General features: G+C 41.4%; 4 protein-coding genes across 4 annotated transcripts; 2 read left to right on the forward strand and 2 right to left on the reverse strand.

The window, feature by feature from the left end:
* The first annotated feature begins 861 nt into the window (after positions 1–861).
* Positions 862–9007, forward strand: LOC145787575 (G-protein coupled receptor GRL101-like). The gene is made up of 3 exons (XM_082599343.1): positions 862–1657; positions 2670–2803; positions 4754–9007. The coding sequence occupies exons 1-3, from the start codon at positions 945–947 to the stop codon at positions 5053–5055; spliced, it is 1149 nt and encodes a 382-aa protein (XP_082455469.1). The 5' UTR covers positions 862–944; the 3' UTR covers positions 5056–9007.
* A 7380-nt stretch (positions 9008–16387) lies between these two features.
* LOC145787422 (tartrate-resistant acid phosphatase type 5-like) lies at positions 16388–28594 on the forward strand. The gene is made up of 6 exons (XM_082599165.1): positions 16388–16570; positions 17626–17822; positions 18700–18845; positions 24560–24736; positions 24954–25101; positions 26917–28594. Exons 1-6 carry the CDS (start codon positions 16471–16473, stop codon positions 27154–27156), a joined length of 1008 nt encoding a protein of 335 aa, XP_082455291.1. The 5' UTR covers positions 16388–16470; the 3' UTR covers positions 27157–28594.
* A 2729-nt stretch (positions 28595–31323) lies between these two features.
* LOC145787315 (putative acyl-CoA dehydrogenase 6) lies at positions 31324–38280 on the reverse strand. Its single transcript, XM_082599038.1, has 11 exons — positions 38172–38280; positions 36953–37052; positions 36360–36480; positions 35325–35454; positions 35102–35208; positions 34716–34795; positions 34196–34342; positions 33404–33518; positions 32740–32901; positions 32297–32447; positions 31324–31951 (listed from the first exon to the last, which is right to left on the reverse strand). Exons 1-11 carry the CDS (start codon positions 38249–38251, stop codon positions 31846–31848), a joined length of 1299 nt encoding a protein of 432 aa, XP_082455164.1. The 5' UTR covers positions 38252–38280; the 3' UTR covers positions 31324–31845.
* On the reverse strand, positions 38278–41200 carry LOC145787316 (uncharacterized). Its single transcript, XM_082599039.1, has one exon. It carries the CDS (start codon positions 41171–41173, stop codon positions 40388–40390), a length of 786 nt encoding a protein of 261 aa, XP_082455165.1. The 5' UTR covers positions 41174–41200; the 3' UTR covers positions 38278–40387.
* Positions 41201–71486: the final 30286 nt, after the last annotated feature.

Genomic DNA, 71486 nt, shown 5'->3' on the forward strand with positions numbered 1-71486 from the left:
AGCGAACTCGTAGTATCAGGCTAAAACAAGTCGTTAGAATCTACATTCCACAATACATGTGTGAAGTCAATTAAGCAACGATCATGTTGCTAAAAGAGAAACTCAATCTATTGCATTGTGAAAGAAGATTGAACGTTGCCAGCCGATGCCTGTCGACATCTTTGTACCATGGCAGCCATCAAGGCTAAGTGACAACATGCTTGGTCTTGCTGCAATGAAAAAAGTAGCTCGATTTACGATAACAGCCAGACCTCATCATAACATCCAGACCTCATCATAACAGCCAGACCTCATCATAACAACCAGACCTCATCATAACAGCCAGACCTCATCATAACAGCCAGACCTCATCATAACAACCAGACCTCATCATAACAGCCAGACCTCATCATAACAACCAGACCTCATCATAACAGCCAGACCTCATCAGGGAGGCAACAATAGAGTTTGTCAACGGTTCAAATATTCTCACAAAAGAAAAAGTTTATTTGCTCAGCAATGCACCAAATGACAACATCTACGAATTTGAGTTAATTTCGGTTGAACCGTACAAATGAATTCAAATTTAACTTTATATGATTGGGCGGAAAATACAAAGCAAATGACAAAGAAAATCTGTGTTGATGCAAAACAAACTTTAGTTTACAACTCACTGTGTACATCTATTTAAATTAAGTTGACAATACATTTTCAACTCACTACGTTGACCTTACAGATGCAACTTAGTGAAGGATTGTGACAATTTGGTCGATGAGTTGAATTGTTCATCTTTGACACATTTTTATTGCGATGACAACAAAAAATTTCTTCCAACTCATAAAGTTTTTGATGGAACATTTGATTGTGAAGACTTCACAGACGAATGCCTTGTCACAAGCTCAAGTATTTCATCACAAACCGAACTTATTGGAAACAGATTCTTTTATGTTGCTTTGTGGATCATAATGATATCAGCGGTGGTAGGAAACTTGATTGTAATAATCAAAACATCTGTGGACATTGTGGAAACCAATCGAAACGCAAACGCTTCTTCAAGTGCAACTGGACTCTGTTTCAACATCATGCTCCTAAACTTAGCAGTGTCTGATTTCCTGATGGGTTTCTATCTTTTATTTATTGCTGTAAAAGCGCTTGAATATTCTGGAACTTATTGTCAAGAGAGGCAAAATTGGTTACTCAGCAATCAATGTGTGTTCGCTGGTGTCCTTGCTGTAGTTTCAAGTGAAATGTCGGTTTGCATGTTGGTTGTGATGTCATCTTATCGATTGTATGTAGTTAGGAAACCTTTCAAAGCAAAGTTCATGAGTTGGAGGCGTCTCAGTTCCATAATCGCATGCTTGTGGGTCTTGTCAATACTTCTTGCTGTCATTCCAACTTTCCCATCAACTTCTAACAACCTGGCAACTGAAATTGTCATTGATCAACCTTACATACCACAGTCTGTTAGCACAAAGCAACTAATGAATTTGATTGAAATTGCAAACAAGCTTCCTGGTGAAAGACAAGCCATTCCAGAAGAAGTCATATCCTTGTCCATTCCTACTTTTTGCAATATATACAACAAGTCCTTAGTTGTTCCATATTATTGTGAGGAGTCTTCCCAAACTTCATTTGCATCATTTGGATATTACAGCACAGATGGAGTTTGCTTACCAAGGTGAGTGCAATATTTTAAATACTTTTCCTAAGAAGTTTAGAGTTTAAAACAAAAATACCTTGAAAATATATTTTGATTTTGTTTCGTTAGATTCAAATTCTTGGTTTTTATCAACTTCAATTCTTTCTAAAACTAATATTTTCTTCTGTTTATAATCAAATATATATTTTTTGTTGGAAACGAAACTCACAGAAGCCGTGAAATCTTGAAAGCGCGGCGAAAGTTAAGCCACATGACCTGGCACTCTATTGTTCAAGATACAATAACTGCACTGCCCTTCTGTAAATCCACAACAGAGTGTAACGCTTCTGGCTTGATATGATAACGTTGCTGGGTTGGAGGACTTGAGTGCAACACTAGATTTGAGAATTCAGGAAGTACATCTTTTATTACGGCAATTGTTCATGCAGCGATCGGAGCGGATTCAGAAACGTCACTGACTTCTCGTCGTGAGTGCGTAGGTCGAAAAGAAAGATACATGCCTGGTCTCCTTATTTATGTACGAAATATTCCTACGTCTGGTGTTGCCAGGCGCAGTGCTAATTAAATAATAATTTAAACTTGAAAGTACGGTAGGCTAAACAATTGAATTAAGAGAACTGCACTGCATATGTGGCGGGTGCACAAGATGTGAGACAGCAGTCGGTACAAGAGAACGGCTGCTCTCACAAATGAACCATGTTGAGGGGAACAACTTCTGCAGTTTTTGCAAATGTTAGCATTTTTGTAGTTTTTTTTGAAATTTGATTTTTAATTTAGCTGCTGGTAAAGTAAGAAAGAAAAACTTTGTTATCGGCATTCGGCGACGCAGTGAAGCCAAATTAGTTTCAGCTGCAGGTTTGGGTTCATTACGAATCCTTGTCAGAGTTCACGTAAAAAGGATAAGCGAAACAAGTGTTAATAACCAATTACTAAAACAATGACGTAAAGAAGCAATTACTAAAATGTTTTGTTAGTCTTACTTCCGATATGTCTTTAAACATTTTCTCATTTCTATTTTTACGTTTATCAGATATTATGGCGCTGCAAACGAACCGGCATTCGATTACTCGTTTGGAATTTTACTGATGAATTTTGCAGCATTTTTCTACATGTTCATTGTTTATATGCTACTTTACTGTTCTGCGAGTTACAAAAACAATCAAGGTAATGTGTTTGCACTGGGAAATAATAATAATGATATTGTTTATTTATTGTTGTCCTACAACTGCCATGATCATTTACAACCAGGGCCGTTCAAAGCATAACTTGGGCCCGAGGCCAATGAGATTCTAGAGCCCAAATTAAAACACTTTCAAAGAAAGGGCACTATCTCCAAAAATACGACGTGGTTTTGTGAAGTTCCGGGACCCTCGGAAAAGTTTTGGACTTTTAAAATCATCCCTGACCCCGGTCCAAAAGTACCGCTTGGACCCCCATGTCAACGTAACTGTCCACGACTGGCTCTTTGCTTATGTGGATCATATTTAGTATGTAGCCTACAATGTACACACAGTATAACCCAGGCCCGTAATTGCCGGGGGGGGGCTTGGGGGGGCAATGCCACCCCAAGCTCAAAGTAAAAACTCTGCCAGGCAAGCTACATTTGGTTTTCCAATTCCAAATGAGTAGCCTACGGTAATCCCAGACCCAAGACTTTCTATATTTAATTTTTTTTGATTCTCATATGTCACTTTGTACAATTATCTTGCTTGTAATTTTATAGTTGTTATGTACTGGTGGGGTAATAGTTATAGGGTTATTCCAGACAGATTGCACGATAATGATTTTTAAATTTGGGTGAGTTTTTTTGGCAAGGCATCTCAAGTAAAAGCAATTACAAAATGGAGTAAGATGCTGGTTTTGGAAATATTGTCCATGAATATCTCTTAAAAACAAATAAATCAACATTGGTATCAGCTTGGATAGCTGTTAGTGTTTTTTGACGTTTAGGCTACTGCCGAATGTTACACCCCAAAGGGGATAAATTGGTTTGGTGGAGACCTGCACCAGACAAAGTCACGAGGGTCATTCCTGACAAAGTTGTGTGTTAAAAATATTGCATCCAGTGGCGTAGCCAAGGGGGGGGGTGGGGATTACAACCCCCCCCCCTTTGGCACGTGTGATGCTTTCAGTCTAAAAAGAAATTGCCTAATTTTAAGCAAAACTGCATTAAAAGAGCGAGTTTTGTCAATACCCAACATTCAAACATCTCAGCCAGGATTTAGCAACAAGAAAACATAGAGACTTAGCTTTATTTCCGAAAAATGCCGAAGAAAACATGATCTTATTCTTTTGCTATGCCACCGGACAGCACAATTTTGCAGGAATATTCATACCCACATTTTTGTTGAAAATGCTCTTAGAATGCACCAAATTCAAAGCAATTTTTCAAAATTTTCTGGGGGAAGCCCCCCAGACTCCCCGCCGCTGGGTCGTCAAAAACCCCCCTTTACAAATTCCTGGCTACGCCACTGATTGCATCTATTCTATTCTGCAATCATTTTGGCAGGAATTACCCATGTTTTGGCTGGAATTATCCCAATCATTCGAAATTACTGCTATCTAGCACCTTGTGACTTTATAACATATGCCGTGCCTTTGCCCGAAAAACCGCAAATTAGACTAATTGCAACTACAAATGTTATGTGCATAGCCTTTTACTTCGCAACAGCTTTTGAGCCCCCCCAAGCTAAAATGTATAATTACGGGCCTGGTATAACCCGACTTATTCCCATGGCTTCACAATGTAGCCACAATATAAACTGACTTATTCCCATGACTTCACAATGCAACCATAATATAACCCGACTTATTCACATGGCTTTACATAAAAAGAGCACAGTCGGTAACGTGTTTTGAATTTTAAGTTTGATGTATGATTAGCCTACATCTGGAATCAACTCAGATCTTTCAACATTATTATTGATCATAGTATAGCCTATTGTAGGCCAATTATAATTATTCATTAAAGTAAAACAATCTCCCAACCGTTAAAAGCTGCGTTGTATGCGATGCTTTTGCTTGGTTTGTTTAATGTTGTTTATATACGATACGTTCATGCACAGAGGATCCTATTTAACCTTTAGCCTACTGATATTGCTATTGTTTTAGCAGCTAAATCAAACAATGCCAACACCGTCAGTCAAGCACAAGCCAAAAGAAGCAAAGACTTATCTGGAGCGATCATGCGCATTATCATCACTGACTTCTTGTGTTGGATTCCTATTTGCATTATGTCCTTCCTGTCGTTTGGTGGAGTTGTAATACCAGCCATGGCTTACCCGATAACTGCCATTTTTCTCATCCCGATCAACAGCGCAGTGAATCCGTGGATATACTCGTCATTTCTAACAAGAAAGATAAAGAAGATTCCGTCATTGATACGCATCCAAATGCAGCGAAGGCAAAGTTCATAAGCAACAAATCACACGCTCCTATTGATCACTCTTCGTCAAAAATAAAAACTATGTTATTATGACGCAGTATTGATGTTTTGCATGCACGTGTAAATATTGCTTGGGAATTACTTGTTTTGCGTTTATTGACTGTTCATTGTTACCATATTGGCTACTGCACATCAATGTCAACACATTTTTGAATATTACTTCAAACCAAGGATGACTTGCAATGAAAAATAACGTGGCAATTGGTTGTAACAGAAATCAAGAAGCTGCTTCAATTGGTTTGTTAGTTATCATCAAAAGCCTTCAGTAAAGTAAAAAAAATAAATATAGGCCTATGGATCAGTGGCGGATCCAGAACGTAATTTATGGGTGGGCCTAGGAAATATCTTGGTGGGCCTTCACCAATAATGTCACGGTGGACCAACATACAAAAACTTAGTGTTACCGGAGCTTCTACACAAGGCGGAGTCTCCTAGGTTTCGAGTTAAAAAAGTTGATATGTCATCATAATCCGAACTGTCGAAGAGTTGTCTTTCAAAAGACAAAAGTGTCAAGTTGTTAAGGCGTCCAATCAGCATGGATGATAAGCGCGTTTGGATCCTGTTTGTTGCGAAGAAAAGTCTCTCAACGCTGCAGGACGCGGAAGGCAGTGTTATGATGGTCCTTAAAACACTGTTTATGTGAGGGAAAATGTCAGCAGGACAGCTGTCCAGTACTTCTATAATGTAGGGGAGTTTTCCTGATCCATTTTCCGTCTGATGTGTTGAATGAATACAGCATTTGCAGCATCTGCGATCTCAATGCCATACAGTGCATACACACTATTTAGAATGTTTTTTTTTTCGCCAAAAGTGGTAGATCCAGGTGCGAAAGAGGCCGCTGCTCTCATTAATCCATCATCAAAGTGTCGTCCATAAAGCGGCAGTTTAACTCCATTGTCTGCCTGTCAAGAATACAGTTCCACAGCGCCCTTAAATCCTCCTTGCTCTTGACAGCCGACGTTTTTCCCAGCGTTGAGGCGACAACAGACTTGTGAAACTTCGAAAGCAGCTTGCTTTCACGAGAAGCAACCACGTCCCAGTTAGTTATCACATGTTTTACCATCAGTTCTTCTGACAGTTTGAGCAAGTCATCAAAGTCATCCTTCGAATTTTTACGGAAAGTTGCATGTGTAGCTTTTAGTGTGAAATAGTGATGCTACAGACAATTCAGTACCGCTTGGTTGTTCTGGTGTTAAGCATTAATATTTTTTTTATGAATCTGATTTTGGGTGGGCCCACTGTCAATTTGGGTGGGCCTGTACCATTCAAGCCCACCCGGTAGATCCGCCCCTGCTATGGATTATCTTTGCTCTGCCTTCAGTTTGTTCATGTAAGCGCATGCAAACAATTTTGTTATGAGCCTACCATAGGCCTACTCAAACGTTTACTAAAAGTCGCAAAATATAACTTATGTTGAACATCTGTAGTTGTAGGCTACGGTACAGCAGTTGGCCGGCAAGTTCGATCTTGAACGAACGATATTTGGGATTAGTCTACATCAGGGTTACTCAACTAATATTAACAAAGGTCCAGTTAGACAAGTTAAATATTTTTAGCGGTCCGGTAAATAAGTTATTTCCCTCGCAAGCACGAAAGTTAAATCATCTGTACCAAACTCCTTTTTTAGGTTAAATGTAACTCGAATTGAATTTCTGAGAAAGTGTTGGGAGTCTGGGAGTCGAAGCCCCCCAGCAACTAGGACAACCAAACTAAAAATTGCTTCTTTCCAGTAGAAATCTGTTTAAAGAAGCCCTGAAGCGTGGCAATGACGTTATTCTTCCAAAAGCTGTAGGTCAACCTTTATCACCCAGAAGGTCCGGATTCGGACCGCGGTCCGCCAGTTGAGTAGCCCTGGGCTACAGCGTTGCATTTTAAGTCCTGAATGAGCATGCCATGGTTTTTGCGGTATGCCACAATTTGGTGCAACCAATTCACAGATATCCTCATTTGAAGACGACTTTCTTCGGAAACGATCATTTTGGTGCTGAAGCTTTTGATAATCCCACGACGGATTCTGTTTTATTAGAGAAATTGTATAGGCCTAATAATAATTACAGTAATCGCTTAAGGCATTATCAACTGTACTACTGTAGACAGAGTCTAACTGTTTCAATCTCAGGGATCTCTTCAGTGAATCAGTGCATTAAAAGAAAGTTAATTTAGATTGATTTAGTTCTTTATCTTTTCGGTTAATTTGGCTTCAATTTTTCGTTCTTTGGATTGAGTAAAATAGAGTAATTGGTGACATAAGTGACCAAATTGCAAATGAAACAAGTTTGAAACAAAGCTGCCCAGTTGGATGAAGAAATAAGCTTGCGGACAAATTTTACTGGTCTCCACTGGGCAGCCCGGTCAGGGCCTAAAATATTACCCATTTGTTACCCAGTTGTCATTGCTGGCTAGAATATTGTCACCATCAATATGCGTAGCCCCGCGGAAGGCTGCAGTTTTGTTCTGAATTAGGTGAACTACATTGTTGTGTATTTCTGTTGTGTGTTTTGTCGAATACTGACCGATAGTTACCTTTTAGTTATGCAATCTGTTATTGTGAAATCTGCCTCTAGAAAAATTTGTGCACGTGACATTCTGGAAACTTCTTTGACTTGTTGACCAGAAGAACGAGTCTTTGTGATGTAATATTATCCTAGTCTTTGGAAGCTTCTTGTCCAAGCAAACCTGTTATGAATAGCCACCTGATTTGTTGCAATTGATGAGAGTTGTGTTTGGAGTTGTATATTGTGTGGATTAAAAGTTGTAACGAAAGTATGTTGAAAAATATTGTAGAGTTCCAGCCGATTTTGAATAAATTGTAAAAGTGGAAGTTATTGCCAAATTTAAAGTAGTTGTTGCAAAAGGGAGTGTAATTTATATTTATGTCAAAATTGACGAAGTCGTTTGCTGTTTAGAATTTGATTTCTTTATGTGCTGGAAGTGGTAAACTATCCGACAGTTCAAGATATTTCATTTATCATCTCATAAATAGACCTATTCGACCATTTATTTGACTGTTTGACGTTTGATATCCCATTAAACTACGTCACCAATCTTTCCCAAGTCTCTTTAGGCTACGTGTAAGAACTAGAAGAAATTGAGACAAATGCAGAGTCATTTTTTTTTCATCAAACTGATGTGGTATAGTATCGAAATGCCATATGATCCAGGCTTTCTATTTAGAAACATGATATGCTACGCTTTTTTGGGTAAAGGTAAAGGTGAGTCCCATAGCCTACTTGGTCCAAAGCATCGTGAGATGAGAAGATGAGGTTCTCATTGTACTAAGCCTTCGGCACTAACGAGAGTAGGGTGGCCAGTTCTTTTTTCTCGGCCGTCTTTCCTTCAGCAACTATGCCCACCCAATTTATTACATCCTGGGTGGAGGTGAGCGGTGTTTGTCAAAAACCAGCTGAAGCTGGGAGCAGAACCAGGATTGCATGATTGGAAAGTGAACGCCTTATCCGCTGCGCCATCCCACCGCGTTTTTAGGGAAGTTAAATTATAAGGTGAAAGTATCACAAGTCTATTAATTAATACATTTCTTAATCAGACTTGATTTACCTATTTGAAAGGTTAAATCAGGTAAAGACCAGGCTATAGGGCCTATGGAAGAACACATAATTATGTTGCTGTAAAATAACTTGTCGTTGGATTCCATGTAAACGTTGGATTCCCTTAAATCAACGCATTTTGACGTTGGATTTTCACAAATTAATGTATTTACAGCATTGTGATTCGGCATATTTTGGTGTACTTTTGACATCTATCCCTAGACTACGCCGTTTATTACTATTAGGCTACGCCATTAACCCATCAGTCTTGATGATTAGTATCTTGATAGTGTATCTTGTATCTTGTATCTTGATATCTTGTATCTTGTATAGATCTTGTATGATCCTGTATGATCTTGTATGATCTTGTATATCTTGTATGATCTTGTATCTTGATAGATGATTAGTAACAATCTTGATTAGTATTGTTACGCCTGCACAATAAAATACAAACAGTGCATTCTTGTTCTATCTTTCGCACATACAAAACGTTTTAAATCAATTAAGGCTGCAACATGTGGCAACCTATGAACATATCAAAACCTGATTGTAGTAACCTAAACCATAGGCGTAGCCAGGGGGGGGGGGCGAAAGGGGCCATGGCCCCCCCAAATTTTCAAAGTTTGGATTCCGAAGTTGAACCCTTTGTTAAAAATATAATATAATTTGTATAAATTTATATTGTTTTCCAAGACATCTGGGTATTAAAACCCCCCAGGACTTGTTTTAGACACACAGAAAGACACCAATAAATTTTGCAAATCGTAAATCGCGCAAAGTTTACGCGATTTACGCTTCTTTTAACTAATCTGTGGAAGCAATTTCAGAATCGCTTACTCTGTAGGATTTTTGTGTAGCTGAGTTTTTTGTGTTCTCTAATTTTAGCCGCAGTTTTTACCCGTTTGTGTGTAGATAAGAGCTACCTTTAACCGTATCTGTCACTGCTTCCTTTTGGCGTCAAGAGTTACTGGCCGAGACCATCAGGTCTACGTCTTTCTTATTGCTAATTACTCCGTCGGCTTATATCAAATAACAACGGGAAAAAATATGCCGTTGGTCAAAAGCCTTATCTATCACTTCAATCAATTTATTTCGCAAAATATATTCGTGATTGTGTATTTTAGGTAGAAAAGGTGATAAAGACTCGGTTTTTGACCTATTTTCGCCATTTCTTGGTCAAATTTCCCAGTTGACATTTTATTTTGAAAGTCCTCTTGCATAGAACACAGAATTTCATCAATTTTGTTTTTCCGTTTCTGTGCAAGCAATATTCCATGCACTTTTTACACTACAAAGCAATTTGCGCAAATAATAAGTTACCTTCCTAATTGATATCTGCCAGCAAAGAATGACTCATATCGCGTCAAAGACCAACTCCCTACCCAGACAGAAAAATCGACGTTGAATCAATGTAAAAATGACGGATTTTGCTGCCTGGGTAGAGAATGGAATTTTAGCGCCATCGTGTTATGACTGACAGACACAAAATGAAACCGCACGCTAATAGTAAACTGTCAATCAAGCTATTGAATATCAGGAAATTTCTTGCATTTTATAACTGGCTGTGACAAAAGGTTTATTTTGAACTTCACAATTATCCGATACCAACATAATCGGGATTAAAAGTTGGGGCAAGAATAAAAAGTAAAAGTCAAGAAATCTCAGGTTTCTAGCATCACTGCTTCTATGTGAAATTGCTGAATTAGCAGAGGGCGAGACCATAAGGTCTACGCCAGTGACAGATACGGTTAATAAGTTAATAGCTGTTTATCTGCTAATAAGTTTCATACAAATATTACCCTAAAAGTGTTTCCAGAAAGCGTTATAATCCATTATTTAAGTGTAATTTTGCAAAAATTTTCCGGGGGAGCATGCCCCCGGACCCCCCTAGAATACGCGTGCCTTCGGCACGCTCTAACCCCCACCAGCTTTATTGCTTCCCTTGCTTAACCCACCAGGATGCGCCACTGCACATCAGGTGGCGATGTCTTAAATCAAACATTTTGTTGTTCTCTTCAATTCATCAAATATTTGGCTTCCCCCAAAATTTTTTTCTGGCTACGCCACTGACCTAAACATGCAAAATTCAAATTTAAACCTAAAACATCGCGCTTGGTTCAAACCTTGTGCGCACTGTGTTTGCGAATAATTAATGTTAGCCGTGGCCGAGCTTTGGCAGCCGTGGCCGAGTGATTAGCGCGTTGGGCTCGCAGTCGAGAGCCTCCATGTTCGACTCCAGCCACCCGCACTTGCTGTTGTTTCTCTGGGCAAGAAACTTTACGATAATTGCCTCTACCCAGTGATCGATTTCGAGTAATGGGTAGTACCAAATTTAAGTCATAAGTAGAGTAGACAACCGGAAAATCAGACATTGCTGTCGGCTGCAGCGTGGGTCAGGTGTATGTCGGAAGGCGTACATTTTAAAAGGGTTAGGGTATCGTAGCATCGGTTAGGTATCGGTATCTGCAAATAAACAAACTAAAAAGATCGAGAGAAAAAAATAGAACATCGCTGATCGCAGTTTCCGTTTTTCCGCAGTTTCCGCAAACATTTTAAAATTTCCTGTAATGATCCGAAGAGTTTGCCGAAGTTGCTGATCGCAGATTTGCAGTTTCTGCAAACATTTAAAAAAGGTTAGGGTTAAGGTTGATCGGGGTTTCCGCAAACATTTTAAAATTTCTCGTAATGATCCTAAGAGTTTTTGTTTGTTTGCGGAAAATTTTAAAATGTTAGTGGAAACTGCGATCAGCGACTTCAGCTTTTTTTAGTTTTTTCTCTCGATCTTTCCAGCTAAGCTCAGGCCTCGAAATATCCGGCGGTCATGGCGGACATGACCTCCAGAATGACCTCGAATGTCTGCCGAAGCCGGCTCATTGGTCGGTCATAAATGACCGCCGCAAAATTCTTGACAAAAATAGAGCTAATGCAGCAAAAATATATTTTAAATTTGAATTGTAACAATTGTTTGTTTAACGCGAACAAATACGGAGCTGAAGCAATAATAGTAGGGATGTGCCGATTACAGAATTTTTGCCGATGCCGATTCTTAAATATTTGCCGATTCCGATTCTTTGGTTAAATGATTAAAGCTGCTTTTAGTTGGCGCTCTACAAGTGGTTGCGATTTTGATACAAGTTGCTGCCTTTGAAATGTCTAAAAGCGTTCACTTTGTCGCCTGCTCTGGACAGCGTGATTTTTTACGGTAGTTCTTCGCTTCTTGCGCGCTACAAAGTGGTGATAGACACGTTTTATTTGTTGCGGAAATCAGTGAAAAGAGAAAAATCGCCATTGCTCACAGAGTGCAAAATCAACGTAGCTTAAGTAGGGTGCAGGTGCCCCGGGCTTACCAATTTTTAAAGGGCCCCACTACGTGGAAGAAATGTGATTTTGTGTTATTTTTTCTTTCTTTCAGTCTTTGAAGTTTCTGCAAAATGCTGTGCAGTGCTGGATTAGTGCTACTGTAGACGTAATTTTTTTTTTGCAGGGGGACCCCCCGATCTAAAAGTGCCCCGGGCCCCCCATCAGCTAAATCCTGCCCTGCTAACTTATCTATCATTTTGGTCTTCCTTGAGCGCTCATTCGAGCGACCGACTGTAGACGAAGAAGGGGTAAGATCACAAAACGATTCGTCGATTCTCGTTGTGTGCAGTGCAACGCAATCTTATAAAAGTTAGAGAAAATTCCTTGAAGTAAAGAAAGTTTTGAAGCGTATCAAAATATTGGCCTTACGTCTGTGGTCATGTGCTAACGTTCACCGTTTAATCTTCATTCTGTATCATATGACTTAGTGTTGCCATTGCAAGTTCTTCGGTTTTATCGAGCGTTTATTTTCGTGACATTTTCATAAAGGCACAGAGGACTCAGAAGTCCAGCGAGACTGCGCTTGACATATGAATTTTTTTGCCAACTAGCTAATGATGCGACCGAAGGTCAGAACATAACAATAATCAGTATGTAATCGGAATAATAATCCGAATAATTGAAAGTCTGAATGCTGAATTAGGAATGTAAAAAATGATAATTTGGAACGTCTTATATTTGTTTGTCTGGAATAGTAGGCTAATAGTAAGTTATCTCCAGATTGGAAAAAGTCATGCAGCTGTAGTAAGAATTGTCAAAATATGGAAATTGCATCGGATTTTATCAAGTAGTTAAGACAACTTGTCAAAAAAAAGGTTACACAGCAAATCAGTTTTCTTCCACTTTGACACAACGCGCACAGACGTTAAATCTAGATATAAAAAGGAAGCGGTCCGTTAAAGCCATGTTTTCTTTTTGACTGACAAAAGTCCAGGTTACCAACAATAAAATGTCCAAGCAGAAGTTAAAAATAAATATTCAAAACTATCTGCAAAATAGGTTATGCCCAAAACAAAGTAATTAATAATTATTTAAAATCCAGATGTTCACCTCTTCCACAATGAAACAATGTGCCTAGACGTTGAATCAACACAAAAAGTGACAGTAACTGACCATGACCAGATATATTATGCCATGAGAGAACAAAGTTCAAGTCAGAAATCGAAAGCAAATTGATAAATTAGGTTATTAGAATTAGAGTACGTTTTCAAAACGATTGTTCTAAGACAGGTGCTCACTGCTCACGCATGTATATAATTAAAGTTTACAAAGTTTAAAATAATTAGAGATTACGATTTGTCAACTATTTTCTATTTTTAAACTTGTGAGTTTCAATAATACAAATATTACGTACAGAATGTGGAGAAAAACAATAAAGAATTAGCCAGGGCCGTAGCCAGACCGCAGAGCAAGAGGGCCAACTTTTTTTTAGAGTGGGGGACGAAAAAATTAAATCATTATAATTGTAGCTGTTGCTCGAGAATGTTGGGATTTTGCCAGGGGGGAGGCAAATTTTTTTCAGGGGGGCGAGGCCCCCGGCTGGCTCCGGGCCTGGCATTAGCACTGGGTCTCTACGCCGTATTTGTAGGTGGGTTGCATCGCTGTTCAATTTTCCAACGTAGCCTACAGGACAATGAGGACATGGATAGGCGTAGCCAGGGGGGGGCGAAAGGGGCCATGGCCCCCCCCAAATTTTCAAAGTTTGGATTCCGAAGTTGAGCCCTTTGTTGAAAATATAACAAAATTTGTAGAAATTTATATCGTTTTCCAAGACATCTGGCTATTAATGCCCCCCAGGACTTGTTTTAGACACACAGAAAGACACCAATAAATTTTGCAAATCGTAAATCGCGTAAAGTTTACGCGATTTACGCTTCTTTTAACTAATCTGTGGAAGCAATTTCAGAATCGCTTACTCTGTAGGATTTTTGTGTAGCTGAGTTTTTGGTGTTCTTCAATTTTAGCCGCAGTTTTTGCCCGTTTGTGTGCAAGAGCTACCTTTAATAAGTTAATAGCTGTTTATCTGCTAATAAATTTCATACAAATATTACCCTAAAAGTGTTTCCAGAAAGCGCTATAATCCATTGTTTTAGTGTAATTTTGCAAAAATTTTCTGGGGGAGCATGCCCCCGGACCCCCCTAGAATACGCGTGCCTCTGGCACGCTCTAAACCCCCACCAGTTTTATTGCTTCCATTGCTCAATCCCCAGGATGCGCCACTGCACATCAGGTGGCGATGTCTTTAATCAAATACTTTATCGTTCTCTTTGATACATCAAATATTTGGCCCCCCCCCAAATTTTTTCCTGGCTACGCCACTGCATGGAGATCTAATAAATCCCAACACTGATACAGCGCACTGGTTGCAGTAGTTGAGAGATGTTGCATGAATTATTGTCTTATAAACAAGAAGATGAATCAAAGCTTTGGCCTTAGTTGACTGAAATATTATAAGGACATCTAAATTGTAGCCTACTATTTTTCACAATTTAGAGAAATTATATCGATTTATGAAAATTTAATCTCGGCTTATTTCTTGTAATTTTATGTTAACATTATCTCAAACGTATGTTCATTTTCCTTTTTGTGTGTATTTTGAAGTGTAGGAAACACTGTATTTTTCTGTTAGGCCTACATTTTTTTGTGTCTGAAGTGACAAAATTATCATTTCTGTAGGGTGGCCATTGACTAGTAAACTGTCGTGACTTTACTCTGAAGTCAAGGTCCATAGTAAACTGTATGGTCGTTTCGTTGTCTTCCTGTCAATATGGGAACATGTGCCATTATAGCAGTGCATTTACAACTTGCATGTTTTGGACATGTAGGCTACTTTTCCTGTTTTTGGAAAATAAACCATTGATTGCTTAAGTGAAAGTAAATAATTTAAAAAAAAAAAAATTGATGAATTTAAAAATTTAAAACTTTGTTTGTTTTCAGAAAAAATGTAATTAGTTTGAAGGTTTGAAAAAAGCAAAAGAAAAAAATGATTGATTTATGAAAAATTTTCAGTCAAGCTTGAGAAAAGCACTAAGCATCATCTGGCAACACTGAAGTGACTAATTTTCATTTTGAGAACAAAACAAACAACAAATTCAAGTTGGCAGTTGGCACTTGCCTATTGATTGAATCTTTATCCTTGGACGGAGATTCAGCTCTCAAAAGCTTCTTTGAGAGCTCAATCTTGGCAGTTTCGCATACTTGTATAGTCTTTGAACCACTGGTGCAGGCCCGGTCACTGAGATTGACAAAGTGAAGTTTCCGATTGAGTGTTGTTGGTGGAGAATTATTCCATCCATTAGATACCGTACTGCTGAATGTAGAGCAGTCCTTAACGTGCATTACTCAAGTGCACACCCCGAGATTCAAACCAATGCCTCTTGATCTAGAAGTTTCTACGTTTACAAAGTCTCTCGCTAACCAACTGAGCTACCATGGCATAGACTATAGAGGCTATTTTATTTCTTGGGTTGGGGATCTAGTTTTGTTCCCCGAATTGCCGGTTTCATTTCAAGCCGACTTTTATAAAATAAATAGCCTACCACAATTACCTGAAAAGTTTTGTTTTTTTGACGTTGATTTTTGAGATTTTTCTGTATGGAGTTACTTTTGTCTTGTCTGTGACATCTTATTTGGTTTGGACAACATTTGAACTAGTGTTTGATGGTAATTGTACTGGAAAACAGAGGAGATATGTGGGTAAGGGTAATTCCTTATAAAAATAAAATTGTCAAGAAGGATCATTGGACAGCGTCCCCAAAGGGGTGCAACCTAATTCGTACCATGAACAATTCATACCGTCAGTTCGTACCTTGAAAAGATCAAGAAAAAAAATTTAAAAAAGCCGAAGTTGCTAATTGCAGTTTCCGCAAACATTTTAAAAGGGTTAGGGTATCGTAGCATCGGTTAGGTATCGGTATCTGCAAATAAACAAATTAAAAAGATCGAGAGAAAAAAATAGAACATCGCTGATCGCAGTTTCCGTTTTTCCGCAGTTTCCGCAAACATTTTAAAATTTCCTGTAATGATCCGAAGAGTTTGCCGAAGTTGCTGATCGCAGATTTGCAGTTTCTGCAAACATTTAAAAAAGGTTAGGGTTAAGGTTGATCGGAGTTTCCGCAAACATTTTAAAATTTCTCGTAATGATCCTAAGAGTTTTTGTTTGTTTGCGGAAAATTTTAAAATGTTTGTGGAAACTGCGATCAGCGACTTCAGCTTTTTTTAGTTTTTTCTCTCGATCTTTTCAAGGTACGAACTGACGGTACAAATTGTTCATGGTACGAATTAGGTTGCATTCTCCCCAAAGTGACATATTTGAGTTTCTGTAAATGCAAGAAGTCTGAGAGTGGAAAATGTGTCCAGCTAAGCAAAGCTCACTCTATCTTTTTTATATGCAGAACATTTATGCTAAAATGTGATCAGAAGCTAAGTTTTGTACCTGTATTCTACTGCAAAAAATACCTAATACCAGTGTTCAATTCAAAATGGTTCAAACAATTTTCTTGCAATTCTTCTTCTTCATATTGTTTTGTAATAATGTTTTATCTAGCAACATCAAAGCAAGATCTGTCAAAGATTCATCAGGTGAGATAAGTGATAGTATGTATAAACTGATTGGTTGTTTGAATGTTTATCCACATACCGGTACCAGAAAAGCTTCTGTGAGTTTTTATTCATTGAACCACTGATGCAGAATTGCAGATACATAGGTCACCTAAATAGACAGAGTGAATTTTCTGCTGGTTGAAGTGTTGTTACCTGTGAATTGTTGCATCTAGTAGCTGCTACTGAATGGACAGCAGTCCTTAAAATGTGTTACTCAAACACACACCTTGAAAACTGACTTATTTCTACTTTTTTGATTTTTATTTCTTCATCAACAAAGTTGGGCGCTCAACCAACTGAGAATCAGCTTTTTAAAAGTGGTATTGGTGTATTGGTGTACTCTGTATACGAAGCATTAGAAATTGAAAAATTAGTTATTAAAATACGAAATGGTCATTTGGTGAGAAGTTTTGGGCGGAATTCTGGAAAACTTCAATCATTTTATAAAAGCAATTAATTAAGGGCAGTAGAAACGCAGTGTTTCAACATTTACTGGAAACCTATTTGAATATTAGCTGTTTCATATTACATGCATAACTTAATGGTGCTGGTTCAGATTAATTGGTTTGAAGGAGATTGTGGCAGAGACATCTAACAAATTTTAAATAGATTTACTACTTTCAGTGAAAACACTAGTGAGCCCAGTTGAATTTGCAAGCGATTTGTCAATAAATTTTCTTCAACTTGTGAAGCAATCTTGTGGCTTGTTTATGTTTAAACGTACAGTATTAAAAAATAACAGTGTGGTTGAAAAAAGCACATGCCAGGTCCTTAGCTGCCAAAAATAACTTAGCCCCAATGAGTTGAAGAATTTGAACCATATTATATATAAGCTACATATTTTCTGAAACGTATATACATTAAATTGTTTGAACCGATGTTGTTTGGTAATGTGCCAGACGTGGTCTCTCATTAATTATTGAAATAAAAAATCTAAGTCTGCTCGCATGCCAGTAGCTTAACCTTTCATTTCTGAAGATTTGTGTGTGGTGTCAAAATGTTTTTGAGAATATTGTTTGTCCTAATTGTTTCAGATTCTCATTCTGCAAACATATTGGCTGTTGGTGATTGGGGTGGAATACCATTTCACCCCTACTATTCATCTTTCGAATTTATAACAGCAAATCAAATTATGAAAACAGCAACTGAAGAAAAAGTTGATTTCGCTCTTGCTTTGGGTGACAATTTTTATTTTGATGGTGTGAAAAATGAACATGATCCAAGATTTAAGGTAAACTTTTACTCTACATTTCTCTGCTTAATTTGATATTCTACCACTGTGATAGTAGTCAAGTGGTGGCTGCATAGCAAAGTGATGAGAGCCATGGTTTGACGTTGGAAAGGTCGCTAGTTTGACACCGCTCAAGAGCATGTAGCTGTTTGTCTTTGGCAAGACATTTAAAGGACTGTCATCGATTGCGGAGTGGTGCCCCTTTGACTGTAGCCTTTGATTTTTCTCACATATGAACAGTACGCTGCCCTAGAAAAAAATGCTTACAACCCTTCTTAGGACCGGAATGGCCCGATTCGGTGAGTCCGATTCGGTGAGTTCCCTATTCGGTGAGAGCCTTTTTCGGTGAGAGCCCTATTCGGTGAGTTTTTTTTTTAAACTATTGCGTGCCGTAGCCTAATTATCATTGCCGTTATAGGGTTAGGAGATAGGGGTTTGGGGTTGGTTAGGGGTTTGGGGTTGGTTAGGGGTTTGGGGTTGGTTAGGGGTTTGGGGTTGGTTAGAGGTTTGGGGTTGGTTAGGGGTTTGGGGTTGGTTAGGGGTTGGGGGTTGGTTAGGGGTTGGGGGGTTTTGTGGGTTTGGGAGTTTTAGGGGTTTTTGGGGTTTGTGGGTTTGGGTTTTTGAGGGTTTTGGGTTTTTTGGGGGTTTAGGTTTTTGGGGTTTGGGTTAGGGGGTTTTGGGGTTAGGGGTTTTAATTAGGCTAGGGTACCCAATAATTTTCAAAAAAATTTAAAAAAATCACCGAATAGGGCTCTCACCGAAAAAGGCTCTCACCGAATAGTAGCAGACCCTCTTAGGACTATGGCCTGCTGAACTGAACTACTGTGGTTGATGATGTTGATGTGATTTATCAACTGATGATGTATTTTTATGTTAGAAAACTTTTGAAGATGTGTTTCGACATCCTTCCTTTCTCCAAGTACCTTGGTATGTGCTGGCGGGGAATCACGATCACCGTGGCAACATTTCAGCTGAGATTGAATATTCAAAGCATTCATCGAGATGGATATATCCCAGTCTGTGGTAAGTGAAAAGTGTGACGTTGCATACCTTTTGTACTATATTTGTTGATAAGAATGCATACAGTGATGAAACAAAGCGATAGTTCATTTGCTATGCCCCCATTTACATCAATAATTTGTTGGAGATATGTTGACAATTGGACATATGCAATTATACATTTGGGGAATATTTGTCCATTGTGTGGTCAATTTTATTTGCAAACCTTCCATGCCTACGTGAGAGTCCATGATATATCATTCTCCAATATTGATCAGATGTTGTGATTTGGAAGATTCGGATCTGGTGATATTCAAGGATTCCACTCTTTGTTCACAGTGCATCATTGACAATTCATTGATCGGCTAGTGGTTAGGGTGTAACACTTTTTGAAAAATATTTTCATTTTGTTCCAATAATGTTTCTCACAGGTGGGAAATGCCTCACTGATAGCAGAAACCAATTTTTAGGGATTAAAAACGATTTTTTAAGGTTCCACACTCAGGTTGAAATATAGTGCTTTCGGATATATGCAAATTAGGTAAAATAGAGGCTTTTTTATGTTTTACACTTAATTTTTTTGTTTATAAATAACTGCAAATGGTAGGAAAAGGATGTATTACATATTAGATTAAAGAAATGTCATGCCTATTCTATATTACTTATCAAATCATGTTTTGCAACATTTATTTTGTGTGTACGGTACCTACAGTATTATTCTGTAAATAACCTATCGTGCGTACAACATTTGCAGTATTTTTTTTACATTTGACCACTATCTTTTTGTAAAATTGTCATCAACTGTGAAATTTCTACAAACATACATTATTAGCAACTGTTTGTCATTTATGGTTCCTTGGTTTGGTTGGGATAAGTATTTAGTATATATATATATGTATTGCATACATATTAGAATTTATGGTATACGAAAACCAAAGCTTTGTGATTCGCCAGATTTGTCGGTTTATCATCGATGTTTATGCACCTATGTTTTGCAGTATTTATTGTAGGCCTAGTGCAGTTGATGGTCCTGTGTTAATGTTGCTCATTCGCGATTTGATGAAAGTATCAAATGCAAAATTACCAAATGCAAGGAGGTGGTAAAATGTAATAGAAGCTGAAGAGCAAATGAATGATTTTCAGAGGAAATTGCAGTTGTGGTGGCAGCGATTAGAAGATAACACCTTCGCTAACTTTTCACGTCTGGACGAAGAAGTAAGTAGTTCCGATACAGCAATTAATGGCAAAGTTGCAAAATTCATTTCAAAACTACTTTCCTGAACAACCGCAATTATCCAGCATGGATACGTCAACCATTTGCTGATGATACTACAACAGCAAATATAAACAGTCCATACTTGGATGACATTATCAAGCTTCAAGAAAGTTTGGTGCAAAAAAGAAACTTCAACACAACAAATCTTCAAACGTTTTATTCAAACAAATGGGAAGTTATCCTCTTATTACAAAAGTTGCCCTTGAAGTTCTCATACTATTCATAACCACTTATTTATGCGAGCACGCGTTTTCTATTCTGGTGGATGTTAAAGCAAAAAAACGAAACCGGCTTGTATGCGAAAATGACATGAGAATTTCTGTTTCCGAGACAAAGCCCTGAATCTCACTATTGGTCTCAGAAAAACAACAACAGAAGTCTCATTGATACAGTAATGTATTAGGTTACTATTAAATGTGGTAGATTTTTGTTTTTGTGACTCAGCGAGAATTTGGGGATCAGCAGGTAAGTAAAGGTTAAGAAACACTGGCCTAGAGGAAAAGCATGATGGTTGATAGTGAAGATTCCATGGATAATGAAAATAGACAATGCTGTTAGAGGATTTGCGACAAGCATGACAGCTTCGTTGAAGGAGATTAAATAAGATTTGAATTGTTATTTGATTTCAATTTGATTTTTTGTTGGTTATTTTTCTTAGACATGTTGTATTGTGCAAATCAAACATATCTGCTGCCGTAATATTCGTTTTACTTTAGATATCACCGTTTGCATTTTACGGTAAAATGTTGTTAAATTAAGAGTTTTTGAAATTTATTTTGCCTTTAAATTTAGGCCAAGGAAGCTAGGAAGATGTCAATTTAATTATTTTTGATGACCAGACAAACTTAAAACTCTCTTACGCATATACAACAGTACTACAACAACAAAGACCTTGCCAAAAACAACAGTATTAATAGGTCACGCGACATTTTATAGAGTCATTTCATTCTAATGCAAACAAAATTTTCAGATTTTGGCACTGTCACCTAATTTATTTATTGACTTAAAACATGCTTCTCACTTTTTTGAGAAGAATGGTGCAAATTTGATAAAAATCAGACAAGCGGTTCTCGAGTTTTATAAGTGAAATAACCCTTGGCCACTAGGTGACTTCAAAGATAAGGAACAATAGAAAAACGGCAATATCTCAAGAACCGCTCAACATATTTGGATAATTTTTTGCTCTATCGCCATGTTTTCTGGGGTGGGTTATCTGTTTATGAACACTAAAACAAGTTTTGTCTACTACTTTTTGAGATAATTTAAGAAATTGACCTATTGTCGTTACGCACCAATAAAACCATGATGCGTAACTTAAAAAAAAATTATTTTTTTTAATTAGATAGAGCAGGCCTGGCCAACCTGTGGCTCGCGGGGTCCACGTCTTTTAGGCGCTGACAGTTAGACGCTGGTCTAATAGGCGCGCACACTGTGGCGTCTGGATATTTAGGTGCGGAGCACTGTGGCGTCCGGTCATTTAAGTGCTATTCCTAGTGAAGTCTGTAGATTGTATCAAATATATTGTTTTGTTAATGCGTGTGCGTTGTTGGTCATGGCTTCAGTGAGTGAAGTTGCTTAAACCGGCAATGCTTTTTCACACAAAATGTTATTTTTTTGAATGCTTTTTCCGAAACCGGCAATGCTTTTTCACAAAATGTTATATTGAACAGCAAAATACGTTGTTTTGTTAATGCGTGTGCGTTGTTGGTCATGGCTTCAGTGAGCTGCTTACACGGCAATGCTTTTTCACACAAAACGTTATATTATAATTTTAAGCAAAAAGTTTACGTAATTTAGCCTACAGTCTTTTTGATCGAGAAATTCCAAAGTAAGGGGTTGCCTAGTCAGTTTTGACTGCCAATTCCAATGAGTGAAAGAAAAAAAATCCACTGCGTCCCCATCTTTAAGAAGTCCTCATCTGATAACTGCGCCGCCAAAATATTTTTTTTTAATTAGCCAAAAAAGGACAGGCAAAGACTATGGATCTGCCATCATTTACATTTTTTTTTGCTTGAAATAGGCTACCTTTTAACCTTGGACGTAGGGATACTTCCTTGGTCATCATGGCAAAAATCCCAAGGCGTGTGTATACGTCCGTGGTCGCGAAAGAGTTAACTAAAAATGAACTCAATAATGTTCGGAAGCTTGAATAATTTATTGATAAAGCTTTCACCAACGCAAACTTGGACTAACAACAAATAAAACAATAATAATTCAATAAAACAACAACATATTTTTCTGTTTAATATAACATTTTGTGTGAAAAGCATTGCCGGTTTAAGCAGCTTCACTCACGAAAGCCATGATATAATTTTCTGGCAAGCTGCCAAGCTGATACAATCTACAGACTTTACTAGGAATAGCACTTAAATGACCGGGCGCCACAGTGCTCCGCACCTAAATATCCAGACGCCACAGTGTGCGCGCCTATTAGACCAGCGCCTAACTGTCAGCGCCTAAAAGACTTGCTCCCGGCTCGCGAGCCGCATGCGGCTCTTTGTACAGTATTATGCGGCTCTTTCGTTCATATTGTACTTATGTTTTTTAGGAATTAGCAACAAGAAAACATAGAAACTTAGCTTTATTACCGAAAAATGCCCAAGAAAACATGATCTTATCCTTTTGCTATGCCCCCAGACAGCACCATTTTACAGGAATATTTATACCCACATTTTTGTTGAAAATGCTCTCAGAATGCACCAAATTCAAAATAATTTTTCAAAAATTTCTGGGGGAGGCCCCCAGACCCCCCGCCGCTGGGTGTCGCCTTTGGGAAAGACACCCTTTTTAAATTCCTGGCTACGTTACTGCCAATGTGTATGATGTGGCTCTTTGCGATTAACACAGTAAGAAATGAGGCTCATAGTCTCTGACTGGTTGACCACCCCTGAGATAGAGGAAAGATTGATAAAGAGTTTGGCAAAAACAGTGTAGTGCTAAAGTCCTAACTTTTTGCCCAAATCACATTTAAAAGTAGTGAAAGATGGAAACATTTGGATGTTTTTATTTTCCCTGAAAAGGTTCAATACTCCTTTGTGATGTCATATTCATACTGGTATATACATTTTTGAGTGATTGTTGTTATTATCAATTTGTGCAAGGGTTATAGACGATTTGTGCAGAAAGTTGAGACTTTGGCACTTTTTTGTTTTTGCCAAACTTTTCATTAATTTTTCCTCTACCCAATTAAAAAAAAACATTTAAAGTTACGCATCATAGTTTTATTGGTGCGTAACGACAAGAGGTCAATTTCTTAAATTATCTCAAAAAGTAGTAGCCAAAACTTGTTTCAGTGTTCATAAACAGATAGCCCACCCTAGAAAACATGAGGGTAGAGCTAAAAATTATCCAAATATGTTGAGCGATTCTTGAGATATTGCCGTTTTTCTATTGCTCCTTCTCCATGAAGCCACCTAGTGGCCAAATGTTATTTTACTTATAACTCGAGAATGGCTTGTCTGATTTTCATTAAATTTGCACCATTCTTCTCTATAAAGTGAGAAGCATGTTTTAAGTCAATAAAAAAATTAGGTGGTGCCAACCAATGTTCCTATTATAATGAAATGACCCTTAAAAATATGAATATTTTCAAGTTAAGTGTGGAACCTTAAAAACAAATTTATTGTCAAAAATCTTTTTAGAGCATTTTAGTATCACCATTTCCCATCTGTAAAGCATATTATTGCCATACTTTTGGAAAAATGTTACACCCTACTAGTGGTGAAAGGTGCCAAGCTAGGTACATTGGTTCCCAACCACTGCTCAGTTTTTTTGTCTCCCAAGAGGAGCCCAAGTTGCTGAAACGGCTTTTTTATTTCTTAAAAAATTTTGTGCCCATGGCCATGGTGATTGCTCTAGACTTCTAGAGTCTAGAATATTGCTTCCGGAAATATCTTGGTTAATTTTGACTCTTTGTGAATTAACTACAATGCGAACGCCCTGTATTATATAATATGGGTTGTGCATAATTATCATGCAAGTGCTTAATATTTTAATATGAAATTCATGAAGTTGTGCAATAAATCTTGTTACAACTTCCTTTCAAATGAGATATTGAGATATAAACGTTGAAAACATGAAAGAACTGGCATGCGTTTTTATCATAAGTGATGAATAATGATCGAACTTGCTGCATTTATTAACATATGAAGAGTCTAGTTTTAAAAGTGTCTTTTTTTCACATTTTGCTGAATTGGAGTTAGCTTTGAAAGAAGTGCTTTTGGCAGTCACCTAAACATTGTTGCGAAATTTCAACATGAAAAACGTGCAGAAGACCGCTTCTGCATGCCGCAGAATTCATGACACTAAAGAATTTCGTTTTTAAAAGTAACGAAGCCCTGTCTCAAATTTAAGAACTTAATTTCGGAATTTTGTACACCCACTTTAAAAATTACACTCAACGTATTGAAAACTCATAATGAGGGAAAAAAGTCAAAGATTCGGACACTCTTGTTTTTTCCAGGTACTCCATAGAAGTTCAACGAGCAGATTTCAACATGACAATTGTGATGATTGACACGGTCATGCTTTGTGGGGATCCACCATCCGGAGTGGCAGGGGCACAACCTGATGGTGGTGTCAATCCAGCAATGGTGGACGAACAATTGAGTTTTATTGAGAACAAATTGAAAAATAACCAGTAAGATTTCACAGCTAAACTAATCGTGTATGCTTTAAGTTATCAGGTACCATAAGCTGAATCAAAGTGACTGTTTTAGAGAAATTTCAACAAGGGAGTTAAAATAAAAGTGACGCAATGATATAAATATTGTTTCAATATTTATCAAAATATTTTACAAATTTTCATTACTCCTTGTAGCTAATTGATCTTTTGCAAAGTTTATTTTATTTTTCAGAAACCATTATGTTATAGTGGCTGGCCATTATCCGGTATGGTCGGTAGCGGAACATGGACCCACTAAATGCTTGATAGAAAAGGTTAAACCAATGCTGGAGAAATACAAAGTTGCAGCTTATGTTTGTGGTCACGACCATACTCTCCAGGTAAAGTTTGTCTTGTTGGAGTTGAGTATGCACAATATGCGATCTTCCTTCTTTACAGTAAATAGAAACAATCAGGCTTGGTAACTAAATGAAAACAATTTCAGAGCATACGCCGCCGCCACGCTAGTACTCTGTAAATAAAAAGCTTTAAAAAGAATTTTAAATTATTACATTCCAACGAACACATGAATAGTATTGCCTGGAGGAGTGGAGGTGGAAAAAGATACAAGGAAGATCCCGGCCAGTATGCAGGAGAATGGTCAGCAGACCATCCTGATGGCTTAGTGGGCAGTCAACTTTGGAAGCGAACAAGATTAGTCAAAATGGTTCAACTCTCAGTGTGGGCGCTTGAACAATGAATTTCAGTATCATTTGCGACGGGAATAATTTACAGGCAGCATCATTTCAACGTGGAAACTTCACATTGCCAATGACCTGGCTGGCGTTAGTGCTTTCATGCTTCTGCGAGTTGAAACCTCTAGAATTCTTTGTCTGAAGAGAGTTTCCCATTCCGAGGTCAAATTTTTACTTTTTTTGGTGGCAAGTTACTAGATGCACTTTGAACGTCTGTCATAACTTTGCATTTATTAGTATTTTTTTTGGTATATGCCGATTGAGCATTTCACTAGAGGCACCTTGCTGTGCATTGTGCAAAGCTCACTGCTTGCAGTTTGAGCACTTTGGCAAGGTTGGCGGTAGTACCATTTTTGGAGCTAGGGTTCCACAAATGGGAAAACATCACACGGAGGCATATATCTCCATGGCCATACCAGTGTACCTTCTGCACTGAGGAGGCTGGAAGGCCGAAACGGTGTGCACTGTCTACAGTCATTAGTATTCTTATCATCATTCATCATTTTCAGCCTGTGAGAGCCCACTGCAGAGCGTAAGGCAAGCCTTCCCCTTTTCATGCCAATTTACATGATTATGTGCTAGTTGGTACCAATTGGTTGTATTGCATTGTTTGTCAATGTCGTCCCTCCATCTCACTTTTGGTTTTCCTTTCTTTCTTTTGGTTTCTCGTGGTGTCCATGTTGTTAATTTTTTAGTCTATCTATTGTCCTGATATCTTGCTATATGACCTGCCCAGGACCATTTTAGTTTCTTGATTGTGCTTAATATATCTCGTAATTTCGTTTGATTTTTGATCCATTCGGCAGTCTTTTTATCTCGCCATGTTAAACCCATCATGATTCGTTCATGTGCTCTCTGCATACAGTAGTTCTTAGTTTAAATGTTAATTTCTTTGTAAGGTTCCAAGTTTCTGCACCATATGTAGCGGTTGGAAGGATGCATTGATTGTTTCTTGAGAGAAAGAGGCAGTTTTGACTTAAATATCGAACTTGCTCTTCCGAAGGCTTGCCATCCAAGTGATATCCTTCTTTTGATTTCATCTTCTTTATTGGAGTTGGTTGTAATTTTTTGATATATATAAAAAATTACAACAAGATATATATAGTGATCAACTTTTTCGATAGTCGCTCCGTCCAAAAGAATATTGTTGCCAATGTCTACCAGTTTGTTAAACATAACTTTCGTTTTGTTAAAGTTCATATTAGTATTTTTATAAGCACCACGAATTTTGAATCCTTGTTAATTCTTAATTTGTCGTGTGTACGCTTACGTAGTTGGAGGTTTGTGTTAAGCGACCACAAGGTCACTTTGTTTAAGCCATTTCTCGTGTTCACTTAAAAACGCGAAATGACGTCATACTGTGACACCACAACGCGCTCTCGGTTGGTGTCGAACCGACGTCCTGCTGAACATTGTCGCCACGCACCGACATGTTAGTTGAGATTGTAAATGTTTCAACAGCACATCTACGAGCCGGGGTCCACCGTCCAGTACATTGTTAGTGGGGCGGTCGCTGTGATCGATCCCAGCACAGACCACGCCGCATCCATCCCTCCTCACTCGCTGCGCTTCTATTGGGCGAACCTGCTCGGCCTTGGAGGGTTCGCGACTTTGAGTGCCACATCACAGTCGATGACGTTGAAGTTCTACAGCGGTACCGGGAACCTCTTGTACAAATATGCGATCTCCCCAAGGAAGTAGATGGACCACCCGTGCAATGTGTTTTGGCAATTGTATCATCTTGCATATTGTTATATTTTATGCTATTGTGTAATCTTCATTCAGCTGTTATTGTATATTGTTTACAACTTTTGAGATATAATAATAATAGTAATCACACTTGTATTTGCGCCCATTACGATTACATACAGTTTTGTATGTTATCGCAATGGGCAATTATTATCGCAATTATTATATGTGTGTTAACACACTGCGATCACAGATGCGATACAACAGACGACAGGAAGCAGCGAAGTGACATATAGTCTTCGAGTCAGCTGCTCCCCATAGTTTGTTTAGATGACATTATAAAACTTTCATATACCACGTGTTTCGTCGTCCCAGCGCATTGCTTCCTTTACTGTGGAGTATAAAAGTCTCCCAGGTGGTACGTGCGTACGTTGACAATATAAAGTCACAGAACTTGCGAGATTGCTTTTAAGATTTTCTAAATGTAGGTGGTACAGCAAACTTATTATGAAAGTGCGGTGCGAACAACTCATAATCGAGAACAATGGCGCATTGTGTTGTTTCTTCATTAATACGAGGAAGAAACATAATGACGATGAAATAGTAACAAAACACTGCACAAAACGTGCGCATGGTACATTGGTAGAAAAAAGTTCAGGAATCACTTTCCTAGCACCGGCCACAGCGTTGTCCCATGCTGGCTGCCAACGACGTGTTTATCGTTCTCTTACTTTCCTCGTATATTTCTGTAGCCTGTTTTTGCAACTGTGATGTCACAAGTAGCAATACATTTGAATTGATCAAGTGATTTTGTGGGACCCACTCAAGTGTGTGTTGTTGTTTGTCGTCAGATCTGCGGCTCGTCTATGGGCTCCTGTATCCATTTCTATGGAGCTCGTAGCCGTGAACCAAATGCCTCGTCATGATCTGTTCAAGCTACCAAACGCTGTGACGTCATCGAAACAGCGTCGTAGTTAGATTTTATAGCGTTGGATGTTTTATAAAAACTCCATTAAACTTTCAACTGCCGTTCAATGAAAAGCAACCGAAAATTAATTAAAGATAAAACGTTGAAAAACGACTTTTGTTTTGGTGAAAAAGAAACAAGACTTTTACCAACCTGTGTTTGTGGGTACATTGTAGCCTTTGGAATGTTTATTTGTATGCTATGCATTAAGGAGATATTATGTTTACCTTTCTTGTAGCGCTAACCACCTTTATCAATGCAGCGTTGCTTACAATGCTCATGTGTCATCGTTTGCGATTGTCAATCACACATCGCGATGTACCGCGTTCCTTAGTGATTTCTTCATTATGTATTTTTGTTTGTTCTATCGTTGTGTGGAGACGTGTGATGGACCCTTACAGTCAGTCGCACTGACTGGCGAAAGTTTGAAAATAGATATGTTTGTCATTGTAGTGATGGCGCAGTGAATAAAACACCAATCCATCATGCAATCCTGGTTCGACTCCTGGCTTATGCTGCTTGTTAAAAAACATCTCCATACAGGGTCTGATAGATTGATTGGTGGTAGTTGCTAGAAGGGGTCGAAAGAAACTGACAACCCTATTGTCGTTAGTGCCGGAGGATTAATATAATGCGGACCTTATCTTGTTACTAGAAGTACGAGGCCACTTGACCTGCGGTCATCAAACAAACGCAAAAAAGTTTACGAAGAAATATCGATTGAGCGTTTAAATCCGACTCTATTGTCAGTTGGGAAGTATAGGAAGGACATTGAGTGCCATTTGTATGAGGTCTTAGGAATGACCCGGGAGCGTATCGAACCCAAATCAATCGACTGAAAAGCTGCAACCGTGACCATTGAGCCACCAGGCCGGTTTGATTAAATTCCGACGAGACAAATATTTTGACCTTTTTCTTTCTAGATAATCTGGAATAAATGTGCAGAAAACGAAATCCAAACAAGAGGTAGGCCTAACTAAACTAGGCCACTACACCAACATGCCAGCTACTCCATATTCATGTCATTTATTTTTGAAAGATGTAATATTCTCGACTGGGTTAATGGTCATTGCATGCTGTCAAAACTTCTTTTAGTGGTATTCACTGGCAGCGGCGTCAAAACCTGGGTTGTGGAATCGGCGAAAGATATACGACTTCGACTGCTCGATTGGCCGACTCGCTCTTCAGCTTGTCCGCCCCATTAGCTCAGTGATTACGCGCCCTGCTCAAGATCACTCGGCGCTGGTTCGGCTCTCTGGGTGTGCGCTTGACCAACGCATTTCAGGACTGCTCTCCATTCAGCACCTAGTGGATGGAATAATTCCCCGGCAACAAGACTTCAACAATCGGAAAACTTCACTCTGCCAATCTCGATAACCGGCCCTGCGTCAAAGCCTCTACAAGTATGCGAAACTACTAGGAACAACCTATCAAGGCTTTGTCAGTCCGAGGATAAAGATTTAAAACCAACCAACCCTTTGCCAAATTTTTTAAAGTTTTTATCCTTTTTTGTGTAATTTATTTTCTCTTCAGTTGCCAGCGATATTGAAACGGCGACTTTCACAAAACTGACAAGAACAATCACTTCTACTTCCGGACAAAGTTTCAGAGCGCAATGCCGAGAAACGGGAAAAATTATTTTGAAGAAAGATTGCAAACAAAAGTTACAAAACTTTGTTTAACGAGTCTGGACATACCAAAATGACATGAAGATATAAAATCTTGCAAAAAAAAGCTTTTTTAGGCTGATTGCTATTGCCGTACAGAAAAAAAATCACTAACGTTTTAACTCTTTTATTGTGCAAAATTGAAGGTTATTGATATTTTAAAAATGCACGTTTGTGTCTAAATGATTGAAGTGGCTTTGATATGCTGTCAACTAGATTTGCCAGATAACGTTTTTTCATGTTTTTCTAATTTGTTGGACATGCATTTTGTGGCAAGCTATTTCTTACGCAGAAGATTTTTTTCACTTCAAACTTTAAAATAGCATTTTAGATGCAGTTTGCAGTTAAAGGAGTTACTGCAATAGCCAATCTTTTGTAATTGATACACACCCAAAAACAAAAGGGTCATAAACGACTGCTGGCTGATAGACCACGTCACAATACACCATAAAGATGTTTTTTCCGAACTTAAGACCCAGCAAACCAATCTTGTTTTATATTAGTTTAACGTCTGCAGACGTTGAACCAACAACAAAAAGTGGTTTGCTGATTTGGAACAAAGTGATTGCTATTCCCAATGCTTATTCTCCTTCCGCAACCACGCTTTGTATGTTGTAAAATAACTTGGTTTGCAACCAAGCAGCATAACACGACCAACACTGTGATTCCACATCTATCAGAGTGCATCATGAACTGTATAATGGTGGCAATCAATAAACTCTTGAATAGCAGTAAATCTTAATGTACGGTAGCCCGATGGCTCAGCGCATGACGTCGTGAACCAAGAAGCTTCACGATCAAGCGGTGTTGGTTCGACTCTCGGAGTGTGCTCTTGAGCAACGCATTAAGGACTGTTTTCCATTGAGCGGCACCTAGTGGGTTGAAGAATTCCCTGGCAAACAATCGGAAATTTAACTCTGTAAATATGTTATGCTCGTATTTTTGCTTTGTTTGTGCTACCGTACTATCTCGTGTTGTGCCTCCATCGATCTTGCGTAATCTGCTTTAGGCCTTTCTCGAACAATTAATTTTACCTCTCAAATACTTGACCCATTGTGCTGCGTAATCTTTCAGTTATCATTTTGTTTGAGAAAGTCCAGCAGGTGACATATTTTTGCTGTGATACTGTATGATTCTTTAGTATTTCTTTTATAGACTTGAGAAGGGCTATATGACTAGCCGAAAACGTTCGCTTGTTGTTGCATAATGTCAAATGTAGTGTTGTTGCTTAGTCATGCCAGCTTATCATTCGGCTACCCGATAAAACCGGCTGCTTTTGATTTTTCAGAAAAATCTTTGATATTGCGCAGTCAATAGTGGATCACACGACATGAGTCGAGTGGTAAGATTGAAGAGACCACTACACACAAAAGAAGGAAATTGTTTAGACCCCCAAGCTGCTGGCTGTCTCTGGTTTCGCTATAGCTAAGTTGAAACTAGTGGCGGACGAAATAAAACCAATAGTTTACAAGCCTTGAAGTTAATGTCAACAACGTCCTCGGTAAAACATTTTGTTGACGTTCTTTTGAAACAGCACTCGGCGTGGATCTCTTAAAGTTGGAAACAATTTTATTTCGACAACTTTTCAATCCTGCGCGTCATTGCAATAAAACTCTGGTTTATAAATTAAACATTTTTACAAAATAAACCAATAGGCCGCATAAGGAATATGACGTAACAATCAGAGCCAATATTCTTGTGACTACGTCTGGCACTAGCATAAAGACAAAAAAGTAGAAATATGAAGTTTGTGACGTCACAGTGCCATACATTCAGATCATCACTTGATCAAGCCTTAAAACCGACTTCAGCACCTTCGGGTAAGTGCTGGTTTACATCAAATGCTGTAATAACCAGTTATTTAGTTTTATATTTGTCGTACAACAAATATCTACAAAAGTCGATGGAGTGCCAATGCTTGATAAACCGTGAACAATAAACTACGTCTCAGTCAACGCAACTGCCAACAATCTCCTTGGCGCCACCCCGGGCGCAATGACGTCATAGTCAATAACACAATTACGTCACACAAATTGCATAGTTGAAATCGAAGTCTGAACAAGCGCGCTACGACTCTGCCTTCATTCGCTTGGGCAGCGTTCCCATGTATTTGCAGATGATGGAAAGCATGACCTCATCAGCCCCTCCACCGATGGATACAAGACGGAAGTCCCTGTCATGAAATGATTTTCATGAATACGTTTATCACCAAAAGATTATCTCAAAACTTAGCAAGTTAGAACTAACGGACTGAGTTCGATTCTCTATCTAGCTTAGTAATAGCATTTGCATCCCACCTCATTGTAATAATGTTTATGAATACCTTAACTGCCAAAAGATTAAGTTTAGAAATCACAAACTGTGTTGAAGTCTCGGATTCCATTCCGTATCAAGTTAAGTAATCGCGGCAAGGTAATGGCATTTGCATCCCGCTTCATTCCCAGCGGGATGACCGTTAAAACCTTTACATGCTAGCAGTAGAGCGGACTACCTGGGAAAAGCACCATGGCCAACTTACCTGAACAAGCGCGACACCAAACATTCAGTAGTGAAGCCCATCCCTCCCCAGTACTGCAGACACGCATCAACGACCTCACGTGACAACCGACCCGTCTTCAGCTTGCACATCGATGCCAGATTCGTGACGTCATGACCTTTTACGTACAAACCTATGACGCAACAAAAGCTTTTTGTCATAATTTTCAACAATAAAATTCGAACTATCACCCTGTTCAATGAATTCGATGAGTTATAACGTCTGGTAACGTGGCTTCAACATAGCAATAGATTCTATGCAGAATAACTGGCAGGTAACTACGATCTCATCAGTGACATAGTCGCTTGTGAGACGTCATAGCCTACGTCATAACAACGCATCTATCAAGACAAAGCATATAAAAAGAATACGTGCACGATTGGAAATGTAGCGACAGACATTGAAAGGATATCAGGCCACCTTACCCACAGCTCTATAGAGCATGGACCGGAGTGCTTCAATCTCAGTTTGCAGCTCAGCGAGCCTGTAGTGGACCACCTGGTTGTCTAGGACGGCTTGACCGAATATCAAACGGTTCTTTGTGTATTCGATTGTTTCATCGATGACAATCTCCAGAGGACGAAGTGCTGAGGAGTAAACAATCTGGTAAACTGCCACGTGAGAGCGCTTATTTGAGTGGTGCCATATTTCAAGTTACAAAAGGGTCAATAGTTTGTGAAAGCACTTTAGAAGGTTTTACAATCGTTTTCAAAAGAAATAAACGTTTTCTTGGTGAAAAAAAAAAGACTTAACAAAAATTTATTTTTAACAAAAAAATGTTTTTCGTAAACAATCGACAAAACATCAAATGCTAAAACAAGAGTTACGAACTTTGACAGATCTGAAAGAGATATGATATCTGTCAAGCTGCATCAGTTGACTCAACTGCAGCTCCTTAATCAACTTATCATTGCCGATTAAGTACTAAAAAACCTAAACAAGTAAAAAAACTTTAACATTTTGTGTCAGAAAGAATGCATTTGCTTTGTCGTGCAAGACAACTGGAGAACAGCAATTTAGTCTTCAGACACGCCATCACAGACACATTGGAGCAAGCGTCATCGGGAAACATGTGTCTGGTAAACTTACCAGCAGCTGCAGCGAACATCCGTTCTTCTTGGAACTGCAGCATCTGGTAGGTGAAGCCCTTCCCCTCCTCACCGATCATGTACGACTTCGGCACCCGCACGTCCTCAAAGAAGATCTGCACACATGCAAACGCTGTGATCATTCCTGGTTCGCCTGCACTGACAGGAGACTGGAATGCGATTGACAACAACTCACAATCGTGAAGAAAGATCAAACGACGTCAGTTCAATCCTCAACTGGGTCAATTGAGCACTGAGGTTATTACGATGAGATTTGAACGTTTTCTCCGGAAAAATTACTTATTTAAGCTAGAGTACTTAACGCGTTTATCGAAATGCCTCCCTAATAGCCTACCGCAAATAACCAGGATTTGGCAGCTTTGCTTTGCGCTCCCCAATACACTTCATCTACAAAACATTTAGAACCAATGTGCATCGATATAAAAAAAATTCCTTTAAGATTAATTTCATGCCACCGTTTTAAAGAGGTTTGGAAACTCGTTGAAGCGACAAACCACGACAGTTGAGATCTGAGCAAGCATGGAATCACCTGTTAAGCAGAGAGGATCTAAGTCGCAACATATTTAACAAATTCATAAATAATGTGAATAAATCCAAAGACATGTCAGAAAAACCAAGCAACCCTATAATACAAAGGCAATTGAAAATGCAACAGACCTTGCAAAGTTGTTATATTGTTATGTTTTCATATTCATCCTCGTGAAAATGCAATCCATGATGAAACAACTGCTCTCAGTTTGTTTGCCATCATGCAGATAAAAAGCAACCTCACCTGGCAAGTATCAGAAGACCACATCCCGATTTTTTGAATCGTCTTCGCCACGGTGACACCAGGGGTGTCCATTGGGACACAGATTAGGGACTTACTGGCGTGGGCGGGTCCATGGTTGGTGTTGGCGAGACAACACATCCAGTCTGCCTGTGTGGGTTGTGAAACAAATAACTTGGAATGCTTAAAATTATTGAAATCCCAGAGTGACATATTAGTAAAGACAAAGACTTCCAAAGCACAAACACGGACGATCATGACTTTTAATTTCAACACAAAAGCCACCAACAAGTCAAATGCTTTCTCCCTTCATGGAGGCCTCACTTGAAGCTTTAGACCGAAAGCGTTCAAGGAATTCCTTTGTATTGGACTTCAACTTAAACAAAATCCGATTCCAATGTGTCATTTATTGTTACATGATGCGACACAATAAAGTAAACTTTCTACCAAGCTCCATCATAGCGTGGATGAATTTCTACAGAAATGAATCAGGCAACAATGAAAGAAGACATGAGGTTGTTACCTGAGCCCCAGAGGTTGTCCACATCTTGCCACCGTTTATAATGAAGTCGTCGCCATCTTGCTTTGCTGTGGTCTTGATACCTGACGATGACAATTAAACAAAGAAGCAAAATGCGATACAGTAGAAGTAGAGTGTGATGCCAGCACCAGGAACGGAAAGCAGAGATTATCGAACAAAATCATGTGGAAAAAGTCTAAACAACTCTCATATGAAAACTTCTTCGTTTTTGTTTCTGAAAAATTTGTCGAGAACAGTATTCAGGCAACAATGCAGCAACCTCGGTGACCAAACCTGCGTCAATAGTTCAAAACATCTACAAGTATGCAATGCATGGCTTCCAAGACGAAGCTTTAGGAAAAGTTATAGAAGTGCAGCGTTGAACTTACTTGCAACATCGGAACCAGCCCCAGCCTCGCTCACCCCAAGACAAGCCACCATATCCCCTTTGATGGACGGTTCCAGGAACCTCTCACGCAGTTCGTGGCTTCCGTACCTGACAATGGGCCACATGCGGTCAACAATGTTTCAATGATCTCATAATAACGCGCTTTGCTATCGAGAGAAAGGTCGCGATAAAGAAGATTCTTGACATGGATTGTGCAGGCTTACCGAGCAAGGGCTGGTGTCGCCATGTCAGTCTGGACACCAACAGCCATTGGAATCGCTCCACATCGAATGGTTCCCAATTCTTCAGCCGCTGCAATGCTATAACTGTAATCAAGGCCAAGACCACCGTAGTCTGCAAACAATAAAAGGCATTTTAAATCAGTGATTCATTCATTTTGGTTCAATGGGTTTTCTTGTATTGTTCGGCAATTATTTACGCTAATGACAAGTCAGCAACAATTGCACGCGGTTTAAGTCTGCTGGAATCGATTTTCATTCCTCAGAAACGTTTTAGTGGAAACTTAATTAGAAACGAAACTAAAGGTAAATAAAGTTTTGGGTGAAAACAAAATATTAATTTGTTTCAAATTTTTAATGCAGTTTCTGATTTCACAAACTCTAAGTTCTGACAATCGAGAAACTAATGTCAGCCAATTTACAAGCAGTTTAGGTAACTGATTTTGCCACTGGTGAAAATCTCAAAATTAAAAAATAGATAACCCTGAGTCCTGACATAGCCTATCACAAAAAACGCAACTTGAATTACGTCTTGGGTATAGCCCCAAGTTGTTGATCATTGGGGCTAAAAAGATGATTTTTGGTTTAGAAATGGTAAAACAATTGTGTTGAAACCATGGCTTACGTATTAAGTAAGCCATGGTTGAAACTGTAGCCTATCTGTCATGAAAGAATAGGTACCTCTGCACAAAGTAACTTATCTTCTTTTGCACAGTATATATTTTATATATCATAAAATATTTATTTATATATCAGAACAATAAAATCAACTAAGCAAATACTTTTTACGAAGGCTAATAGTGGACATGCTGGTTTGGGACAAGATACCATCAAAATACAAAGATGGTGGTTGCGTATCGATACCAGTACAATGTGGAACAAACAAAGCAAGACCATGGTTGTTTTCAAATGACTTCAGCTGAAATTCGCACAATTTCATGTTTTTTTATGAAAACAGGAGCTATGTTGCTTAATGCATATTGATCATAGTCCTTAGAACAAACCACTTCCGACCATCACCTGTTGGTTTGCTGACCCCAAGGAAACCCGCACCTCCCAAAGTTTTGAAGACAGTATGAGCAGGAAACATGTTCGATTCCTCCCAGGCATCAACAAATGGATTGATGTCATTGTCAATGATCTGAAAGTCACATTGTTTGGGGGCGAACAAGGATTAAATTGTAAATTAACTTATTTTAAGCATTCGTCATCATCAACAAATTTTGATCATACAAGCCATAAATCAATCCGCATGGCATTGAGCGCTAAACGTTTCAGGTTTATCTGACACAACAATTCAGTTAGTTATTATTGCCCCCATACAAATATGAGCACAACATAGTAACAACAAGAAAAAAAAAAAAGAATTTTAATTTAAATGGTCTAGCTCTCCAGTCGCCCTAGTGGACGCAAAATCTAAAAAAATATCAATAATTACCAAACATCTATGAGTATGACCACTATGCTTGATCTTATTTGTAACTTGAACTGGCAACGGAACGACAAATTACGATTCAAAATACGTGTACCGGTATTCGTATTAATATTATTAAGCGCATTGGTACATTGGACTTTATTGGTAGCCTACAATTCACAAATATGGCATAAAATACTTTTTTTAAAGACGCTCTCAGTTGCTCATGATCCTGTGTGAAAATAGCTTCCTCTTCCAGATCCCATGATCCGGTTGTTGTATGGACACACCGTGGTAAGCTAAACAATCGTTGGTTTCCATCACAAACACTGATATTTAGTAATGGGCGACATAGGCGCCGAGTTTTCAAAATAGCTGGGCGGGCGAACACACACTGTCACGTCATAAAGGTTATTTTGTGCGTTTTTGCTAGCCTAGTTTTACATTTAAGTCTATGTCTCCTCTAACACGATTTGGAAACAAGTACAAGGCTTCCTAGTTCCTACTACTATAAATTGCAAACATCTAGCGATAAACTGCGCTATTGAACCGAGCTTACATTGAATCTACAATTAGAACAGTTATATAACGAAGGAGCTGAATTGCAACTAATGACAACCAACGGTTTCATCCGGCCAAACCAACAGGTGTGCACAGTTTAATATCAGCGACGTAACAGTGACTTTGACGACAAAATAGAGCATTTTGGCAGCAGAGTTAATTGATAACGTCATTTGAGAAAAAATTACTCCTTTGAAGAACAATGCTACAGTTTTTACACCGATTTAACATCTCGCGATGTTAAAACGATGTAAAAGCAGTGGAAATTGCGGTCAGACTTTTGCCGCGAATGAAGTTCCTCGCAGGTTTGCGCAATTTACTTGATTTATAGCACTGGGCTACCAGCGGCAGAATGGAGACAAACGGCGCGGCTAGACTCTTTTACTCGTTTAACGGCGAATCAACGTTGTTTAACGTTGCATGAATGTAACAATGGCAATAATTGACGAAAACTAATCGCTTAATTAGTAGGTCGAGTAGGGCCTATCATATGGCCACAAAACCCTGCGAATAAGGTAAGTAGGCTAGTATCAGAAGGTGGCAGATGGTTACAGAAATTTTGGGACTTAAAATTGCATTAATTTTTTTTTTTAATTCCTGAAATGTCCGGCGGGCGCGGCCCGCCCGGGACTCGGCGCCGGTGATGGGCGACAATCAACATATTACTCTTTGCATTACATAGGCTAGTTGTTTTGTCGAAATAGATCTGATAAATTAGGTATTAGCTAAAAAAAATCGAGCCTTTACCGCTTTATCTAACAGATTAAGTTCATAATTAAATTTGTTCAAACTTCAAAGCTGCATTACAATAGCAGCCAAGTTTGGAGAAGTTCTGAACAGATATATTAGATGCTTACCTCTTTATAAAGCCTTGTCCATACAAAGTTGTTAATAAACCTTTCTGTAAAGAGTTGAAACAAAGCCGGCCGATAACCATGACAAAGATTTTTTACTAAGTAATGATCTAAAAGCACAAAGGACATTGCATCAAGCAAGCAAAGATGAATGCGCTCATTGTCTTAGAGAAAACGCTCCAGATCGAAATAAACTTAAACAATTTATCATGACAGCACTGGCCAGGACCATCCGTGTTCAATGAAGCCTCAAGAAAAAATTTATTCTTCAACTTTTTCCCGTATCAATATTCACATTAACCAGCAGTCAGATTATGTGACAATACAGAATGATGCAATGACAAACATATTGATGCACTTTTTAAAACATTTAGTCTTGTGATAATTGCACTAATTGTTCACACATGATATAGTTGAATAACATCATGAATCAATTTCTTGTTTCACCACCTTAGTCAGTACACAGAACCCACATCACATTACTGCACATTTCACTCAAACTATGAGCGCAAGAGTTAGATCAATTACAATTGAATGTAATTAGTTGCACATTTTCAAGTAATTCCAGTTAAAACTTTTTGTTGTGTACATCATTGTATTTGTAATTTGGAAAAAATTACCGAACTTATAATTGCATTTGACACATAACAAGGACACTGCAAGTACATTTGCTAATGTGCATACCGCTCCTTAGTACTAAACACAGACTTCGACATATGGAACACTGTGTTAAGTAATAAATTGATTGCTAATGTGGAATGTAATGTGTACTAACAATCTTTTGCAAACTGATGTTTATAAATTGCAGAAGAATAATCATTGATAAAAATGTTAACAATAACCCACAGCTTGTAAGTGAGTGAATAAGCTTTGTAAAGCTTCCAAAATTGTTTTTACATGCAACTTTTAACAGCAAATTTTTCCAAGGAAAAAAGTATAAAAAAAAATGTTCTGATTTCTGCAGCGATCTTGATAAATTTGTATGTTGTGCATGATCAGTTTGAACTGAATAGTGACCAGAAGGCAAGTTGGAAAAATGTCGCAGCCAAACATTGCTGTATATGATGAGGGGACAGGAATGGGGAGGTTTAGGGCCTGTATGTAGAAAACATTGTTCCAAAGTGTCAAAAATCTTTGCTTCAGTATATATATGCAAAAGTTTTACATTTCCCTGTCACTTTGTGTGGTGTTAGGTGAAGCTTCAGCAATGCATGTAAGCAATTGTCAAAGATTATAAATTACCAAGAAGAATGTTATAAAAAATTTGGCTTGGTATCATTATGTAAATAAATCACATTAATAAAGTAATATAGTAATGCGATTTGCAACGTTGGTGCTTAAATGCAACTTTTTACAGAAACATTCAATGAAAATATGCATCAGTATAATCTTTTTCACGTTGTTACTACCACAAAATATTGTCTCAATGCTAATTTTGTAATTACTTTCATATTTGAAAGTGATTGTAACTGCAAAGTCAAAATTTGAATGGTAGTTGAAAATTTGCATAACTGTAAAGCAATTGAACAACCCTGGTCCCTGAAGCACGTACATTAAACCATACTACTGTACATGACGTACACTCAAAAGCATTGCAAAACACCATTTTTTTATTAACTTTATTGTGGCGCTTTTGAAAGAAATACAATGATCTAACCGAATGGTGAACACAGCGTTTGCAAAGCCATTTTTTTAAGACTGCAATTACCTTTAGAAGTTTAAGTTAATATTTAAAGATCGCTTAAAAAAACATGTGAAAAACCTGGAGGCTGATGTTCAGCTGATGGCTTAAAGTTTAATTTTGATTTAACACCAATAATAATTCTGCTATGACCATAACATGGACATTTACAAAATAATAAAAAAAATATGCAAAACATAAACTGGAAAAATGGTTTCAATAAAAACTGCAAATGTTTAACATTCTACCAAAAAGTTGAAAATACACAACAGTGGTTTCCTGCTTAGGGCTAAATGATTGATTGAAATAGTCTAGATCCAATACAGGTATATAAGCGAGATGATTACTCACATGTCTTCCAACAAGCAATAGTAAGATCAAAATGCCACAAAATTTACTTGTATGGTCAAAATAGATTAAGATATTCAAGTTATTTTCTTTAGAATCCTCTTTCATTTTATTGTACGCTCAGTTCGGTTCGTTCAAAATTGTTTGTTAAATTCAAAACCTCGACAAAAATTGTTTCCGAATTTGAAGATCAATGAGAGTCACTGGAGCTACTTTTCGACTTTCGTCGACGACTTCGTGGAGGAGGTGATCGGCGACGAGGTGGTGATCTAGGTGGAGGACGCCTTCGTCTTGGAGGGGACATTCTTCTTCGTATTGGAGGTGGTGGCTGGTATCCTCTCCATCCTCCAGCTCCCCTTGGAGGTGAACGTCGAGGTGGCACTCGCCTCCTCACCATTGGAAGAACTGTTCGGATCATGACCACTTGTCCATCAATCTGACCTCCATCCATGTACTTGACAGCCTTTTCTGCTTCAGTATAGTCTTCATATTCAATGTAGCATGCACCTTGCGGAAAACCATTTCTTTCAGTTTTCATGTCTACAGATTTGACCTTTCCATAATAAGAAAAAATTTCTAAGACATGATCTCTGTTTATATTTTTTGTTAAATTTCCGATGTGTAGTTTAGTTGGCTTTGGGGTCGGACTTCGTTGTTCTCTTCGTAATGTTGTTCTTCTTGGTGATCTTGATCTTCGATTTCCTGGATCTCCTGCTGAGCTTCTTCGTCGATTTCTTTGAGTTGGGCTTTGGCGTCGCTCTCTAGGCCCTCCACGTCCACGAGCAGGTCGTTCCGATGATGATGAAGAGCTAGAATCACTAGAAGATGAGCTATCAGAAGAAGAACTTCCTGAAGAGGATGAACTGTCACTGCTGCTCCCAGAGCTTGAAGAATCACGAGCCTTTCGCTGCCTTGCTCTTCCTCTTGCAATGATAGCTTTCTTCTCTTCCTCTGTCTTCTCTGTACTAATTGCCATTACAATTTTTGAAAATATGAAGAAAAAAATGCCTGAAAACATATATTATAGAAGAAAATGTTAAGTACCGGTATACTAGTACATGTCTTATATCTAAAAACACTCACTGTATTGCGATGCATTCAACAAACATGAATCAACAGAACTTTAAAAAGACAACAAAAGGCTTTTACAAAACTGATTAAAGTAACATGTTGTCAAGAGTTTTGTTTGATTGTTTTTATCGCATTAGGCTATAGCCTATATAATATAATAATGGGTGCATTGTGCAACCTATTTCGTCCCCTGAAAAGATTGAGAAAAAAATACAACAGAGCCGAAGTTGCTGATTGGAGTTGCCACAAACATTTCAAAATTTTTCCCTTGAAAAGATCGAGAGAAAAAATACAGAAGTGCCGAAGTCGCTGATCGGAGTTACTGTTGCTCGAGTTGACAATGCTAAGTATCTATAAATAATTGTTGATAAACCGAACCTCACTTTCGGGTTTGGGTCATATGCTTGGGTTACGGTTTGAGGTTAGGGTTATTTTGATAAACCAAACCTCACTTTAGGGTTAGGGTTATCGAATTAAGATTGTAGTCCCTCCTTTACAAATGATCACGAGCTGCCACCTTGGAATGATCAATTCAATTCCAACTAACATTTCTAGACAAAATTACAAAGAAAAAGTCACACTTATTTTATGGTGCCCCATACAAATTCAATGATTAATTCAAGAGGGAAACTTCAAAATGTTTGATTTCCAAAACTATGATAGATACTGAACTAAACTTTGTATAGCATGGTTAAATCATGCCAAATAACATTTTGACCAAGTTTGAGCAAAATAGACGAGGGTCAAACTGATAGGTCTAGTACGCTCATCTATTACATCATGGTGTTTGTAACCAGGACGGAGACTTGTATACAAGCTCTCAAAAATGGAAATCGCTGTGTTTTATGTCGGCATTAGCGAATTAGTTACAAAGTTACAATTGATTGATTTGATTAAATCTTTATCCTCAGATTGAGAATGCTTCTTGCAGAGCTTAATCCTGGCAGTTCTGCATACTTGTAGAGCAGGCATGTGCAACCTTTTTTATTGGCTGGCCAAACATGAAATTTGAACAATACCATAAAATAATAAGATATAATTTGTAATGGCTAGTAGGTTATATGGTATACCGTATATTCATTTTCACTAATAGCCTATGCTGAGTAACATGTGGGCAGTATAGAACAACATGGCGGGCCGCACTATGGCCCTAGGTTTTTTTTTGGTCATTTATCGATCATTGACCGATTTTTTAGCAAAATGTCCGAAAAAAATGTAGTCAACTCGGTCAAAATGTCCGAAAAAATATATAGTCAATTGACTATAGTCAATTGACTAGCTTCCAACTACTATAAGAAATGAATGTAAAACTGTAAAAGGCTTTAAATCAAAAATAAACAAGCTAAATCTTCCTTGAAATAATCCCATCTAAGTATTACATCATGCACCAAACATACTAATATTTTTTTTTTTTATTGCCCAGCAATGATTAGCCAATGTGTGTAGATTTATTAGCAAAATAGTAAGATTGTAAGTACTCCTACTGGCCTTCTGGTTCTTGTGTTTTTTTGTCCACAGAAGTTCTACAGAGTCTGCAGAAGTTTTTCCATCCTTTTTGACCAATCTCCATCTTTCGGTGAAGCGGTGGCCATGTGCTCCAGCCAGTTGTTTTATTTCAATATCTTGGACTGGATCGTCATGCTATTGTCTGATTGTTTATCTATTTTTTTTTTAACGTAATATGCCAAATTGGATATTTTTTGTCACTTTAATATGGTTTAACGTGTAAAACATACGGTAACCCAAATTTATCATATTACTGGGACATACGGTACCACTACTACATCCCAGCTGGCGATGACTGTCATTTTTGCATTAATTCAACGTTAGCCAACATTGCATCGGTGTGGAAGTGGCGAGTTTAGCTGACAGGGGTCTAAAATTATCGCTTTATCAACGCAACTTTTATCAAAGCACGCTTGATATCTTTAAGACATAACTTCCCTGGGTATAATTGAATTTCCGCAAGATGATGATGTTGTTTTTTGCTAGTTTGTTTTATTTGTTTTTTTGTCATTGTTTCATGTCGTCAAGTTATAGCCTATCTATTTTGTGAGTCGTGCAAGGCCTGGTGCGTTGCGCTTGAAATGGCTTTGCCCGTGGTAGGATTTCTTTGTGGGGTTTTCTTTGCCTGCCTTGCTCTTTGCTATGAGCTAAACGCATCAAGACGTGTTCCCCTTACGACCATCAGCACTCTTGATAACGCACCATGGCCGATCTTCATAGCAACTGTCCATACAAATCTTCAATATATCAGCTAAAGTTATGTAGGCTAATAAAGTTGTAGCCTATATATGTTTATTTGTTTTGTAACATTTTTTTTTCCCTTTATATCTTAAATTTTTCTGAAGGTGTTGCGACCGTGCCAAATTTTTTTCAACTCAATAACTTACTTCGATCACAAGCACGTTTTAACGTTCTCGTTTTGTCGCTTCTACCTTTTTCTTGACCTTTGCTATGTTGATGTGTATTGTTTTGATATGATGGTCAGAAATAAAAAAACAACTGAACTGAACTGACCAAAAATGACTAAAAATGATCGAAATAAATAAAAAATGACCGAATTTTTTCAAGTCATTTCGGACAAATGACCGAAAAGTCTCAGCAAAAAAAAAAACCCAGCTATGGCCTGCGGGCTGCAGGTTGCACATGTCTGTTGTAGAGGCTTTGAATCACTGACACAGGCCTGTCACCGAGATTGACAGAGTGAAGCTTCCGATTGTTGAAGTCTTGTTGCCGGAGAATTATTCTATCCATTAGATGCTGCTGAATGGGAAGCAGTCCTTAACGTGCGTTGCTCAAGCGCACATCCCGAGAGTCGAACTTGCGCAGCGTGATCTTGAGCCGGGCGCGTAACCGCTGAGCTTACGGGGCGTAATTGCATGCACGACTACTAGGCACTATTTGTGCATGCAATTGTAACCACAACTTTACAGCATCTTGTATTGATGTATCAAAACAGAAAAAAAAGTGTGGCGAGCCCTGTCTTACAACAATTTTCAAGTTAGGTAATCTACCGTACCTTTCACTTTGCACTTGTAGCCTATCATTTCTGATGAGAATAAACAAGCTGATACAAGTAATGAAGCATCATAATAGAAATTACTTCTACTTAAAGGCATACTAAATGAAATTTTAAAACGGGAATTAAGCATTAAAATGCGTAAGCTGAACACTCAAGAATACATTTCATAAAAAATTACTGAAAAAAATTGTTTTCAATGGCGCTGGCAAGGCGCAAAGTCCAGTGTTTCGTTTATTTTTTGCAAAATGACCTAAAAGTGGAAAAACTTCTTCTTTCGTTTGAGACTACATCAAATTTCAGGGCAGGTAATGGAGAGCCAGGTGAGTGTAGCTTCGTCCAGCGTTGCTATTCCCTACGTTCTGTTTGGTGCCTTGTAGATGGGACATTCGAGAACGACATGGTCAGCAGTTTGTTCTTCCGCGCCGCATTCGCAGGCCGATGAGGGAGCCAGACCCCACTTGTGCATGTTGGAATGGAAGCGACCGACTCCGCTTCGGATTCTGTTGAGCTTGACGCAAGTCGGCCGAGGCAGTCCATACCAGGGGGGCGCGCCACCGGGTGAGGTATAAAACCATGTAGTTTGGTGTCGGTGGCGCACCACGCTGCATTCCAAGTGTCTTCCATGAAGTGTGCTGCGCTGATGGCGTGATCGCTGAATGGATGTAGTAATTCAGCAGCAGCTGGCACAAAGGGGTGTCTTGACTTTAGTTGCCCGGGAGATTCCTGAGGTGAGATGTTGATTTTTGCAAGAAGCAAGTGGTTAGGATCCCCCGCCCGGCGAGCCAGGTGTATAATGGCTCCCTTTCGGCGGAGCTCAGCAGGTTGGATGCCTGCAAGGATTGGTAAATACTCTGTTGGAGTTGGGCGCAGGCATCCAGTCACAGTTCGCAATGCGTCGTTGATTGGGCTGTCGATGAGGCGGGTGTGGGCACTGCGGCACCAGGCAGGGGCGCAGTAGCCTATTTAGCAGTGGAGTAAACCAAAGCCAGGGTTGCAGTGCGCAAGGTGTCAGCACCTGCACCCCAAGTTGTGCCTGCCAAACGTCTCAGCAGGGCGACGCGAGATGTCAGCTTTTTGCGTAGTGATTGTAAATAGTGACGGTATGTGAGTGACCTGTCAAGTGTGACCCCAAGGTATGTTGGTTCTGGGCAGGGCGGCAGAATTTTGCCGTTAACGGTCACTTTCAGATCACGTTTAGCCTCCCTGTTGTTGAGATGGAAGGCTGCTGTCACAGTTTTACTTTCGCTGAGCTTCAGTTTCCATTGATGAAGGTATCCAGATATGGTCGTCATGTCTTGGCTCAACGTCGTTTCTAATGATTGCCAGCCTTTTGCAGAGTGCAAGATGGCCAAGTCATCAGCATATGCATATTTGTCAGATGTTGTTGATGGTAGGTCATGCATATAGACATTGAAAAGGAGGGGAGCCAAGACTGATCCCTGTGGGACACCGTTTTTGAGTCGCCGCAGTCTACTTGGTTTTCCGCTTCCGGTGGTAAGGGTAAAACTCCTGTTGTGGATGAGTTCCATGATCATTTTGACCATGTGCCTGTCAGGGAGTAGGCGGAGTAGCTTGTAGACTAGGCCACGGTGCCAAACAGTGTCTTAAGCTGCTGTTAGGTCGATAAAAACAGCCCCCGCTTTCTTTTTTACCGAGAAACTCTCCTCAATATCCTGAGTTAGTAGTGTGACTTGGTCTACAGTTGACCTCCGTGTCGGAATCCAGCTTGTTCTTTGGGAAGCAGTGGGTCAATTATTGGTTCGACGCGGGCGTAGATCAGTCTCTCAAGGATCTTGAATGAAATGCAGAGCAAGGAAATGGGGCGATAGCTCTTTGCATCGTCTAGTGGTTTGTTTGGCTTAGGGATCGCAACGACCAGAGATCTTCTCCATACTTTAGGAATCTTAAGGCGGCGCAGGCAGGACGATTGGAAATCGTAGGCCTATAACCAGGACTTTAGAACATAACCAGCGTGCATGATAAGCTCTGGGCATATCCTATCTGGACCAGGGGCCTTAGGCTACCAGGTTTTATGTGCTTGAGGCAGCATTGAATTCGCTCCTTGAGAAGGAGATAGAAACGCTCTCCTGGTCGGGTGAGTTGATCTTCCAAAGCTTTGTCACTTCTTTGGTAACAAACCGATCGGAGGTAGGCTACGATCACACGGCTTATATATCCCATTTTTTATTACCTGCGATGCGATATTATTAGCAGGAATGGGACATTGTCGGGGTGATTGTCTTGATCGTCACGTAAGGTTATTGAGTGTGCTCCACGCTGTACGGCTTGAGTGCGAGAGATCGATAGATTGAATGGTCTCTGTCCAGAGTTCTTTTCTTTTTGCATCGAGTCTTTCCAGAAGAGCCTTGGCAGCTGAGAGTGTTGTTTGACCATCTGAAGAGCTAACAAAAGATTGGTAGAGGCGCTCGCACTCTGCATTCTGCAACCCAGCACGGAGTGTAGTTACTTCTACGACCGCGAGGGATGGCTTGTTTGGCACATGTTAGGATGGTGTTGCAAAAGTTCTGGTAGGCCTCGTCCACATTGTGACAGTTAGGTGGAGGTAACTCATTTGTGAACTTGTTGCTAAGGAGGCTATAGCGATTCCAGTCGGCTTTACGGAAGTTCCACCGCTTGACTGGTTCACTCGGAATTGGTGTCTTGAGCGGTATTGCGGTAATGAGAGAAGGTCGGTGTTGGGACCGAGGGAACTTCTGTATCACCCGTCTGTCCGGAAGCTGATTGTCGTTGCCAGTGCTAGCAAAGGCCATGTCTGGGTTTGTTCCAGTGCCCCATCGCCCGGATGTGAAGCTGGCTTCGTCTTTGGGGTTGTACAGTGGGGCATAGTTGTTATTTGATGCCCAGTTAGCCAGACATGCACCACAAGGGCTGGTGATGCGGTATCCCCAGTCGACGTGCTGGCAAATAAAATCACCAGCATAGAGGCAGGGGTGGGGGTACACTGGAATGGTGGTTGGGGTGAATGGCGAGGGAGGTGGCTTGTAGATGTTTACGATTTTGTAGCCGTTGACGTCCACACTTAACCATTCAATCTCTGAGTCTGAAGGGGATTGTTCAACCAGTCTCCAGTTCAGCTTCTCGTGGACAAATGTGGCTAGGCCGTGTGTCCTGCTTAGGATTGACCCAGCTAGTGAGTAATTTGGGATCACTAGCCTGTCTGCGCTGTGGCAGTGGGTCTCCTGCAGGATGATGATAAGGGCCTTTTGTTGTTGAGCTACTCTTTGTACGACATCGATTTTAGCAGTCGTAAGGCCTTCAACGTTAAGCTGTAGGATGTTGGGACTTCTGGTTTCTTTCTTCGTTATCTGGGGCCGAGGGTTTATCCTTTTACCACCCCAGAGACGCCCTGATGTGTCTCTGTTTGTTGTCATTAGCCTGTTTTGTACAGTTACCGGGACTCACCGCGAGGAGGTTGACAACATGAGTCCCAGTGGAAAAACTGGTCGAGAATTACGTCACCAGCGACTAGCAGGTAGCATCTTCAAAAGTCTTTTCGCGAGTTGGGTTGGAAAGCTCAGACGTGTTGCGTTCCAAGAATTTTCACATTGATTCAAGGCCTGGACTCGTTGAATCCATGTAAAAATGCTGATTACTCCACGTCCACGCCTTCTGAATTGCCTAGCTGAAATCGTTTCAATTCAATTCAATTTATTTTTCTTTGTCAGAATGCAAAAGAAATGATATTGTGAAAAAGAAATACAGTAACAAAACCAACAAAAGGAAAAGGTGGTAAAACCATAATGGTTTAAGACGTGCACGAAAAGATCTAGTATTGCCGTATATACATCGATAAATATAGTTAAGCACGGCCACCAAACCTGATACTTTAAAACAAGTAGATGAATTAGTTAAGGATCAGTCGCCTCCTCGTTCCTGAAACAACTGGAGCGCCAATTCCTAAAGCAATGAGAACACGACTGAACCCAACATCACAAAAACAAACTAATACACACACACATATTGTAATAAGGTAACGGACTATCAAAACAAGGACTATTTACAGATTTTATACAGAAATAAAGTATTCGCAGCAACGATTTAAGTAGCTTATAGATTGCAGAACAAATACACAATATGGCAGCTCATTATCAAGATAATATAGTTAAAAAAGCTTTGTTTTTTAAATTAATTTCCTGCACATATAAGAGCATAAGAAGCATGATGGTAGCCTATATAGCAGCATGTTTTTGGTAATGCCAATAAGAGTTGAATCATCTTTTTTAGCGTCAGTGAGGGATGGAGTGTATCTTTTTGGTACGGTATCGCTAATGAGAGGTGGAGACTCTTTGGTAGTGCTGATGAAGGATGTAGTGTCTGAGTTGTTTCAACCATCTTTTCCAAACAATGAAACAAACCTAAACAATAATCTTACGAAAAGTCAAGCGATCCTCTGAAAGAACATAATAGCTTAATAATCAGGGGGTAGTTAGATGCAAGCTTGAAGTAACATAGTGATATATTCTTTTCTGGCAAATATTAAATTATGCAATACGGTATAGCAGCTTATTCATGGAAGAGTAAAGATAGTAATCATCATCCTCATCCATTCGGGTGTAATATATGATAAGATATACGTATAGTTGGTCGTCGTCGTCGTGTGAGCTTCTGGGGCCGAGGGTCTATCCTTTTACCACCCCAGATTCACGATGTTCCCAGACTACACTGGAAGGCTACTAGAGAGCAGCAAGTCTTTGGTTTCATCATCCATGACACGCAGACCTTCCACTCCGTTAGGTGGCTTGAAGATGAAACATTCATTGATGATGTGGTCTGCGGTCTGTTCCTCGGCACCACATTCACAGGAGGAGAAAGAGGTCATTCTCCATTGCTGCAGAGCCACTATATTGGTGCATAGTTGAGCGGAAAAGCCCGACGCCCGTACGGAGACTGTTGAGGCGCACCCATGCCTGTCTTGGTAGTGTCAGGCCGATGGGGCGCGTGTCGGTGTCGGGGATGAACGAATGGAGTCTGGTGGCGCTTGAATTCCATTCAGAACTCCATTGATGGTCCGCCCAAGTAGCCGCAGAGATGTCTTGTACATCGGCTTCGTTGATGAGAAGTTGAGCGGCTGGCACGAATGAGTGTCTTGATTTCAGTCGACGGGGTTGCTCGTTTGGGAGAGCAGAGACCTTGTTGTGGAGAAGGTGGTCAGGCTCCAATGCCCGTCGACCGAGAGACAGAGTGGCTTCTTCGCGACGAAGCTCAGCGGGTTGGATGCCAGCGATAATGGGGAGATTGTCCAATGGTGTGGGACGCAGGCATCTGGTCACTGTGCGCAGGGCTCTGTTTATGGCAGTATGGCAGCTGAGAGAGTTTTCATGTACTGGCTCAAGGTTTCTTCTAAATTTTTCCTCGACTTTGTGGAGTGGAGAATTGCCAGGTCGTCCGCATAAGCGTATTTTGCGGAGACCGTAGTTGGCAGGTCGTGGGTGTAGACGTTGAAAAGAAGTGCAGCCAGGATCGATCCCTGTGGGACGCCGTTTTTCAGGCGTCTCAGTCTGCTTCGCCGTGAGCTACCGGTGGTGAGGGTGAAGCTTCGATTCCTAATGAGTTCCATAATCATACGAACCATATGTCGGTCAGGAAGCAGGCGAAGCAGCTTGCAAGTAAGGCCGCGATGTAATACGGTGTCATAGGCAGCTGTGAGATCTAGAAAGACAGCGCCGGCCTTCTTTTTTGCCTCAAAGCAATCCTCGATGTCTTGAGTTAAGAGTGTGGCCTGATTTGCGGTGGATTTTCCGCGTCGAAACCCAGCTTGCTCTTTTGGAAGGAGCGGGTCGATGATTGGGTTGACGTGGCCTTAGATCAGTCTTTCGAGGATCTTGAAAGGAACACAGATGAGGGATATCGGACGATAGCTCCTTGGGTCCTCTGGTAGCTTGTGCCTTGTGAGACTTATAGGGATCGCAACTACTAAAGCTCTTCTCTAGAGTGGTCACAGCGGTAAACCACAATCTCTTCGTGGGAAAATTGTAACATAAAATTCCCGGATCCGTTCGTCTGTATGCAATGACCAAAAGAAATACTCTTCTGAAAACGTCTTTTTCGAGAATTGTATTTAAGATTAGGGTTTTGATCTTCTCAGGACCAAAAAATAATTTCCGAAATACAAGTTTTTGTTTTCAACAGCTTTCAACTTTTCTCAAATTAGGGCAGAAATCCTTACTGGCAACACTATTGAGGTTTATTGCACTATATATACAAGTATAATATATATATAACTGCAGACAGTGCACACCGGTGTTAAACTGTTTTATTCGCATCAACAGCGCACGGGTACAAAGGATTGACACGGCGAGAGAGCACAAACAAACATAGCCAGGTCGAAGATTTTTCGAAAACCGGCCTGCCACACCCCGCGGCGGCGGGGAGCGGCGTGATTTGGGGGTGACGATGCACCCGGAGGGGTAAGTCCACCAGCTTAGGTCGCGGGGGCCAGGCTGGGGAGTCGAGGTACCTGTGGAGGGAGAGTGTGGATCGAAAACGTTACATGACCAGTCCGCAAATTTAGAATGGCGGAGCGGGCCAGGGAGACAGGCTCTTTCTGCATTGCCCAGAAAGATGGCCTGCGACGGGCCGGGCGACCCGTCGCGTGTGGACGCTGGAACCGGCAGTAATTGACCGTCGGGCGGCGCCCACGTCTCCTTCACGCGACCTCGGCGCAGGTACTTGACTCTTATACCCGGTCTGCCAGTAGGCAGAGCGGATAAAATTGGATCTACCACGAGGAAGAGAGTCAACTATTTAAGGATAATTTTGCTCTCGTGGCAGACGAAATTCAAATAAAAATGTGGAGCAGAGGCTCGATGAATCAATAGAAACAAAAAATATAGGTGGGAATGTAATTCTTACTCACTGGAGAAGAGTAAGCTTTGATTCGGCGAGCACGGATGTGCACTGGCCAGACGTTGAGGCAGGTTCGCCCAGCTGGGTCGGGGAGGCTAGCGATCGAAACCAGAGGCACTGATAGGCTACATTACCAGGAAAAAGTAGAAAATTGGGGTGGAAATTTTGAGGCTGCATCGAGTTGATCAGGGGATCGTGTTGATCAATGCGTTGAAAGCAGAGCGAGGTTGATCCGAGCGGGCAATAACAGCGGTACAAGGCGAAGGCAGCGTAAGATAATTCGAAATAATTGATTGATTAATACATAGAGATATAGTGATGATTGAAGTTACTAAATTGTTGTTAAACCAGTCTCGATTCACAATGTGCATGAGACATTTTATTCCTTTCCTTTGTTCATTTTTGAATGCTTGGGTTTGATGAGACTGGAGCATTATAAAAAAGATGGCACTGGTTTATAGACATAAGGTGATGAATTTTAAGACAATTGATATAAGGTTATGACGTCTAAACGGTTTGCTGTCTTGCGCGCTCAGATACTTACTGCAACGTTTCAGTTATTGGGGAATAAGTTTCTGATCGCTGAAGTCGTCTTTTCTATGACGTAGCCCCTCCACAAGTGAGCCCGGCGTTCCAAGCTTTCCAGACGCGGAGGGAACCTTCGATTGAGAGGGAAGCCACTTTTCTCGCCACCTCTGCTACCCCACGAGTAGGAACGCCCAAGGCCGTCAGAGCTCGAGAGCTCGTCGGGGCATAGCTCCCGAGGGAGCCTACGACGAACAGAAGTGACAGGACGTCCCTGCAAGGGCGCTTCCTGTCTTCCTTTATGTTGACTCATAACTCGCCGTATTTGTCGTGTTTCCTGTCGGTGGCTTTTCGAAGGGAATCCGCGCCGTTGTCGAACGGGCAAGTGACGTCACATACGACCGTGACACCGTCAGGGCGTTGCAAGACGATGTCAGGACGCAGATCGGCACCTCCCGCTTCCACGTGTTGTGGAACCAACCGTACTATCTATGGAACGCCCGGGTTGCCATTGGGCAGGCACGTGCCCCACGATCTCCCTCAATACTGAATTGTGTCGTTCCGTGACGGCAGTCATCACGGTAGGGCAGTGATTCAATATGTGGGGGAGAGTCTCTTCCGCTTTCCAACACGCACGACCCATGGCAGGTAGGTAACGGCGGCCATGGCTTGGTTTTGATTGAAGTGGCATTAGATTCAATCTAGCTTTGTACGCAAATACTCGGTCCGCATGATCCAGGAGCTCCGGGCGCCGGGTCCAGGAATTTGAAAATCCGGACAGGCAGTGGGCACTGACCGTCTTATCTTGGTCAGGTTTGGATTCCCACTGTCTCCTCCACCACAAGTCATTGTGTTGATGGAGGGTCGGCACCACTTTTTCCTTATAGGAGGGGTGATTGTGGAGCTCCCCGCGGCCAACTCAAGGCCGCCATCCGGGCGTGCAGACCAACGTACGTTCAGGCGACGGGTGGCCGTCGGGACACGGCCCCACAGGCTCTCGCCTGTAGGGCACGGTCTAGAACGGGCGCCGTCAGGAGGGGGGTCCTTATTCAAATAACTGGCCAGGTGGTCAGTCGTGGGATCTGGAGTGCCGAACCTCAGACAGGCATGACGCCTAAGCTGCCCGAGAGCGACGGCAGAGACAATGCTGTCAGGTGACGTCAGCATCTTGAAAGCATGAGCTAGCGAAAGCGCGTCACTTTCGCGACACAAGTTCGTGATGCCTAAACCTCCCAATGCAGGCTTACAGTAAAAGAACGCGCTGCAGGCCCACTTGGGAAGACGCCACGCCACCTTCAAACACCGCAAAACCAGTCGGTCAAGCTTCAGAAGCTCATACTGTCTAAAGCGCCGCACTCGCAGATGGTATGACGCGGACGGGAGAATGATGGAAGTGAGTGCCAGAAGTTTCTGGCTTGGGGTAAGAAAGGATTTCATCAATAAAGAAATGTGCTTCTCCAGAGTGGAGATGAAGGGTTGGATTAGGGATGCGTCCGAGGCGTAACCGGTTCGAGCGCCGAGGTATTTATACGTCTCGCCTTTGGGGATGACTAGAATTTCCTCCCCTGCAAGGGAGAAAGGTTTCGGGTCGACCCGCAGACGGGACGCCGACACTTTCCCATAGGAAAGGGTGCCACACTTGCGTGGTTTGAACCGTAGCCCGGACCAGGAAGAGAAGGGTTCAGTAGCAGATAGAAGAGAGATCATCTGCTCGCGATCGGAAGAAACGAGACAGATGTCGTCCGCATAAGCCATACAACGCACTTTGATGTCGTCTTCTTTGGCAGGAAGGTTGTAGCCGCAATCCGTTTTGTCACGGACGCCCTTGAGGAGCACCTCAATGACCAAATTGAATAGCAGCCCAGACAACGGGCAGCCCTGACGGACTCCCCGCCCCACAGGGATACGGTCGGTTTCACCATTGCCGCAGCGGACGGTGCAGGTGTTGTCGACGTATATGTCGGAGATGCACTCAATATGGTCTGTGGGGGCGTCGAAATGACGCAGGACCTCTGCTATGCATTCGTGCCGGACACTGCCAAAGGCGTTTTGAATGTCCAGAAACGCAACTGACACAGGCCTTTTGCGTGACTGTGCATCCGAGAGGATGGTGTCGAGCATGAGCACATGCTCATAGACGCCCTCTGTGGGCATGAATCCCTTTTGCTCTCGGCTGATAACAATCCCCTCCACCGCCCATCGCTGCAGGCGCCGGGCCAATACGGCGGTGTAGATTTTATAAATGTTTTGGCAGATGGAGATGGGCCGCCAGTTGCTGACGTCGTGCAGGTCACCCTCAGGGTCTTTACATATGAGTGTGATCCTGCTGGTTCTCCACTGGTCCGGTACACGACGGTTGATCCGGCAGGTCTCGAAAAGGCTGGCCAAGAGTCCCCCTCTTGGGTCCAGGGTCTTCCAGAAACCGTAGGACAATCCGTCAGAACCAGGGGCGGAACCGACATCAAGCGACTGGAGGACCGCCTCCACCTCCCGGGCCGTAATGGGACCTTCACCGTCATCGACGGGGAAGAGGTTTACATTATCATGCTCGTAACGGTGAGAGTTCATCCACTCGGGCATCTGCGAGCAACTCCCAGCTTCAGGAGCGGTCATGTCGCGTCGAAATCTCTCCTCAATTTCTTGAGGTGGGATTTCGCAACGACGGTCACTGTTTTTTCCTTCAACGATCCGGCGGACCGTTCCCTTCGCGTCCCGCGAGAAGGCGGCTCGCAACTCCACGCCCCTACGATATCGGGCTCCGTTCCAGCGCGAACCCCCGCCGCCCGACTGAGTAGAACCCCCGTTCGAACGACGGCGAGCCGCGCGAGCCCGGGCGCCACGATTGAAGGGTGGTTTGCGAGGACGTGTCCTCTTGGGCGGCGAAGTGCCAGCGGTCCACTCTTCCAATTCAATGCAGAGCTGGTCGAAATTTATGCCACCCGCTAAAGTAAGGTTTACTAAACTGCAAAGAGCCCGCCTGGAGCTCTTCGTCTTACTTTCCCTGACCAGTTCAACATGGTCTTGGATAGATCGTTGAGTGTTGGGTGTGGTGGACATCCCTGGGGTAGTCTGTGGGAGTCCGGAGTCAATCGTGGCTTGGTTGCATGCCATGGCGTCACTTCGGGGTCGAGTCAAGGTTTCGGAAGGGATAGTTGACATGAAATTAGAGTGGGTGGTTTGGGTAGGTGGGGTAAAAGGCTGGGCTTCAGCAGACAGCGTCGAGGTACAAGGTTGTATAGGGGGGATGGAAACAGAATTAAAGGGTAAGGAGGAGTGAGATGGGTAGCGTTGGAGAGACTTGGAAGAAGAAGTCTGCATGGGCGGCTTGGAAGAGCTGATTGAGTCCCCAGCTTCAGTTCCGGTGGTAGCCGTCAGAGGCAGAGGAGAAGGGCGCGAAGCCGGCTTGGATAAACCGAGCGAGTCCACTGCCACGGATCCGGTGGAGGTCGGCTTGTGCAGAGGTACATATAAGAAAGTATTCGCACTGACAGTAGGGCCGTAACCGTCCGTGGTTGGGCTATCAGGCGAGGAAGTGGAGGAAGAGGAAAGAGATTCGCTGTTCGACGAGTCGAAAGAGTCCCCACTTTCCGACCCAGGTCCGGCCGAAGACAGATGAGGAAGAAACAACACATCTAGGTCAGGCAAGCTGTCAGTATCAGCAGAGCTGAACGCAGTCTTGCCTGGATGAGATAGAAGGGTATGGAATAGTTCCGGCATAGTGTCAGGTGAGGGAGGCGAAGTGGAAGTGCTGTCCATGCCTTGGCGCCAGAAGACTAGAGAACGGATGACAGAGGAAGGGGGGGAGAGGGGATGACCCCTCGACCGATGCGCCAGCAGTCGAGGGCCGGCGCCTTCCATGCTTAACAGCAGAGGCGTAGGAAAGCCCAGGCTTGGTCATCATAGGGGGTCTGGTTTGGCTCTCCGAGGGCGTCGGGTCATTGCTCGGCCAGGGAAGGCAGGTTGGCAATTGAAGGCCCTCGAGGCAAGATTGCCAGTGCTCTTGGGCCCCACCCAGCTTGTAAGCTGGAGGGAGAACGCGGCAGCACCTGCTGCAGGTGACCAGGAACTCGGCGCGCGAACGATGAAATGCTCGCATATGGTCCTGATACGCCTGCACATCTCGGTAAAGTTGAGATGCCCTCCTGCATGTGGAGAAAGGACAGAGAAGAGGGAATAGATTGGGGAGGGTGAGGCGAATAGGGCAGACGGACTTCAGTCTATTCGACCTCGGGAAGGGTGACTCGAGGTGGGTGGGACAGCCACGATGTGGTGTGGGATCGCGGATCGGACACTCGTCACCGTGACGAAGTGACGAGTTCGCAAAAAGAAGTGAGTCTACCGGGGAGGCTTCACCATCTGAGTTGAGTGAGTGTCCACTCACAGGAACCTGCTTCCTCGTCGGTCAGCCTAAGCTAGTGGACTCAGAAGATGGAAGGGAGAAACCAACACCGGCCAGGTTATCTCTAGAAGTCTTCAAACCTGCACGACTTGAAAAGCTAGACATAGTTTAAATATAATAGTTCTAAAAAGCTGGTTATTATAAAGTGTTTAAAGTTGACAGCAACGTTTCTGAATTTAGAGATTTAAAAGTGACGATGTAAGAAGTTAAAAACTGGCAGCAGATTGTGATCAAATGAATTAAAAAACCAACGAGTTTATAAAGATTTGACTGATAAAAGGCAATTTACGTTGATTTAACGTTACAGGATAGTAGTAGAAATTAAAAATGTTAGATACTGTAATAATTTTTAATTACGAATTGGTGGGAGGAATAAGAGGAAAATGATAAAGCTTTGATGATGATGATGGCGTATGAGCGATCTTTCCAGGCTAAATTGGAGGGCAGGAAATCTTCAGCCACTCAGCAGTCTCGTCGTCCAGGACCCTCAGACCATGCGCACCGTGTGGAGGCCGGTGGATTAGGCAGTGATGGATGACATGGTCTGCAGTCTGTTCAGTGGCACCACACTCGCATTCTGATGAAGGAGCCAGGCCCCACTTGTGCATTTCCGAACGAAAGCGGCCAACGCCAGTTCGCAGGCGGTTAAGCCTGACCCACGCAAGCCTTGCGAGGGACATCCCTGGTGGACGGGGATCGGCGTCGGGTATGAAGTCACGGAGCGTGGAGGTGTGATTTTGCCACTCCGTGTTCCACATATGGTTCGTCCAGTGTGCCGCACTTAAACCAAGTTCTTCTGCGTTCTTAAGTAGTTGTTGTGCGGCAGGCACAAAGGGGCGTCTTGATTTCAGCCGCTGCTTTATAGGTGGTGGTCTCTTGAGTGCTGCATGGAGGAGATGGTCGGGGTCCAAAGCGCGGCGAGCGAGAGAAATCGTGGCTCCTTTACGGCGTAGCTCAGCGGGTTGGATGCCTGCTAGGATGGGTAGGCAGTCCGTTGGAGTGGGACGCAGGCATCCAGTCACAGTACGCAGTGCGTCGTTGATGGCGGTATCAATCTGGTGGGTGTGAGAACTACGACACCAGACCGGCGCGCAGTACTCAGCGGTGGAATGAACAAGGGCTAGGGTAGCTGTACGAAGAGTTTTAGCACCAGCTCCCCAGCCGGAACCCGCCAATCGCCTCAAATGTGCGACGCGTGTAGATAGTTTTCTGCGCAGTGACTTCAAGTGCCGGCGGTACGTGAGTGACTTGTCCAGGGTTATGCCGAGGTATGTAGGTTCGGCACAGTAGGGCAGGCGTTCCCCATCAATGTTGATGTTTATCTCACGCTGTGCCTCCCGATTGTTAAGGTGGAAGGCCGCCGACACTGTCTTTGACTTGCTGAGCTGTAGCTTCCATTTCTGGAGGTATGCTGATAGTGTTTGCATGTCTTGGCTGAGGTTCCTCTCCACTGACTGCCAGTTTCCTGCTGAGTGCAGGAGTGCCAGGTCGTCTGCGTAAGCATACTTCCTGGAGATGGTGGGGGGCAAGTCGTAGGTGTATATGTTGAACAGGAGAGGAGCCAAGACTGAGCCCTGTGGGACGCCGTTTTTAAGTCGACGTAGTCTGCTTTGACGACCGCTACCGGTTGTGAGGGTAAAACTGCGGTTTTGCACAAGTTCCATCATCATATGGACCATGTGTCTGTCAGGGAGCAGACGGAGTAACTTGCAGGTAAGGCCGCTATGCCATACGGTATCATAGGCAGCCGTGAGATCAACAAACACGGCGCCAGCCTTCTTCTTAGCCGAGAAGCTGTCCTCAATGTCTTGGGTCATAAGTGTGACCTGATCTACGGTTGATCGTCCGTGTCGGAAACCAGCTTGTTCACGGGGGAGCTGCGGATCTATTATTGGTTCGACACGGGCGTAGATGAGTCTCTCGAGGATCTTGAAGGGGATGCAGAGCAGTGAGATTGGACGGTAGCTCTTCGGGTCCCCTGGGGGCTTATTCGGCTTAGGAACTGCAACCACAAGAGCTCTTCTCCAGATTCTGGGAATTCTCAGGTGGCGCAAACAGCAGGAAAGGAAGTCTTTTAACCAGGACTTTAAGGAGGCAGCAGCATGGAGTATCAGCTCCGGGCAAAGGTGGTCAGAGCCCGGGGCTTTACCTGGCTTTATGTGCTGGAGGGCGGCGGAAAATTCTTCCGGGGTGAACTCACCCGAGATGTTGTCCCCGTCTGGGGTTGTTACCCTCCAGAGGTCCGTCATTTCTTGCAAGACGGATCTATCTGATTCACGGTCTCTCGATTTGTATTTCCCGTTCTCCACAAGTTGTGAGGCGATGGAATTTGCTGAAACGGGACATTGTTGACGAGAGGCACGTGATCTGCCAGTTAGGTTGTTCAGTGTACTCCATGCTATGCGGCTGGAGTGCGTGAAGTCGATTGATTCAACGGCTTCTGTCCAGCGCTCCTTCCTCTTTGAGTCCAGCCTTGCTAGCAGAGCTGTGGCTGAGCTGTTGGTGTCATTGCCCTGAGGGGCGTGGAGGAAGTCGGAGTAGAGGCTTTCACACTCCTTATCCCAGCACGGTATGTAGGTCTTTCGTCGGCCGCGGGGGATGGATTGTTTTGCCGCTGATGTTATTGCATCACAAAAGTCCTGGTAGGCTTTTTCCACGTTGTTGGTGTGAGGGGATGGGAGATACTGTGTGGCTTCATTTGTGAGGATGCTATAGTACTCCCAGTTAGCCATTCTGAAGTTCCATCGCTTAACAGGCTTGCTCGGGACAGGCATTATGAGCGTTGGAGCCGTGATAATCGAGGGTCGATGTTGGGACCTGGGGAACTTCTCTAGCACACGTCTGTCCGGTTGGCAATTATCGGGGTCATCACTTGCGAAAGCCAGATCGGGGTTTGTACCAGTGTTCCAGCGTCCGGAGAAGAAGCTCGCTGCACCCTTGGGATCGTGCAGTAGGGTGAGGTTATTATTGGCTGACCATGAGGCCAGGCTTTCTCCGTCGAAGTTGGTGGTGTTGTAGCCCCAGTCAACGTGGTGGCAATTAAAATCGCCAGCATAGAGGCTGGGTTGGGGGAACACTGGGATGGTTGTTGGTGTTAAGCGTGAGGGTGGTGGCTTATAGACATTGATGATGTGATAGCCTGATATGTCTATGCATAGCCACTCTATCTCCGATTGGGCACTGGACTGATCTATTGGCGTCCAGCTCAGTTGCTCATGGACAAACGTGGCGAGGCCGTGTTTCCTGCTGATGGTTGCGCCTGCGAGTGTGAAGTTGGGTAATACCAACTTATCCACTGATGTGCAGTGGGTCTCCTGGAGGAGAATGACGAGGGCCTGATGTTTTGTGGCCAGATACTCGATGATGCTGAGCTTGCTGGCCGTAATGCCCTCGGTGTTCAGCTGCAGTACGGTGGGTCGTCGGTAGTTTTCGACAGAGGAGCTGCCGCGCCCTGAGAAGGGCGTTTCCCTATCCACCCTGCGCTGAACCTGGGCCTGGTTTGCTCGAGTATGACAAGCTTCGCTTCGCATATCTTTTTTCCTTTAAGATATGGTACTGACGGGAGGGACCACGAGAAGGTGCTTGTTCTTCCCCCCCAAAGGATAAAGCTTTAAGGGCAATTGAATGAATGTACAATTGTGACGTCAGTTCGTAAAACTTTACTCCAGCTAGCAGAGTGACCCTGCGACGATTAATAAAATACAGCAATTAAATATAATATAATACGCCAAAAGTTGTTAAAATTGATTGAAAATAAATCAGTTAAATAGTTTCGGATCAACAATTAAGGATTCAGTATAAAACAATTAAAAGCGACACGTAACTCAAGCTTAAAAAGAGAGAATATGAAATTTAATTTGGAAAGCACTGGCATCACTAAGTGTTTTTAAAAAGGGAACGTTCAAATATTACGTAACGCATTCGAGGGGGAGGGGGGTTTATGCAAAGCGTTACGTTAGGGTCACATCGGGGGGGAGGGGGTTCAAGCAAAACGTTACGTAACGCTTTCGAGTACGGAATGGTAGTTTTTTGTGCTGAATTCGTAGTGAAAAAGCGTTACATGGGGGAGGGAGGGGCCAAAAATTCCGAAAAAAAGCGTTACGTAATACTTGAACGTTCCCAAAATTGCTGCTAAAAAGCTATGGCGATGAAAAGAATCAAAGTGGGTGAAATTTGGGTAAATTAAATGGGTAAACTAACTTGTTTTTATAAAAATTTGAAGACACAACAGGCTGGTTGTACAAATTAACTGAAATTATTGAAATTGGTAAAAACTGAGCGACAATATTGGTATAGAGAAAATCAAAAATTAGGCTAGGATTTGTTTTTTAAATATTGTTACTGTTTTTTTGTTTTTCAATTTACGAATAAAGGTTACTATTAAAATGGAAATAAAACACAAATAATTACAGTTTTAAAGTCTTTTTGTCCTTCTTCCTTCTTAAGCTAAAAATACTGTCTTCGGGGTAAAGATGGAGGGTAACAAGACCGGGCTGGAATTGCAAATCCCGGTGCTTGTTAAGGGTGGGAAAGGTTAACAAGGGTAGAGGTTGGGTAGGCAACTGAATTCTTTTCTGTTGATTGGGTAGGGGTTGAGTATTAAGCTATAGTCTTGATTGATTAATTGATTGCAGATGAATTTTTCTTGAGCTTTTTTTTTTTTTTTCTTTTGTCTTCAATTTTTCCAAATGGCTTTAAACTGTTTAGGCTACTTTTGTACTTGTGCTGGCAAATTTCTATATCCAAAACTGTCTACTTTCCTGGCCAAGATTTGCTTTATTTGTAACTGATTGATTGATTCCAAATTTCAGAGCAGTAAACTGACCAATTTCCAACATGATGATGAACTGTTTTATTTTGATCAACGACGCACGAGTACAAAATAATTGACACGGCGAGAAGAACACAATAAACATAGCCAGGTCAGAGACTTTAAAGAACCGGCCTGCCACGCCCCGTGGAGGCGGGGAGCGGCGTGATTATGGGGTGGCGATGCACCCAGAAGGAAGTCCACCAGCTTAGGTCGCGGGGGCCAGGCTGGGGAGGCTAGGTGCCTGTGGAAGGAAAGTGTGGATCGAGAATTTTGTGCGATTTGTCCGCAAAAGTTAGAATGGCGGAACGGGCCAGGGAGACGGGCTTAGCTTTCTGCAAACGCAAAAAGGTCAGCTCACGACGGGCCGGGCGACAGAAATTTTATAAAGCCATGCAGCGCCCACGTCTCCATCACGTGACCGTAACACAGGTACGTTTGACTCCTATACCCGGTCTGCCCGTAGGCAGAGAAGATAAACTTTGAGGTCTCCCACGAGGAAGAGAAGCTTAGCTACAACGACGATTTGAATACTCGTGGGAGACGAAAATTATATAAAATCTGGAGCAAAGGCTCAATTAATTGGTGTAAAAAAAAGAAGGTATGTGGGAATATATTGTATGCTTTACTTAGGCTACTGGAAAAGTGTTGACGTTGAACCAACGAGCACTGATGTGCACTGGCCAGACGTTGAGGCAGGTTCGCCCAGATGGGTCGGGGGGACTAGCGATCGAAGCGTAGATATGACTAGGCTACATTACCAGGAAAAATATAGAATCGTGGGATGAAACTTTGGAGGTTGCATCGAGTTGATCGGGAAATCATGTTTATCGATGTGTTAAAAGCAACGCGAGGTTGATCCGAGTGGGAAAGAGCAGCATATCGGGAGAAGGTAGTGTGTGATATTTTAAAATATTGAAAATATGAAAATACAGATCCAGTGTTGTTAATGATATTACGTCATTGATTGATAATATGAGTCCATTCACGATATGCAATATATACTTAATTCATATATTGCTATTTTATTTTATTGATGATGATTGTATTCTTCATTGAGCTGCAGCATGCTGATGAAACGACAATATTGTTTACAGATAAATTGATAATGAAACAATGGATTTAACATACTATGACGTCGCACAATTACTGGCGGGTTTTGAGGTTTGTTGTCTTGCGCGCTCGGATGCTTACTGCTTAGCTTCTGTTGTTGGGGAATTGAGCTTCTGATCGCTGGAATCGTCTTTTCTATGACGTAGCCCCTCCACAAGTGAGCCCGGCGTTCCAAGCTTTCCAGACACGGAGGGAACCTTCGATTGAGAGGGAAGCCACTTTTCTAGCCACCTCTGCTACCCCACGAGCAGGAACACCCAAGGCCGCCAAAGCCCGAGAGCTCAACGGAGCATAGCTCCCGAGGGAGCCTACGACGAACGGAAGTGACAGGGCGTCCCTGCAAGGGCGCTTCCTGTCTTCCAATATGTTTACACATAACTCGCCGTACTTGTCGTGTTTCCTGTCGCTGGCTTTTCGAAGGGAATCCGCGCCGTAGTCGAACGGGCAAGTGACGTCACATACAACCTTGACACCGTCAGGGCGCAGATCAGCACTGCCCGCTTCCACGTGTTGTGGAACCGTAACCTACTATCTATGGTAAGCAAGGGTTGCCATTCGGCAGGTTCATGCTTCACGATCTCCCACAATACTGAATTGTGTCGTTCCGTGACAACAGGCATCACGGTAGGGCAGTGGTTCAATATATGAGGAAGAGTTTCTTCCGCTTTCCCACACGCGCGACATATGGCAGGTTTATAAGGGCGGCCATGGCTTGGTTTTGATTTCAAGGGAAGTAGGTTTAGGCGGGCTTGATAAGCAAATGCGCGGTTCACGTGATCCAGGAGCTCTGGTCGCCGAGTCTAAGAATTCGAAAATCCGGACAGACAGTGGTCACTGACCGTGTTGCCTTGGTCAGGTTTGGATTCCCACTGTCTCCTCCACCACAAGTCACATGGAGATATTATATATCTCCATGTGACATTTTCCCATTTGTGGTACCTGAACAGTAGGGTGGGGTGAAAAAGTACTAATTTTGGATTTGAGCATTCTCTCGCAGATATTTCTTGTGGAGGTTTGAGAAAACATCACACAAAAAATTTCAGCGATTTTTGACAACAGGAACCTACCCACTTTTTGAGTTGAAATTTCATAATATTTCAAAAAATCCCTAAAATTTCAAAGTTTTTTTCGCATTATTTAAAGTTGATATAATATTGTAATATTTCTTTTATACCTAAAACTATTAGTTTACTTTTGTGTTTTTCCCACTAAGGGGCCAATAGATGCAAATTAAAGTAGGAAAATGAATCACAAAAAGTGTAAAAATCTTGGATTTTTTCTAAAAATTTACCAAAGTCAAAAGTTACAGTATCTAGTTTTGTATAGGCCAATAATTCCCGCAGTCAATAGTTTCTGCGTCGAATAGTCTGGTTAGTTTCTGCGTCGTTTACCCTTGAGTGATTGTCTGACAATTTGATAGAGACGGTCTTCTTCTTTCGTTTGAGACTAGATCAAATTTCCGGGCATGTGGTGGAGAGCCAGGTGAGTGTAGCTTCGTCCAGCGTTGCTATGCCATGCGTTCCATTTGGTTCGAGAACGACATGGTCAGCAGTTTGTTCCTTCGCGCCGCATTTGCAGGCCGATGAGGGAGCCAGACCTCACTCGTGCATGTTGGAATGGAAGCGACCGACTCCGCTTCGGATTCTGTTGAGCTTGACCCAAGTCGGCCGAAGCAGGTCCATACCAGGGGGGCGCGCCACCGGGTGGGGTATAAAATCATGTAGTTTGGTGTCGGTGGCGCACCACGCTGCATTCCAAGTGTCTTCCATGAAGTGTGCTGCGCTGATGGCATGATCGCTGAATGGATGTATAGTAATTCAACAGCAGCTGGCACAAAAGGGTGTTTTCATTTTAGTTGCCAGGGAGATTCCTGAGGTGAGATGTTGAGTTTTGCATGGAGCAAGTGGTTAGGATCCCCCGCCAGGCAAGCCAGGTGTATGATGGCTCCCTTTTGGCGGAGCTCAGCAGGTTGGATGCCTGCAAGGATTGGTAAGTAGGCTACTCTGTTGGAGTTGGGCGCAGGCATTCAGTCACAGTTCGCAATGCGTCGTTGATTGGGCTGTCGATGAAGCGGGTGTGGGTACTGCGGCATCAGGCAGGGGCGCAGTATTCAGCAGTGGAGTGAACCAGAGCCAGGGTTGCAGTGCGCAAGGTGTCAGCACCTGCACCCCAAGTTTTGCCTACCAGACATCTCAGCAGGGCGACGCGAGATGTCAGCTTTTTGCACAGTGACTGTTAATGGTATGTGAGTGACCTGTCAAGTGTAACCCCGATGTATGTTGGTTCTGGGCAGGGCGGCAGAATTTTGCCGTTAACGGTCACTTTCAGGTCACGTTTTGCCTACCTGTTGTTGAGATGGAAGGCTGCCGTCACAGCTTTACTTTCGCTGAGTTTCAGTTTCTATTGATGAAGGTATCCAGATATGGTCGTCATGTCTTGGCTCAACGTCGTTTGTAATGATTGCCAGTCTTTCGCAGAGTACAAGATGGCCAAGTCATCAGCATATGCATATTTGTCAGATGTTGTTGATGGTAGGTCGTGCGTATAGACGTTGAAAAGGAGGGGAGCCAAGACTGATCCCTGTGGGACACCGTTTTTGATTCGCCACAGTCTACTTGGTTTTCCGCTTCCGGTGGTAAGGGTAAAACTCCTGTTGTGGATGAGTTCCATGATCATTTTGACCATGTGCCTGTCAGGGAGTAGGCGGAGTAGCTTGTAGACTAGGCCACGGTGCCAAACAGTGTCATAGGCTGCTGTTAGGTCGATAAAAACAGCCCCCGCTTTCTTTTATGCCGAGAAATTCTCCTCAATATCCTGAGTTAGTAGTGTGACTTGGTCTACAGTTGACCTTCCGTGTCGGAAACCAGCTTGTTCTTTGGGAAGCAGTGGGTCGATTATTGGTTCGACACGGGCGTAGATCAGTCTCTCAAGGATCTTGAAAGGGATGCAGAGCTAGGAGATGGGGCGATAGCTCTTTGCATCGTCTAGTGGTTTGTTTGGCTTAGAGATTGCGACGACCAGAGATCTTCTTCATACTTTAGGAATCTTGAGGCGGCGCAGGCAGGACGACAGGAAATCGCATAACCAGGACTTTAGAACATAACCAGCTTGCATGATAAGCTCTCGACATATCCTATCTGGACCAGGGGCCTTACCAGGTTTTAGGTGCTTGAGGGCAGCATTGAATTCGCTCCGTGAGAAGGAGCTAGAAGTGCTCTCCTGGTTGGGTGTGTTGTTCTTCCAAAGCTTTGTCACTTCTTTGGTAACAAACCGATTGGAGGTACGGTCACACGGCTTATATCTCCCATTTTTTATTACCTGCGATGCGATCTTATTAGCAGGAATGGGACATTGTCGGGGTGATTGTCTTGATCGTCCGGTAAGGTTAGGCTATTGAGTGTGCTCCACGCTGTACGGCTTGAGTGCGAGAGATTGGATGGTCTCTGTCCAGCGTTCTTTTCTTTTTGCATCGAGTCTTTCCAGAAGAGCCTTGGCGGCTGAGGGTGTTGTTTGACCATCTGAAGAGCTAACAAAAGATTGGTAGAGGCGCTCGCACTCTGCATCCCAGCACGGAGTGTAGTTACTTCTACGACCGCAGCACACTCTGAAAATGTGATAATAGCAATGCTTGCTGATGACTCCAGAGAAGTTCGAGAAAATGCAGTCATGGCTATATTGAAAATTCGCAATGAGGCAAATATTGGTGATAGATCCGTTCGGAAGTTTGTTGTTCCAACGATAAATTATGAGGCCAACCATTATTCCGACATCACCGTATATTTATGTTATGAACCTATCTTCACAAACACAATTACATCTGATGACATCATCTCGTACCGTGAAAGCAAAATAGAAGTGAAAAGCTATCCAAACCACTCGCAATCAGTAGAAAGAATTGTGAAATTGGTGACTGATGCATCGTACAAAGTGTGTGGGTTTGATTGAAGACATGGATTCATCCGTGCTGGTATAGCTTCCAGGAATCTGATTCCTTTTGCAGACACAAAGGCGCACTACAGCCAAGCACATTTGTAGATACTGTTAACACTAAAATCAAGTGCTAGTATATTTGTGTTACAATTGAATTAGTGACTGTTGAATCCAGTTGATTTTGCATGTCTATCATTTTATATTCCCAAAACTGATTTTAAAATGCAATGGTAGGCAATTCGATTTTTGGAAAAAATTGCATGTTTTTGCAAAAAAATTAAAGCAATCGAATCTCAAAACCTAAAAAAAACTTGTATTAGAAGCTAGTCCAAGTCAGTATTAGTGCAATGCAAAATAGTATATTGAAGATCTAGCCAAAAAAAGTGTCTTTAAAGTTCTATTTTCATAAGCATGTTTCGCATATTTTTCAAAAAAGGCAGAATTTTCAACTCAAAAAGTGGGTAGGTTCCCAAGATCAAAATTTCCTCAAATTCGGTTTTTGGTCGTTTTATGTTGTTCCACAAGAAATATCAACGAGACAAAGCAAAATTTTTGGTTCACCCCACCCTACTGAACAGTAACCAAAAGTGGTACTACTGCCAACCTTGCCAAAGTGCTCAAATTGCAAGCAGTGAGCTTTGCGCAATGCATAGCAAGGTGCCACCAGTAAAGTGCTCAATCGGCATATGCCAAGAGCGTCCATAATTGCAGACAGTGTACACCGTTTCGACCTCCCGGTCTCATCAGTGCATATATATGTATATATAAATTTAATATATATATGTAATATAAAATATAATATATAATATATATGTATATAATATATATTAATGCCGCTTGCCGCGTAAACTTTCAAGAAATTAAACTTTTGTAAACGTAAACTTTCAACTTTTCAAGAAAATCAGTTATGAAAGTTCAAATTTAAATTGGAAACACGGATCAGTTTTTTTTCCTTCGGAAACCCTAAGCTTTGAAAGCTATGCAAAATTGCAAATGGCTTGCAGTTGACACTTGACAGGGTTTTTGGAGCTGGCTTGTGAAGGAAGCTGTTACCAGTTACCAGGCTATAGGCCTAGCGCAACTACCGCATTAGTTACTATAACAGTTAGCCCAGTGGGTTCAGGCTATAAGTTTTACTCTTGTCTGTCTGTGTACGGTAGTTGATAAAACCACTGACATTAAAATTGCATTATTGCTTACAAAAAGTGTTCAAAAGTCCTGATACTGGATCCAGGAGCATTCTATTTGAAAAAGCATGATATCTTAGAACTTAGATGCATTGCTGATAAGAGGATATGATCTGGTTAGCCTAGTCAATTTGTGCACAACTGTACCGGTAGGTTACCAGTTATATATATACCATGGGTGCTTTTTGCCACAATTGACTTTCTAAAAAATAACGCGTTAACCCTTTATCCTGTGACGTATTTTGGCCAGTTGACTTGCGGACGGGGGGGTCGGTTCGACACTATCACTTTGAGCTCGTGTAACTCAAAAACTACGCAAAATAGATCAATCAAATTTTCACATGGTGTAGATAATTTATCTGACAACATAACATCGAAACTCTTTTGCAATTTGTTTAACAGCGCAACTTGAAAAATCAAATAATTTGATGGTTGGTCATATTTTTTTATTTGACTTGAGAAATTGCTTCGTAATTAACTTATAATTGAGTGTGACGAATTAATTCCATTGTGTGGATTTTAATCTCTTACGCGAAGACGTCGTCCACGCTTCAATGAAATCGTAATTGGGTTTGCTCGCGTTTGCTTGTTGTTTTGCCGGAGGCATTGTAAAAAAAATTTGCTTTGTTTCAACATTTGCAGAGAATGAGACAAAATCACCACAAAAAAACAATTTCAAGTTCTTTTTGAGTCACATGTTTATAGTCTACACTTTTTCAAACGTACTGTCATTACTTGATATTGGAACTAAATCAAGCAAATTTTTTTTCACATTCGCACTGTCGAATTTGGTTATGCATGATCAAGAAACACTTTGTATTTCACAGCACATCTCAGGAAGCTATTTATTCGTTTTTAACATTATTTCAACGTCTAAAGACGTTGAAACGATGTAAAAAGTGTCTGATTTGCTGTCTGGGTAGCGGTTGAATACAGAAAAGTAAGATAGCCTGTGGTGTCACGTGGTATTTGAACAACAACCTATCCAAAGGTAGTGACTTGCTTCGATAGGAGCTTGTTCCATTTTAGGCCATCATGCACTCCAAAAACAAAGAGCGTCTAAAACTCCTTACTGATAAACTATGTCACGATGCATTCCAAAGTGAAATGTTTCAATACTTACCAACAATGATCACTTTGAATGAAACAATTTTGCAAACAGTTGTGACAAAATGTAGTGATAATAATGGTTTAGTCAAATCGTGTTGGTAGGTTATAGAACAGGTCGTTTGCCAAATGGAACTCCCGTTCTGCCTGACAAACTCAAAGTCGTGGCATAACGATACGAAAAAGAGAAAAAATTATTTTTCAGGCCGATGCTATTGTCGTAAAAAAACAAAAAAATCACTAAAGTGTTGACTTTTTCCTTGGGCAAAATTGAAGGTTATTGATATTTTAAAAATGCACGTTTGTGTCAATATGATTGAAGTGTTTTTTTTCATGTTGTTAACTAGATTTGCAAAATAACGTTTTCTACATTTTTTTCTGATTTGTTGGACATGCATTTTGTGTCAAGTTATTTATTACGCATTAGAAGATTTCTTTCTGTTCAAATTTTGAAATAGCATTTTAGATGCAGTTTGCGGTTGATGGCGTTACTGCAAAAACCATCTTTTGTAATTGACACACATCCAAAAACAAAAGACGCATAAACTACTGCTGGCTGATACTGTAGACCACGTCACAATACATCATAATGATGTTTTTCCGAACCGAAGACCCAGAAAACCAATTTTGTCTTATATTAGATTACACGTCTGCAGACGTTGAACCAATGACAAAAAGTAATTTGCTGATTTGAAACAAAGTGATTGCTGTTTCCAATGTGCAAACATTTTGATAAAAAGTAATCAAGTTTTGGCCACAGCATTTTGGTCCATTTAGGCTACTATGGTCAATCAACTCACGTTGCAAATAACTTGTTTTGTGTAAAGTCTTGCTTGTGAAAAAATCGAAGTAAAAACGCAAAAATGAAGTAAGCTATATTTACAAAGTATTATATTCTTGAATGAACCATAGTTTTAAAAAAATAGTTTGAACAGGTTTCATCTGATGGAAACTATAATTGATATCATCGCGAAGGATCAAATAGCTGCAAAAATCACTTCAAGCAATTCTTTGGGGTAATTTTCATTATGCAAACCAAGGTGAACCTCAATATACATATTTTTATGCCAAACGATAAAAATCGTTCTTTCTCTTTTTCAAGGAAAACGATCCGTATAAAATATAATTCAATTCAACGTATTTCCCTTCTTTTGTCAGATATGCATTTTGTGTAACAATGCTTTAGAAAAATTGCTGAGTATGGCATAGCGTTTGAGATGCAGTCAGAGAATACAACTCTATGGTTGATGGCGTTATTACAAAAGCCAATCTTTTGTCACGGAAATGTATTCGAAAACAAAAAGGCACAAAAGCGCTGACTGATAGATTACGTTACGATACGTTACACAAACGAGGCATTGATTTCAGATTCTTTCAACCCAACAAACAACTTTGCTCCAAATGACACAAACGTCTAAATTTATGGAGAAAAAGATGTTGGCCTACACCGTTTTGGAAAAATAAGCTTTTGAAGACCAACATTTGAATGAAAAGTTTGAAATTATTGAGTTGGTCCTAATAGTGTTTCTGCTGAGATATATCAAAACTTTTCAATCCTCGTAGAGAAAAAATAATTTTGTAATCTCTCAAGCAACTGCAAAATTACCATTTAGGTAAAGATTCAGTGATGATACAATATGCACAATGCTTGTCAAAGCACAATAATTTAGCTGCGCGTGTTTTTCCACAAAAGCCAAGCAGTTTAGATAGTCTGTGTCAAGTTCTTTTCAATATCCATCAATCTCTCGTTTTCATAAAACATTTTCACAACATTCATGTGAATATAAGTGTACAGGTACATGGAAAAGTTTATTGGCGGGTCAAGAATGCACTCCTTGCTTTCCGACAAGAAATCAAGAAACTTACCACATCAGTCTGTTTGTTTTATGAGATAAACAGAGTTTTGTCAAGAATTTTCCTACTGCTTCTTGTTATAAGTTAGAAACAAAATGTATTCGCCATAGAAAACGACGTAAAATTACATTTTTTCAGTATAGCTTATCGGATGCTCTCTGATAATTTCAAAGCAACTCAGATGTAATTAAAAGATTAATCAAAGCAACTCAAAACTCGAGTTTGCAAACAAAAGGCAGACTCATTACGGTTGAATGCTTTACAACAAAGCCAACTCATGAGATATCTGCGTCGCAGTTCCACGCACGGCGGCGCTCAGTAATCCTATTAATCCGTATAATTTGAAAACAAAAGGGCTAGCTAGTAGCTAGCTAAAATATCAGAGTATGTTATGAAAATCATGCCATATCTCTAAAACTATAGACAATAGCAACGTCATTTAAAGCGGAATAAATACTTGAATAATTTTTAGGAAAAGTCAAGAAATTATAAAGCTGTGGATCGCGTAGTTCTTTAATGATATTGCTTTGAAAAGGAGAAAGTCCCCACCGACCCCCCCCCACAGGAAATAGGGTTAAAATATTTTCATGAACATTTTGTAATTTGCGGTGCGGTGTAGTGTCAAAGTTCCAGATAAATTGCGGTATCCGCACACCGCACCGCACACCGCAATTTATCTGGAACTTTGACACTGCACCGCACCGCACACCGCAAATTACAAAATTTTCAAAAAATCTTTTAACGCGTTATTTTTTAGAAAGTCAATTGTGGCAAAAAGCACCCATGGCATATATATACCGTAACTGGCAACCTACCAGTACAGTTGTGCACTAATTGACTAGGCTAACCAGATCATATTCTCTTATCAGCAATGCATCTAAGTTCTAAGACATCATGCTTTTTCAAATAGAATGTTTCTGGATCCAGTATCAGGACTTTTGAACACTTTTTGCAAGCAATAAATCAATTTTAATGTCAGTGGTTGTATGAACTACACAGACACACAAGAGTAAAACTTATAGCCTGAACTCACTGGGCTAACTGTTATCGTAACTTATGCGGTAGTTGCGCTAGGCCTATAGCCTGGTAAATGAGCTAATCAGCTAGGCTATTAACCAAAAACACTGGTGCAACTTCCCTCACAAGCCAGCTCCAAAAACCCTGTCAACTGCAACAAGCCATTTGCATAGCTTTCCAGCTTAGGGTTTCCAAAAGAAAAAAAACTGATCTGTGTTTCCAATTTAAATTTGAAGTTTTATAACTGATTTTCTTGAAAAGTTGAAAGTTTACGTTTACGAAAGTTTAACATCTTGAAAGTTATGCGGCAAGCGGCGCGGCGCGGCTTTGTCATTTCAACATTCCACGCGGCGCGGCGCGGCACGCGACGAAAAAGTCAAAAGC

Source organism: Aplidium turbinatum, chromosome 18 (assembly GCF_918807975.1).
Source record: "Aplidium turbinatum chromosome 18, kaAplTurb1.1, whole genome shotgun sequence".
NCBI lineage: Eukaryota > Metazoa > Chordata > Ascidiacea > Aplousobranchia > Polyclinidae > Aplidium > Aplidium turbinatum.

What these genes read in the sequence shown, in the direction of transcription:
- LOC145787575 (XM_082599343.1), top strand. Translation starts at nt 945, where the DNA reads ATGATATCAGCGGTGGTAGGAAACTTGATTGTAATAATCAAAACATCT. An exon ending in GATGGAGTTTGCTTACCAAG is followed by an intron (nt 1,658 to 2,669) that starts GTGAGTGCAATA and finishes TACGTTTATCAG; the next exon opens with ATATTATGGCGCTGCAAACG. An exon ending in GAGTTACAAAAACAATCAAG is followed by an intron (nt 2,804 to 4,753) that starts GTAATGTGTTTG and finishes TTGTTTTAGCAG; the next exon opens with CTAAATCAAACAATGCCAAC.
- LOC145787422 (XM_082599165.1), top strand. Translation starts at nt 16,471, where the DNA reads ATGGTTCAAACAATTTTCTTGCAATTCTTCTTCTTCATATTGTTTTGT. An exon ending in ATCTGTCAAAGATTCATCAG is followed by an intron (nt 16,571 to 17,625) that starts GTGAGATAAGTG and finishes TAATTGTTTCAG; the next exon opens with ATTCTCATTCTGCAAACATA. An exon ending in AACAAATTGAAAAATAACCA is followed by an intron (nt 24,737 to 24,953) that starts GTAAGATTTCAC and finishes TTTATTTTTCAG; the next exon opens with AAACCATTATGTTATAGTGG.
- LOC145787316 (XM_082599039.1), bottom strand. Translation starts at nt 41,173, where the DNA reads ATGGCAATTAGTACAGAGAAGACAGAGGAAGAGAAGAAAGCTATCATT.
- LOC145787315 (XM_082599038.1), bottom strand. Translation starts at nt 38,251, where the DNA reads ATGGTTATCGGCCGGCTTTGTTTCAACTCTTTACAGAAAGGTTTATTA. An exon ending in GGCTGGTTCCGATGTTGCAA is followed by an intron (nt 34,796 to 35,101) that starts GTAAGTTCAACG and finishes TGTCATCGTCAG; the next exon opens with GTATCAAGACCACAGCAAAG. An exon ending in GGACAACCTCTGGGGCTCAG is followed by an intron (nt 34,343 to 34,715) that starts GTAACAACCTCA and finishes CAACCCACACAG; the next exon opens with GCAGACTGGATGTGTTGTCT.